This window comes from Panicum hallii, chromosome 4 (genome assembly GCF_002211085.1).
Source record: "Panicum hallii strain FIL2 chromosome 4, PHallii_v3.1, whole genome shotgun sequence".
NCBI lineage: Eukaryota > Viridiplantae > Streptophyta > Magnoliopsida > Poales > Poaceae > Panicum > Panicum hallii.
This window is the reverse complement of record NC_038045.1, coordinates 45760744-45812093: the sequence shown is the minus strand read 5'-3', so window position 1 is coordinate 45812093 and position 51350 is coordinate 45760744. Positions and strand designations below refer to the sequence as shown.

General features: G+C 47.1%; 6 protein-coding genes, 1 long non-coding RNA gene, 1 other non-coding gene and 1 pseudogene across 12 annotated transcripts; 4 read left to right on the top strand and 5 right to left on the bottom strand.

The window, feature by feature from the left end:
• Positions 1-18162: 18162 nt before the first annotated feature.
• Positions 18163-20309, bottom strand: LOC112889242 (transcription termination factor MTERF2, chloroplastic-like). 2 transcript variants are annotated; one of them, XM_025955784.1, is made up of 2 exons: positions 19731-20309; positions 18163-18341 (listed from the first exon to the last, which is right to left on the bottom strand). In XM_025955784.1, the coding sequence occupies exons 1-2, from the start codon at positions 20187-20189 to the stop codon at positions 18291-18293; spliced, it is 510 nt and encodes a 169-aa protein (XP_025811569.1). In that variant the 5' UTR covers positions 20190-20309; the 3' UTR covers positions 18163-18290. The 2 variants fall into 2 exon arrangements, with proteins under 2 accessions (XP_025811569.1, XP_025811568.1); XM_025955783.1 differs by having other exon boundaries at positions 18227-20309.
• A 97-nt stretch (positions 20310-20406) lies between these two features.
• LOC112889241 (transcription termination factor MTERF9, chloroplastic-like) lies at positions 20407-23514 on the top strand. Of its 2 annotated transcripts, none has more exons than XM_025955782.1 (2): positions 20407-21126; positions 21226-23514. In XM_025955782.1, the coding sequence occupies exons 1-2, from the start codon at positions 20704-20706 to the stop codon at positions 21898-21900; spliced, it is 1098 nt and encodes a 365-aa protein (XP_025811567.1). In that variant the 5' UTR covers positions 20407-20703; the 3' UTR covers positions 21901-23514. The 2 variants fall into 2 exon arrangements, with proteins under 2 accessions (XP_025811567.1, XP_025811566.1); XM_025955781.1 differs by having other exon boundaries at positions 20409-23225; positions 23307-23514.
• A 393-nt stretch (positions 23515-23907) lies between these two features.
• LOC112889959 lies at positions 23908-26491 on the top strand. Its single transcript, XM_025956766.1, has one exon. It carries the CDS (start codon positions 24417-24419, stop codon positions 25605-25607), a length of 1191 nt encoding a protein of 396 aa, XP_025812551.1. The 5' UTR covers positions 23908-24416; the 3' UTR covers positions 25608-26491.
• Positions 26492-27244: 753 nt separating this feature from the next.
• Positions 27245-27316, top strand: TRNAW-CCA. The gene has a single exon. It is a non-coding gene; the product is annotated as a tRNA-Trp (tRNA).
• Positions 27317-29075: 1759 nt separating this feature from the next.
• Positions 29076-35583, top strand: LOC112889307. Of its 2 annotated transcripts, XM_025955872.1 has the most exons (9): positions 29076-29274; positions 29381-29437; positions 29679-29903; positions 30716-31934; positions 32211-32266; positions 32370-32603; positions 32936-33227; positions 34035-34231; positions 34625-35583. In XM_025955872.1, exons 3-9 carry the CDS (start codon positions 29896-29898, stop codon positions 34776-34778), a joined length of 2160 nt encoding a protein of 719 aa, XP_025811657.1. In that variant the 5' UTR covers positions 29076-29274; positions 29381-29437; positions 29679-29895; the 3' UTR covers positions 34779-35583. The 2 variants fall into 2 exon arrangements, with proteins under 2 accessions (XP_025811657.1, XP_025811658.1); XM_025955873.1 differs by lacking the exon at positions 29679-29903.
• A 922-nt stretch (positions 35584-36505) lies between these two features.
• On the bottom strand, positions 36506-37113 carry LOC112890069 (zein-alpha 19D1-like). Its single transcript, XM_025956915.1, has one exon. The coding sequence runs from the start codon at positions 37064-37066 to the stop codon at positions 36569-36571; it is 498 nt and encodes a 165-aa protein (XP_025812700.1). The 5' UTR covers positions 37067-37113; the 3' UTR covers positions 36506-36568.
• Positions 37114-39891: 2778 nt separating this feature from the next.
• LOC112890153 (membrane-anchored ubiquitin-fold protein 3-like) lies at positions 39892-43865 on the bottom strand. The gene is made up of 3 exons (XM_025957028.1): positions 43113-43865; positions 41644-41811; positions 39892-40441 (listed from the first exon to the last, which is right to left on the bottom strand). The coding sequence occupies exons 1-3, from the start codon at positions 43243-43245 to the stop codon at positions 40386-40388; spliced, it is 357 nt and encodes a 118-aa protein (XP_025812813.1). The 5' UTR covers positions 43246-43865; the 3' UTR covers positions 39892-40385.
• An 87-nt stretch (positions 43866-43952) lies between these two features.
• On the bottom strand, positions 43953-49468 carry LOC112890549 (annotated as a pseudogene).
• Position 49469: 1 nt separating this feature from the next.
• Positions 49470-50929, bottom strand: LOC112890806. 2 transcript variants are annotated; one of them, XR_003228346.1, is made up of 4 exons: positions 50783-50929; positions 50358-50537; positions 50146-50223; positions 49470-50061 (listed from the first exon to the last, which is right to left on the bottom strand). It is a non-coding gene; the product is annotated as an uncharacterized LOC112890806 (long non-coding RNA). The 2 variants fall into 2 exon arrangements; XR_003228347.1 differs by having other exon boundaries at positions 50146-50216.
• Positions 50930-51350: the final 421 nt, after the last annotated feature.

Below are 51350 nucleotides of genomic sequence, written 5' to 3'. Positions count from 1 at the left end.
ACCGCTTTTTCCTGCTGCCATCACCAAAGAGAACCAACACATGTTGAGACACAAAAGCCAATGGCACAGAACCACGCCAGGCCGCATCTATCCCGCTGAACGACCATCGGCATCCTCTCCAGTAAGAACAGCTGGACTTCTTTCCACCGCCACCAGCACGGCAACCGACGGCCGGAATCCATCCCATAGATGGGGATGACTGGAAGCTCCCACCCCTTCGTAGAGATGAAGCAAAGCAAAAGCCGCATCCGATTCATCGTCGCCCCCTTCAGTCGATGAAAATCAAACGAAGAAGTCAACAACAAAACTTTGGCAGATCCAAAAAAGAGGCAAACTAACCTCCCAAACTCCGTCCCGGAGAAGACATGAGGAGCATCTTCAAAGCCGGAAACAGAGCTTATTTGCCACCGGAGCGGCTCCACAGCCGCCAGTACCGGCAGCACAAGCTCCACCATCTAAACGACGACGAGCACCCTAACTACCCTAGATCTACAAACTACCTAGGAAGTAAAAACAGCCAGTAGTCGATTCCCTCCCCCCTCACCCCCCCCCTCTTCTCCGACGCTGGAAAGGACTCCAGAGAAGAAGGGGGCCACCGGAATCGACCCTGAAAACGGCATCGCCCTTCCTGTCGCCTCTCTCTACTATAGCACTCGAGAAAGGAAGGGGAAAGTTCTACTCCTGTTGTGGTTCTGAAACTGCAGATGGCAACTTGTCATTCTGAATTTCATCAAAAAAATGCAGATGCCCTAAGTTGGTTTTGGAATTAATTTGTCATGAACATTAAGGTCTAATTGTGCAGATTCTGTTTGACAGACAGAAATTTCTTGGGATACAGATACATGTAAATGAGGTCTTAAATTGTTTGGTGCTTTCAAGTGCATATTAGAGTTGGCAGGCTTCATAGTTAAACTGCATTTTATACTAATGATGTGCGGTTATGATTGTCATGGTAATAGTGGTTTTGCTAATTTTTTTCCCCATTCCTCACTCTGATCCAAGGTGAGGTGTGGTTTTTATAATTGGATCATTCTTCTCCTTAATACAATGATACGCAGCTCTCCTGTGTATTCGAGAAAAAAAAATTATGGTCTTGCTACCCTGTGTGTGATCTACAGTTTATTCTAATGACACACATCATTATTATTGTCATCGACATAGTGATCTTGCTACCCTGTGTCACTGTGTGTGATCCGCATTTTAGCCTAGTGTTGTATGATGATTTGCTAGGAGTACAAATAAACATTAATTATGGGGTTATAATGCATTGAAAACTTTGTTTTCAAGCAGTTGTGCCTAAAAATCGGGTTTCTCATTCAGAGATGCTCCTCTTCTACTGAGTCGAAGTTATACATTGTTGCAGTTGGATAGAGGTATACAACAAGCATAATAATGTGTAGATGTTGCAGTCCTGCTATCTTTTAAAATTGCATGCCTTTGTGAATTGATTGATAGTTTCTTTTTTTTTGAACGTGCCTGAGCACGTATTTTATTAATAGAAAAGCAATACGACCATTACAAATATTAATAGGCTGAGGCTATTAAGGCGGATACAGAGTACCACCAAGCAAGTGGCGGGCGACCTCAACAACAGAAACAGCAAGAACAACCGGGAGGAGACTAACCCGAACCTACACACATAGCCAAAACCAAACAACTGTACCTGCTAAAGAATACTACAACGTCAAGGTGCGAAGGTCGACAACATAGCAAGATGGCAAAGCATCCACCCGACCAACCAACCACGGCGGCAAAGCATCCACCCGAACGATCTCCAACCAAGACGACAACGGTGGCAAAGCATCCGCCAGAGCAAAGCGGCAGCAAAGTATCTGCCAGCAAAGAGAGGGGCGGCAAAGCATCTGCCAACTACAACTAATGCAACCCAGACGATGCAGAAGAAGCTAAACGAAGGTAGGCTGAAGCGTCCCCCCATCAGGGAAGACTTAAAAGTGTCACTTTATCAGTCCCAGGAGGCTGATAACACTTTTATTACATCAGATGGTACATCACCGTACAACTCTTCGCGGTAATGGGCAGTGAAGCGCCACTATCGCGAGGATTACAACAAAAACCCATACTACTACACTGACTACGAACAGGGGATCATCAGAGTCTTGCGCCATGCGGAGCTCCAACGGTGACCTCAACCACAGGCAAGACTGGGTGCAGGACGGGACCCTACTCGTCGTTCTCGGGGTTGTAGTTGGGATCCTCCACTGTAGAGTAAGAACGGGGTGAGTACAAACGTACTCAGCAAGTCCAATCACACCCACGGGGGGGGGGGGTTATAACAGAATTAGATGCACAGGATAATCCAAGGTTAAAGTTACGGTTCTTTTGCGGAAACACAATTATATGCAAGGGTTCGTTTTAAAAGCATTTTTCAAAACAAGTTTTCAAGTGTCTAAAAACGCGCAATGTCGATCCTCACGGATCCAAGTTTCAAGCCGCTACCGGACTCCCCGTCCGTCGTAGCACACAGCATCATTGCCGGATACTTTTCAAACACCTCACACCAATTCAACCATTTCCCAGAGAGAAACACTAGTTATGTGACCACACCGTAACTTGCCCAGTACCGTGGGCACGGCTATTCGAATAGATTTCTAACTCTGCAGAGGTGTGCGACTTTACCCACAGGTGGGGTACCACAGCACGAACACCTTAGTGCCGGTGCAGATCCCATCGAAGCCCTTACCCACCGTAGCTAGACCTGACTAGCCACCACGGGATCTATCAAGGGGTCATTCGACCTAACACCGAGGTTTAACCGGGGCATAAGTCACATAGAGCTTATCCCGTCTCCTTGACCACCCGTTGCTCCCAGCTCTCCTGGTGGCTATCAGACTAACTAGTGGGGTTAGGCCAAGCCGTTGCCCATACAACGGTCAAGTGGTTCGCACGACAGGAAGCTAGGTGAGATGTCACAACAACTCGGTCCTTAGGGGTGACAGGATGGATATCTCCCTTCCTCGCTCAACCACACAGGTACGAGCACACCAACGGCAATTCACACAGAAATGCCATCCATCCCGTCTAACTCGTCTTTCAAAACCACATTGTATCCCTTCCCACACACACACATTTTCTTTATAAAATCAGGTGGTCAAGGTAGGGTTATCTCAAACAAGGGTGGCTATCCTACCATGTTTTCAGCACGCAAAACCATGCAATTTTATAAAATAGGCCACTGGGTTGTGTTTATAAAAACTAGGACAGAAACATGCATCAAAGGGCGGAATTGAACTTGCCATCGTCAAACCCTTGCGGAAAGTCCTGATCGGAGCACTGTCCTTCGGGTTCGGGGTCGCAGTATTGGTCCTCAGTTGCTTGGTCGCGGTCGGGAACCTCGTCGTTCACTCCGTGTCCTACGACGCAAACAAACAGACACACAATCAAGCGAAAGAACTAAAAGCTTTTACCGATAGGCTTGAATCGGAAATAATTTAGTTACGGGGTTAGGGGCAATATCTCTGGGTGGTTTCTTAATGGCATGGCTAAAACTATACTAGAAAGGGCGTGGTAAAGTTTCGGGTCAATCGGGGGTCGTTTCGCACATAAAATGACGCGCTAAAGGTGGTTTCAGGGCTTAAACGGGGGTCCAGGGGCTTGCTCGTAAACTTTCTAGAAACAGAAGGGCCTTTTTGTAAATCTTGGAAATATAGGAGGCATAACAAAAAGTGCGAGGGATCTACTTGAAATTAAATTTATATCACGGGGGGTCTAGTTTTGGAAATAGCAAAAGGAATAGGTTCTTTTCGCAAAGGTGTCAAAGGGTGGAGGGGCTTTTAACTAAATAGAGGAGAAGGGAGGGGGTTTTGGGCAAAACTGCCCTTCTTCTTCCTCCCCTCACCACGTGAAACAGAGGAGGGATGGGGAGGCTCGGCCGGCCCCAAATCCGGCGGCCCTAGGGCCTAATCGGCTCGGGCGCATGGGGGAAAAGGGAGAGGGGAGCGAGGGGATCCCGTTCCTACCCTCTCCTTGGGCGGGGCGGCGCGTAGCGGCGGGCCGGCGTGGGGCAGGCGGCGGCGGCCGTGCGGCTCGGGTGGCGGCGGTCTGGGCGCGGGAGAGGAGGCAGGCAGGGGCGGCGCAGCTTGTGGAGGGGCGGGGCTGCGGCCGGGCCTATTTATAGGCGGCCGGCGGTAGGGGGAAGGCGGTGGCCGGCGGGCGGCTCCTCGGGCGGCCATTAATGGCGCCCGGGGCTCAGTCGTGCACGTGGGGGGGGGGCCGGGCGGCGGTGTGCGGCACAGAGGGGGGGGGCGCGAGCGGCGAGGCGGCACAGGGGAGGCGCGGGCGGCAAGGCGGGGCGCGGCAGCGGCACAGCGGCGGGGGGGGGGGCGCGGCGAGGCCGGGGCGCCAGCGGCGGTGGCGTGCGCGAGTGCGCGTGCGCGTGGAGCGCGTGCGCGCGCGGTCCGGCGGCGCGGCCGTGTACGGCGGCGTGCGCGCACAGGAGCAGGTGGCGTGCGTGCGGTGGCGTGCAGGTGGCCGGTGCGGCAGTGGGGCTCGGGAGCAGGGGAACAGGGAGGAAGAAAGGAGAAGGGAGGAGGAAAGGAAAAAGGAAAAGGGAAAAGGAAAAGAAGAAAAGAATAGGAAAAAGAGAGAAAGAGGGAGAGAAAAAGAATGGGGAGAAAAGAAAGGGAAAGACGCGCGCGCCGGCGGAATTCACGGCGGCGACCGCGCGGCGGAACTCGCGGCGGTGACCGCGGCCGGTCGGCCATGCGCGCGCGGCGCCTGCGCGCGGAACGAGGAAAAGATGGCGTGACTGCGGTTGGATTCGGTTGCCGGTTTCGGGTCTCGGGAAGGTTAGGGTTTCGGGGGGTTAAGGATTTCGGCGAAACGAAGAATTTAGCGTGAAAACTTCGGGCGAAAATTTTCAGGGTGTTACAAACCTACCCCACTTAAATGAATCTCGTCCTCGAGATTCGGCTGGCTCCTAAATAGATGGGGAAATTCTTTCTTTAGAGCCTCTTCGCGTTCCCAGGTGGCTTCCTTTTCTCCGTGTCTGCTCCATTGAACTCTACATATCCGTACCTCGGAGTTTCGTGTCCTCCTTGTGACAGTGTCCAGGATTTTGACCGGTACTTCCTGGTATCGCAGATCCGGCTGTAGATCGATCATTTCCGCAGGCACATGTTCTCCCTCGGGTACTCTTAAACACCTCCTTAATTGCGAGACATGAAATACTGGGTGTATATCTGACATTTCTTCTGGTAATTGCAATCGATATGCTACGGCTCCGACTTTCTTTAGGACTTGATACGGCCCTATGTATCGAGGGGCCAATTTTCCTTGCACTTGAAATCTTCGTGTCCCCCGAATGGGTGAGACTTTGAGATAAACAAATTCTCCCGGGTTGAAACTTATTTCTCGCCTTCTCTTATCTGCGTAGCTCTTTTGTCGGGATTGAGCTGCTTTCAATTTCTCGCGGACCTCCGCTACTTTTTCTTCCGCCTCTTTTATAAAGTTGGGTCCTTCTAGTGTACGTTCTCCAACTTCCGACCACATCAAGGGAGTTTTGCACTTCCTCCCATAGAGGGCCTCGAATGGCGACATGCCCAGGCTAGCTTGGTGACTATTGTTGTACGAGAATTCTGCATAGGGCAGACTCTGTTCCCAATCATTTCCATAGGTCCGGACACATGCTCTCAGCATATCCTCCATGATCTGATTTACCCTTTCGGTTTGACCATCCGTCTGTGGGTGGTATGCGGAGCTAAAGTCTAGCTTAGTACCCATAGCTTTATGCAAGCTTTTCCAAAACCTGGACGTAAATTGGGTCCCTCTATCAGAGACAATTCTGCTAGGCACTCCATGTAACTTTACTATGTTCTCCACATAAAGCTTTGCTAGCTTTTCTCCACCGTAATTGGTTCGTACAGGTATGAAATGAGCCGACTTAGTGAGTCTGTCCACTATTACCCATATGGAATCGTGTCCCTTTTGTGTTCTAGGCAGACCCACTACGAAGTCCATTCCTATCTCATCCCATTTCCAAACTGGGATAGGCAATGGTTGCAATAGTCCTGCCGGCTTTTGGTGTTCGGCCTTGATCCTTTGGCAGGTATCACAATGTGCCACAAATCGCGCAATATCCGCTTTCATCCCATTCCACCAATATTTTTGCTTTATGTCCATATACATCTTGGTAGATCCTGGGTGGATAGAGTAGGCCGAGTTATGGGCTTCGTCCATGATCAATTGCCGGAAATCTCCGTTCTGGGGTACACAAATTCTATCCTCGTACCATAATGTCCCCTTATCGTCCACTCTGAAACCTGGCGCTTTGTTTTCTCCAGTTTGCTTGCAGATCTTTACTAACTCCTGATCCGAGCTTTGAGCCTCTCTAATTCTATCCTCTAGGGTTGATTGGACGCTTAACACATGGCTGGCACCTCGAGGAACAATGTGCACATTTAATCGTGCCATTTCCTCGCGTAGGCGGTCATCCTTGGGTCCATAGGTTTTTCGGCTTAAGGCATCGGCTACCACGTTCGCCTTTCCGGGGTGATACTGAATTTCCAAATTATAGTCCTTGACCAACTCCAACCATCTTCTCTGCCTTAAATTTAAATCCGGCTGGGTGAAGATGTACTTCAGACTCTTGTGGTCGGTGTAAACCTCACACTTATTCCCGATCAGGTAATGTCTCCAAATCTTAAGGGCATGCACTACGGCTGCTAGTTCCAAATCATGGGTTGGATAGTTCTGCTCATGAGTCTTGAGTTGGCGGGAGGCATATGCAACGACTTTCCCGTCTTGCATCAGTACGCACCCTAATCCTTGTCGGGATGCATCACAATAAATGACAAAATCCCGATGAATGTCCGGTAGGGTTAACACTGGGGCGGTTGTCAACCTTTGCTTTAGTTCCTGAAAGCTTCTCTCACAAGATTCCGTCCAAGCGAACTTCTTCTCCTTTTTAAGGAGTTCTGTCATGGGTCGAGCTATCTTAGAGAATCCCTCGATAAATCTCCGATAGTACCCGGCTAACCCAAGGAAGCTCCTGATTTCACTGACGTTAGTTGGTCGCTGCCAATTGGAAACGGCTTCGACCTTCTCCGGGTCCACTGCTACGCCTTCCGCAGTCAGGATGTGACCAAGAAAAGCTACCCTCTCCAGCCAGAAGTCGCATTTGCTGAACTTGGCATATAACCTATGTGCCCTCAGCTTTTCCAATACTACCCGCAAATGTTGCTCATGTTCCTGAATACTCTTAGAGTAGATAAGTATGTCGTCGATAAAGACTACGACAAACTTATCCAGCTCGTCCATAAACACTTTGTTCATGAGGTTCATAAAATAGGCAGGGGCATTGGTTAGTCCGAAGGACATTACGGTGAACTCAAACTGCCCATAGCGGGTGACAAAAGCTGTCTTAGGGATGTCACTTTCCCTAATCTTGAGTTGAAAATATCCTGACCTTAGATCGATCTTGGAAAAGTACTTAGCTCCTTTTAGCTGATCGAAAAGGTCATCAATCCTAGGGAGGGGGTACTTATTCTTAATGGTGACTTCATTCAGTGCCCGGTAATCTACACACATCCTCATACTCCCATCTTTCTTTTTGACAAACAGGACTGGGGCTCCCCATGGCGACGAGCTTGGTCTGATGAAGCCAATCCTCTGCAGTTCTTCTAGTTGCTTCTTTAATTCTGTCAATTCCGAGGCTGCCATCCTATAGGGTCTCTTGGCTATCGGAGATGTTCCGGGGATGAGGTCTATGACGAACTCTATATCCCTATCTGGCGGCATACCGGGAAGCTCTTCGGGGAACACATCTGGGTATTCGTTTACTACCGGGACTCCTTCTAAAGGCTTGGCTTCCATGCTAAATACCATTGGATCAAACTTACTATCTCGGGTTCGGCAGATCACTTGTACTCCTTCGTGGTTTGTTAGGTGTACCACTTTGTCGGTGCAGCCTATGAGACCATTGTGTCGGCTTAACCAATCCATCCCAAGGATTACGTCTATTCCCCCAGGCTTAAGTACTACCAAATCTGCTAGGAAGTCTACCCCACTTAAATTGATTCTTACCCGGGAACAACCTAATTGACAATTGATGTCGCCTCCAGGCGTCCGGGTTAATAGGGGTGTTTTTAGTAGTACTGTAGGTATTTTGTGCTTCTCCACATAGCTCGAGGATATAAACGAGTGTGATGCTCCAGAATCAAATAATACTGTCGCTAGAGCTGAGTTGACTAAGTACTCACCGAGCACTACGCCCTGAGCTTCTTGAGCCTCCTGCGCGTCGATGTGATTGACGCGGGCTCGTCCAAATGATTGCTGCTTCACCTGCTGGCTGTTGTCGTTGTTGCGGACGGGTACTCGGTTGGCACCGGTCAGGGCTGGTCTGGGCCCATTCACTGTGTTGGAGAAGGTCGACGTTGCCGGCTTATTCTTGGCGTAGGGGCAATTGGCGATGAAGTGCCCTGTCTCTCGGCAGTTGAAACAAGCCCTAATATTGTTGTTGTCGGGGGTGGCCTGACTTGCATTGCTTTGCGGGGCCCTCGAGGTATTCTGGCTTCTAGGCGGGGCCTGTGATCCTGTCACCTGGGACTGAGTTCTATACTGCATTGGGGCCTGAGTTCCTGGTGCAGTATAGCTGGAATTTCTCGGCTTCTGAAAACGGTCTTGTTGGCGAGCCTTACTTTCCAAGAACTTGCGTTTGTTGTCCTTTCTTTCTTCGGCCTTGGCCCTTTCCGTGAGGATGGCCTTGTTCATTAGGGTGTTGAAGTCCGGATAGATCTGGGGAGTAAGCAAGGTCCGTAGCTCCGGGCTTAACCCCTTCTTGAACATGTCCTGCTTCTTATCGTCGTCATTCACTTCTTCCGGCGCGTACCGGGCCAATTCTATGAACCGGTGGGTGTATTCTTCCACCGACATGCTTCCTTGTTGTAGTGCGCGGAATTCATCCGCCTTGCGCTTCATAGTGGCCGAAGGGATATGGTAGCGGCGGAACTCCCTTACGAATTCTCCCCAGGTGATGGTAGAGGCGTCTTCGGCTGCAGCACAATAGTTTTCCCACCAGGATAATGCCGTTCCGGTGAGCTGATGGGCCGCCAGAAGGACTTTATCCCGGTCCTGGCATTCGAATGGTTCGAGCTTCCTCTGAATTACTCGCAACCAGTCGTCAGCATCCAACGGGTTGCAGGATCCGGCGAAGGTTGGTGGCTTGGTCCTTAGAAAGGCCGTCAGCTTGTCGTTCATATTCTGCCCTCGTGGCTGCCGGTTAATGAGGGCATTCGCCAGAGTCTCCAGTATGAGGGTCTGGTTATGGATGATCTGCGCCAGGTCTCCGAGGGGTGGGGGCGGTGGTAGTTGTTCTCCCTCTTGGCTTCCCCCTCGGTTCTGGCTTACTTCTTGCTCTCCTTGGGGAAGATCTTGTTCAACGGGATGTGCTCCGACGCTAGCGGCTACGGGGTTCCGGCCTCGGGAGGCCCTCGCAACGTTCCGGGGGTCACCTGTTGATTGGGCAAATCGGGGTTACGATTTTGTGGTGTTTAAGTTATTTAATTCGTATATGTAAGGCAGAATCTACCTTCTGCCGGTATCCATATAAACAAGTAGCACACAACAAACCAACATACAATCACCACAAACAACAAGCATCAACCATTTTATTAAGCACAGGGGGGTACAACTTAGGGGTACGACTAAGCCTCGTGCTATTCGGCCAGGGTCTTGCAAAAGGGCACGTCTTAAACAGAAAGGCTGGGGCATCACTGGGATGGCGTCGACCATTCTACTTGCGTGGTGCGTCTTCTTCCGGGGCGGACAGGGTGAGAGGTTCTCGCTCGCCGTCTTCTGGGTTTCCATCGGTCAGGGGTTGCATTGCCGCATCCCCTTCGTCGGTGGCAGCAGAACTTCCAGGATTCTCGGGTGGGGCTCGTGTGCTCCCAAAGAGTGATCCCCACCCTATGACGGGCGTCCCGAGTAAAACGTGGTCTTCCCCTATCGCCGGGACTGGTGTTCCACTTTGGGTCCAATCTTGCATACGCCGGTCTCGGGCCTGCCTGAGGCTTTCTTGGGCGACAGCTTCGCTACTGACCGCGGCTGCGGCTCTCGCCTCGGCATGGGCGGCTCGGATCTGCTGTATCCTCACCGCGAGCTCTGCTTGCTCGGCTCGGTAAGTCTGCTCCCTCAGAAGGTTGGCTTGCTCGTCAAAGAGTTGGTCCAGGGCGGCTAGGTAAGTAGCCACTTGGTACAGGGGGCCTTCTTCGTGGCGACGTCGCTCCAGGTTTCTCATGCGCGCTTCCCAGACTGGGGTTCTGATGGCCGGCGGGAAGAACTTCGCTGGTGTGGGGGCGAGGTGTTCTTCAAAAATCCGGCACAAGTAACGGAGCGCTTTCCTGACGGCCAAGGGGTAGGTGTCTTGGTGTCTAAACCCTGTGGCGGTCGCCCGCCAGGGCTGGATGTCGGGGTAGCGGTTGCTCCTGGCGATGACCAGGATCACCCTGCAGCGGAGGGTACCATGGTGCTCGTACTCTCGGCTGTAGTACCTTGGGCGCTCCGTAACGCCAAGGTCTTCCAGGGTGTTGATCAAGAGGCTGGGGAATCCAGGTGCAGCTTGGCAATCGCCCTGGGTCCATCTTTCCTCAGCCATCTGAAACAGAAACAGGGTGAACAATCTGGTATAGGTGCAACGGGAGTAGATGATATTTATTATTACAACAAGGGTGGTACAATTTTCATGGACGCGTAGTCATTAGGTAGGGCTTTAGCTGGGGGTGCTATCATGGGGATTCTTCCTCGATCCTGATAGAGCGCTTCTTTATTGGAAGGAACCGATCCATCTCGTTTTCGGTCTGAGTCCCCTTATCCCAGTGGGTCTCCATGGGTTCTTCTTCTTCTTCTTCGATCCATCCACCTATCCCGTTGCGGTTCTCGTATTCTTGCATCTGGGCTTGGAGGGCGGCTAAGGAATACTCGGCGCTTGCGGCTCTTGTCCGTTGTTCCTCCAGCTCCTGGGTTAACTTTTCAACTCCATGGATTAATTTCTTCAGTTGTGCCGCCTGCTCGTTGCAGAGCGCATCTAAGCCCGTAAGGTAAATAGACAGGTGGGAGACCGTATCTTCTAGATCTTCTTCTTCTCGTCCAAGTCCCCTCATTCGAGCAATCCACGTGCGCCCTCTCCTCTCAGCGGGTGGGAAAAATCCCATAGGAGTCCGCTGAAGGTGGTGCCTGTAGAGCACACGCAGTCGTCGCAAGGCTTTACGAGCGGCCTTTCGATAGGTGTCGGGGAAACGGAAACCAGTTGTGGAGATAAACCAAGGGTCCACATCAGGGTAGCGGGCGCTCCTCTCCACAAAAATCATCGTGTCGCACCGAAGGGTGCCACCGGAGATGTATTCTCGGTAGGCGTACTCCGGCGTCTCCATAACCCCAACACGTTCCAGGCTGAGCAATAGCAACTTGGGGAGGCCGGGCTCTGCGTGGCAGACTCCGCTAACCCATCCATTGCCAGCCATCTGGAACAAGGCAAAGACCAGTGGTGAGTGTTTGTGCAGAAAGTTTCTAAACCGGGACAAGTTCTAGGACCTAAAAAGGGGTCTCGCTCCTAGGGTCACGTCCTACGGCCAGCCTACGGCTCTGATACCACCTGAAGCGTCCCCCCATCAGGGAAGACTTAAAAGTGTCACTTTATCAGTCCCAGGAGGCTGATAACACTTTTATTACATCAGATGGTACATCACCGTACAACTCTTCGCGGTAATGGGCAGTGAAGCGCCACTATCGCGAGGATTACAACAAAAACCCATACTACTACACTGACTACGAACAGGGGATCATCAGAGTCTTGCGCCATGCGGAGCTCCAACGGTGACCTCAACCACAGGCAAGACTGGGTGCAGGACAGGACCCTACTCGTCGTTCTCGGGGTTGTAGTCGGGATCCTCCACTGTAGAGTAAGAACGGGGTGAGTACAAACGTACTCAGCAAGTCCAATCACACCCACGGGGGGGGGGGGGTTATAACAGAATTAGATGCACAGGATAATCCAAGGTTAAAGTTACGGTTCTTTTGCGGAAACACAATTATATGCAAGGGTTCGTTTTAAAAGCATTTTTCAAAACAAGTTTTCAAGTGTCTAAAAACGCGCAATGTCGATCCTCACGGATCCAAGTTTCAAGCCGCTACCGGACTCCCCGTCCGTCGTAGCACACAGCATCATTGCCGGATACTTTTCAAACACCTCACACCAATTCAACCATTTCCCAGAGAGAAACACTAGTTATGTGACCACACCGTAACTTGCCCAGTACCGTGGGCACGGCTATTCGAATAGATTTCTAACTCTGCAGAGGTGTGCGACTTTACCCACAGGTGGGGTACCACAGCACGAACACCTTAGTGCCGGTGCAGATCCCATCGAAGCCCTTACCCACCGTAGCTAGACCTGACTAGCCACCACGGGATCTATCAAGGGGTCATTCGACCTAACACCGAGGTTTAACCGGGGCATAAGTCACACAGAGCTTATCCCGTCTCCTTGACCACCCGTTGCTCCCAGCTCTCCTGGTGGCTATCAGACTAACTAGTGGGGTTAGGCCAAGCCGTTGCCCATACAACGGTCAAGTGGTTCGCACGACAGGAAGCTAGGTGAGATGTCACAACAACTCGGTCCTTAGGGGTGACAGGATGGATATCTCCCTTCCTCGCTCAACCACACAGGTACGAGCACACCAACGGCAATTCACACAGAAATGCCATCCATCCCGTCTAACTCGTCTTTCAAAACCACATTGTATCCCTTCCCACACACACACATTTTCTTTATAAAATCAGGTGGTCAAGGTAGGGTTATCTCAAACAAGGGTGGCTATCCTACCATGTTTTCAGCACGCAAAACCATGCAATTTTATAAAATAGGCCACTGGGTTGTGTTTATAAAAACTAGGACAGAAACATGCATCAAAGGGCGGAATTGAACTTGCCATCGTCAAACCCTTGCGGAAAGTCCTGATCGGAGCACTGTCCTTCGGGTTCGGGGTCGCAGTATTGGTCCTCAGTTGCTTGGTCGCGGTCGGGAACCTCGTCGTTCACTCCGTGTCCTACGACGCAAACAAACAGACACACAATCAAGCGAAAGAACTAAAAGCTTTTACCGATAGGCTTGAATCGGAAATAATTTAGTTACAGGGTTAGGGGCAATATCTCTGGGTGGTTTCTTAATGGCATGGCTAAAACTATACTAGAAAGGGCGTGGTAAAGTTTCGGGTCAATCGGGGGTCGTTTCGCACATAAAATGACGCGCTAAAGGTGGTTTCAGGGCTTAAACGGGGGTCCAGGGGCTTGCTCGTAAACTTTCTAGAAACAGAAGGGCCTTTTTGTAAATCTTGGAAATATAGGAGGCATAACAAAAAGTGCGAGGGATCTACTTGAAATTAAATTTATATCACGGGGGGGTCTAGTTTTGGAAATAGCAAAAGGAATAGGTTCTTTTCGCAAAGGTGTCAAAGGGTGGAGGGGCTTTTAACTAAATAGAGGAGAAGGGAGGGGGTTTTGGGCAAAACTGCCCTTCTTCTTCCTCCCCTCACCACGTGAAACAGAGGAGGGATGGGGAGGCTCGGCCGGCCCCAAATCCGGCGGCCCTAGGGCCTAATCGGCTCGGGCGCATGGGGGAAAAGGGAGAGGGGAGCGAGGGGATCCCGTTCCTACCCTCTCCTTGGGCGGGGCGGCGCGTAGCGGCGGGCCGGCGTGGGGCAGGCGGCGGCGGCCGTGCGGCTCGGGTGGCGGCGGTCTGGGCGCGGGAGAGGAGGCAGGCAGGGCGGCGCAGCTTGTGGAGGGGCGGGGCTGCGGCCGGGCCTATTTATAGGCGGCCGGCGGTAGGGGGAAGGCGGTGGCCGGCGGGCGGCTCCTCGGGCGGCCATTAATGGCGCCCGGGGCTCAGTCGTGCACGTGGGGGGGGGGCCGGGCGGCGGTGTGCGGCACAGAGGGGGGGGGGGCGCGAGCGGCGAGGCGGCACAGGGGAGGCGCGGGCGGCAAGGCGGGGCGCGGCAGCGGCACAGCGGCGGGGGGGCGCGGCGAGGCCGGGGCGCCAGCGGCGGTGGCGTGCGCGAGTGCGCGTGCGCGTGGAGCGCGTGCGCGCGCGGTCCGGCGGCGCGGCCGTGTACGGCGGCGTGCGCGCACAGGAGCAGGTGGCGTGCGTGCGGTGGCGTGCAGGTGGCCGGTGCGGCAGTGGGGCTCGGGAGCAGGGGAACAGGGAGGAAGAAAGGAGAAGGGAGGAGGAAAGGAAAAAGGAAAAGGGAAAAGGAAAAAGAAGAAAAGAATAGGAAAAAGAGAGAAAGAGGGAGAGAAAAAGAATGGGGAGAAAAGAAAGGGAAAGACGCGCGCGCCGGCGGAATTCACGGCGGCGACCGCGCGGCGGAACTCGCGGCGGTGACCGCGGCCGGTCGGCCATGCGCGCGCGGCGCCTGCGCGCGGAACGAGGAAAAGATGGCGTGACTGCGGTTGGATTCGGTTGCCGGTTTCGGGTCTCGGGAAGGTTAGGGTTTCGGGGGGTTAAGGATTTCGGCGAAACGAAGAATTTAGCGTGAAAACTTCGGGCGAAAATTTTCAGGGTGTTACATAGGCGCAGAAGTGGAAACTCTCCGAGAAGAGCAGATGACCGCCACTAGCAAAAGCTTCCAAAACGATGCCTCTAGGAAGGGAACGACACCAAAGATGCCGTCGTCGTCCGACCAACATGGTCTAGGTTCTCACCCGGAACGCCCACTGGAGAGGAGGGAATAGGGGGAAAGAATGACGCCTCCAAGAAGGTGAACGATGCCCAAGGACATCGCCATCATAGGCTTTCGCCTCCACCATGATGCCTCCAAGAAGGTGAACGATGCCCGAGGATGTCGCCGTCATAGGCTTTCACCTCCACCCTATTCCCATCCCAAAGCCGAAGGCCGACAAACACCGCCACAATGCGGGAGAGCCCACCGGCACCCCGCCCAGGCCGCGACCAGAAGGGGCGGCAGCAGAGGCAGTAACCGGGCGAAAGGAGGCCGGCACCCCAGGCTAGAGACCGGCGGCCGGCAACCAACCCCCACGAGGACGGCGCGAGACGAAGACCCACCCCAGGCGAGCGGCGGTGCGACCACGGCCCCCGGCCACCCAAACCACTGGGGGCGCAGCACCCCGGGCTGGGCGGCGATGGCGGCAACCGCGGGCCCAACGCCACCCGAGGGCTGTGGCACCGGCGGCCACCCGAGGCACAGCACCTCGTGGGTTGTTGCGGCGACGGCGCGCAACCATGGCCCCTGGCAACCCGAGGCACAGCACTCGGAGGCCCGTGGGCAGCGGGGGCGGCGGCGGCGCGCCCCACTCGAGCCACCAGGGGCACAACACCTTGGGCATGCGGCGGCGGTGGAGGTGGCCCCAACCTGGGCTCGGCAGCAAATCTGGCCAGCGGGGTCCCAGATCCAGCAAGGAGAAGGCTGGATCTGGCTCCGGCTGCTGGCGGCGGCGAAGGGCGACGAGGTTGCAGGCCGGGAGGAGGGAGGTGGAGGGAAGAGAGAGAAGAGGGCATGGGGAGGCGGGCTGAGCCGACTTCGGCTCAGCCGCGGGCCGCCGCCGCCGGAGGCAGCTTGGGGAGGGAGGGCGGACGGCGGCGGCGGGCGCCCCCCGTGTCGCCTGGGAGAGTGACGCGGGGGAGGGGAGTTTCACTTTTGGTCGAATTGATTGATAGTTTCACACGAGCAGATCAATTTGCACATTGTTGGAGTGTGAATAGATGTGGTGAATATAAACCCAAATATACACAAATTGTTGATATATTACACAAATAGAAAAGCAGCCACCTTCTTTTTATGTCATCAACAAAAATTTGCTCCGCGCTTTTGTTTGTTTGCTGATTTGACCTTCGTTTATGCGAGGGAAATGTCTATTAAAATAATATCACACAAGCTAGCCTGTTAATATAACAGCTTACGGTTAATGTGTCATTCCAACACGCACGCTACAACTAAATGTAAAAGTTTACCCTTAACACAGAAACGAAATGTGTCACTCCACGTTGTGGCCTTCATATTTTACAAGTGACGTTGACATAGTACCGGAATCTGAATGTAGGTTTCAGATGATGAGATATTTCATATTTGGCAGAGTGTCCACTGTAGTTTATCTCTCTGGATTAAGCACACACTTGTTTGAAGTAAACACGATTGTGATGTGCTGAAGAGTTTTCTTTTTCTTTTTTACTAGGATATGCTGACGAGTTGAATGCATGGCTAGTCTACGGCTAAATTACACTCGATGTGTATACGTTGTGGGCTTTTAAAGTTTTAACATGGCTCGCCATATGCGTCGAGACCGCATCCAGGACGCCGTGGTGCGCATCAATGAGTTTGGCCTGAAACGGAACTCGTCATTGTTCTTCCATGCGCTCGTGATGTTCGCCTTCCTCAAACAAGAGCAGCTCACCAAGAACTTTGAGGCACTTTGGATGCTTGGTTGGTCCAACTCAGATGGCTGTGAGGAAGATGCCTTGTATCCTAGGCATGTCCGCCCATTGCAAGGATGCGCAGGATTTGAAGTTCCTGACAAGGGATGTCGATCGAGCTGGAGATACCTTGCATTACATCGCCCGAAGGCCTGCGCTGATCTGATCATCGTGTGCTCAAGGATCTCTATCAAAGCAAAAGGATTGCTGAATGCTGATGTGGACTTCTATAACATGGTATAGTTAGAATTGTTAAATAAAAAGAAAAAGGTTCAGTAAGAGGAATGCCCTGTTTGTGAAGTCATGGACCTTCAATCTGCGAAATTACCTTTCAAGAGCCCTCAGGTGAGACCGTGAGAACGCGGGGGGCACCAGAAGTGAGAGTGCATGTTTATATATGCCACAAGGGGGATCTGTCACTCTGTTGCTTTTGTTAGGGCCTGTTTGGATCCACCCCCAAATGGCAAAAGGGCAAATGGCAAAATTTTTGCTCCTGCCACATCAGATGTTTGGACGCTAATTAGAAGTATTAAATATAGTTTAATTAAAAAACTAATTATATAGATGAGGACTAAATGACGAGACGAATCTATTAAGCCTAATTAATTTATAATTAGCAAAATTACGGTAGCATTTGCCCTTTTGCACTTTGGGGTGTTTGGATCCAAAAGTGCAAAAAAAGTGCAAAAGAGCAAAAGTTTTGCACTTTCTCTTTCTCTTTCCCATTCATCTAAACAGGCCCTTAGTCATCAGTCATCACTAGCCAAATGCCGTGCATTGCAGTATATCCTAGCTCAAATGACAGATTTGTTAGGCTTGACTGCGTCAAATTACCAACAGTTTGATCAGCAAACGTACAGAGCGTAAATTGCCAAGAGCCTGAAAGGTGCGAGAAGAAACTGATGGAACTCATAAGATTGGTATGTAGGCCGCGACCGTCGTGTCTGGTTTGCATTAGATTAGTAGATTAACATTGAGAATATTCATCGCCATGTCACGCTAAAAGCTATATGAATGTGCACGTCTTTCGGTCAAAAAGGTTAACATTATTGCTATGTATGCAGTGAAACATGCTGTAGCTTATAAAGAGAGCCTAATGAACAGTGGCAAGTTGAATGCAACAGAGCTTAGCATCACATTCCATTGGAACAGAACAAATTGTGAACAAAACATGAAATTGGCGCTCAAACCTAGCACAAAATAGGGCGGGTGATTGACGCTCAAACCTAGCAAACAATGGTCGCAGAAATCAACCGTTATTAGAACTAACACCAAAGCTAATGTCCGAAAAGTATTAGCCCTAGATGCTTTCAAGAGGCAATAAAAGGCAGACAAACATCTTCAAAAATGGGCACCGAAGTATTACAACTGGAAGCAATACCAAAATCTGGAAGAATGTTTTAGCCCATCAACTCATCATGAAATGTACAGGCTTAACGATGCTGTATGCATGGATGCCAGTCAGCTCACAGGATGAAATGATTTACATCCCCGTGTTACCAAAGAAGGGTCCCAAAAAGAAACTGATGGAACAAAGCACAACAGAACTCTGCAGAAGTAAACTAATGCAGTCATATAAATCCTAAAAAGAATGATAAATAAAGATATCAGGCAACACATGAAAACATTATACTTTGGTGTACAGCATTAATTAGAATAAATAATAATTATAAAGTTAACATGAGTTGGCAGTTGTGTTGTGATAACCATAAGTTGCTTGAGGCATACACAAAGACGGAAGCAATCCTAGGAACAAAAGTAGTAATAAAAAAAGGGAGAGATTAATCAAAATAAACAAACACATCAACAATTTAGATTAATCAACACAAAGTGATTCAATGAAGGACACAAGACCTTAAACAACAGATGCAGCAACAGCATCAACAAAATACAACATCCAGCCAGCCTACAGAACAGGGGCAGATAAACATTAGTTATGATTCACTTCTGACTTCTAGAACTATGAAGGCAAACTTGCAGCACGATCATCTTCTACTTTTTGTGCATAGCAAGCAAAGTGATCACTGATGAACTGATTGTCAATGCAATCTTCAAATAAGCTTCCAAAATTCTGGTGACCAACAAGCATGCAGCAGCTGAGGCAGAACTAGTGGTTATCACAACACAACTGCCAAATTACCAAACTAGGCTGGTGGGTGCACTAGATTCAGGCCAATCCGACTCTACTAGTACCAATAGGAGCATTAGGTCTAAATTGTCCATGTATCCTGCCACTTAAGCCGTAGAGAAGTCAACAGATACCAAGTTACCAACTTTGTTATACAAGAAGAAAGCCACCGCAAGCCGAAAAATGCAGGATCACATAAAACACCAAAAGTATGCTGCTAACTTGCTGTATTTCACTAATCTGTTTCAGATTTCATCATTAAACCAAACAATAATGATAAGTTGATCACAAGCATGTAGCTAGAACATTAGTTATACCAAGAACCAAATGGTGTGTCAATATCAATATGTTCCCCAGTAGAAAAATGAAAGATTGGAGGAATCAATTGAGGCAATGGCCTTGCCCTGTGCAACAATCAACTTGTACTTTTCTGGAACAAGATCTACCCTCATCCAGTTAAGGCTCCTTTACAAGCAGCCTACTCATACAGGAACGTCTGGAGGTATAATCTTCAGCAAGGCCTGGGACATTGTCCTTATATGGAGTCACAAACTTTTGCATGAAAGTCTTTTCAACCATTGATGCTGTATAGTAGTTTAACTCAAGATTGCAGAAACCCTTTGACCTGAGAACACTGAGCAGATGATGCCGGGGCAATAACCGCCGCTCAAGGCTATACATGATCAGCGCTGGACGTTGCGCAATGTAATGTGCCTCAAGACCAACATCCCTCGTCAAGAAATCTACAACCCTCCGAATCCTGTTCTCACTTGCACCCAGGACAAGTGGCGCTTTCCTCACAATCTCCAAGGCATGGTGTTGTGAAAACCCAATCTTCTTAAACAGCCCTATTTTCTTAGCGACATCCTCTTGGCTCACGAAAGCAACTAAACAAAATGCATGGCGGAACATTGGTGAGTTCCTCTTAATGCCTAACTCCTCCACTCGCTCAGCAGCCTCACGGAGACACTCGGGCTTCATAGTCAACAGTCGGCTGGAGTACTTATTCACGCCGACAATTTCACAAGCACTTAGCCCACACTGCTGGAGAAAGTCCAGGTTAGGCTTGGCCACACTCTCGAAGTCGACAGTGAAGATGCCGGCGTTGTTCCTGAGGCCTTGCAGCAACTTATCGAAGGAGCCAAAGACCGGAAGCCAGAAACTAACCGTGCGGCCGAGGGAGCATCTGCGGAAGGAATAAAGGGCGACCGGGATGATGCGCGCGACCTCAGAGCGCGACAGACCGAGGTTGCAGAGCTCCGCGACGCGGGGGGCGAGGGTCCTCTCCACGCTGGCGCAGAGGAAGTTCGGGTCGGCAGCAACGAGTGTCGCGACGTCGGCGCGGGGGACGCCGAGGCCGGTGAGGAAGGCGAGGACGGCGTCGGGCTTGGAGGGGGACTTGAGGTGGGAGATCTTCTTGGACGCCTTGAGGGCCCGGGCCGGGGAGAGGCCGCAGGTGGCGACGAGGTAGTCCTCGACGGCGAAGGGCTTGGGGGAAATGGTGGGTGCGGTGGTGGAGAGGTAGCTGCGGAGGGAGACGAGGGGGGAGGAGGTGTGGGGGCCGGGGGCGAGGGATACGGAGTGGAGGAGAAGAGGGGCGATGCGCTGCCGGAGTTCGCGGATCATGGCGCTTGCGGCGGCGGCGGCGGCGAAGGAGGGGGCAACGGCGGCCGACGGTATCGAGGGTCTTTTGAGTCATCCAGGGTTCAGTGGACCGGATGAGGAAGCAGTCGAAGACTTGGCCCATTTGGTTAGCGGGCCTGTACGCCCAGCCCACTTTGATGATAGGAGCCTCCGGGACCCTATCGTCTTCTTCCTCGCACATAGCTCCTCAGCTGCCGCCATAGATCACTTGCCCCTTGCCAGCTGCCGCTAGCCATCTCCCTCACACCAGTGCCTAGCAAAATCGGAAGCCCTCATCGATCTCTTGTCTCCAGCTCTCCATTACCCTCAGTCTCGCTGGAGATGCAGACTGCTTGGCCAAAACTGCTCTCCGCTCCGCTCGATTGGAATATAAATCCCTCTTACCACTTCATGTCCTAACTCAAGTCCCAGGCGCCGACCCGCAGTCTGCGTTCCGTGTGACACTCCTGCTCCTCTCAACCGGCGCAGCGCCGCCGCGCCCTCAACCGCCGCCGCCATGCTGCTCCTCCGAAGGCACCTCCTCCCTCTCCTCCGCGCGGCCTCCCCGCTCCCTTCCCCAATCCACCGCCGCGCCTGCCCCCTACTCTCCACCTCTGCCTCCGCCGCCCCTTTCTCCTTCGAGGACTACCTCGTCGCCGCCTGCGGCCTCTCCCCAGCTCAAGCCGGGAAGACAGCCCAGAAGGCCGTCGATGAAACATCCAGACATTCTAAGAAAGCATTCGAGGACCTCTCCCGGTCCCGCCTCAAATCCGCATCCAACCCGGACGCCATCCTCGCCTTTCTCTCCGGCGTCGGCCTCTCCCGCACAGACATCGCCGTCGTCGTCGCAGCCGATCCGTTGCTCCTCCGCTGCTCGGTGAAGACCATCGGCCCCCGCCTCCTCGCCCTCCGGGACTGCCTCGGTCTGTCCGCTCCCCAGGTCGTTCGCTTCCTCCTGGTCGGCTCACGCTCTCTCCACAGCCGCAGCATCCTTCCCACGCTCCAATTCTTGATCTCGTTCTACGGCTCATTTGAGCAGGCCCTGGTGGCAGCAAAGAGGAATCGCGGCCTCCTGCACGCGAGCCTTGAGAAGACGATCGAGCCTAAGGTAGCGTTGTTTCGTCAGTTTGGTGTTCGCGATATTGCCAAGCTGTGTTCAAACAACCCAAAATTGCTTACGTTCAGCCTGGAGCGCGTGCAAGAGTTTTTGCTGCGGGCGGAAGAACTTGGGGTGCCTCGCAATTCACAGATGTTCAAGTATGCGGTGGCTGTGGTCGCCTGTAATTCCAGAGAGAAGGTTGCTGCCAAGATTGAGTTTTTTAAGAGGACTCTTGGTTGTTCTGAGTCCGAGGTTTCCATTGTAGTGTTCAGACAGCCAAGTATTTTAGGAGTCTCTGACGAGAAACATATCCGCAAGTTTGAGTTCCTGATCAATGAGGTTGGGATGGGGCCACGGTACATTCTGGAAAGGCCTTATCTGTTTGCATTAAGCCTGGAAAAGCGTCTGCTCCCACGGCATAGGGTTCTGAAGGTCCTGCAGGCAAAGGGATTGTTGAATAGCAAGATGAGCTTTACTAAATTCGTTACGATTGGAGAGAAGGCTTTCAGATTGAGGTTCATTGACCCTCACAAGGATTCTGTTCCTGGTCTCGCAGGTTATTATACCACGGCTTGTGCTGGTGGTGTGCCCCCTGAAGTCCAACTATCATCCTGAAATATTTAATTTATATAATTGAGGTGGATTGTAGAATTGCAACTCATGCTCACTAGCAACTGTCCATGGTACAGTACAGACTTTAGAATTTTATGTTTCAGCAATATAACTACTTCTGATCTTTGACTAGACATTGTCCAAGTTTTAGTTGTGGTTATCGATGAGCATTAGTTTTGAGTTATTTTATAGAGTTACTGTGCGAGTATAATCACTTCTTCCTAGCACATGACTTACTTTGTCCTCAAAGTTAGCTACTAGTAATATGATAGTATTAGCTTCCCCTTTTCTCTAACCATGTATGTTTCATCAGAGATTATCTTTAAGTACCTCACACTAGTTTTTTTTTCTTTTTTCACACTAATCACTGGTACTTCTGTGAGGCTTCCCAAATTTTGTATTTTGCTGAATGAATTGCTTTCATTTCTAGTGTTGTTTATATTTTACATTCCTCCATCGATGGCACTTCACTAGTTTAGTGGCCAAAATTCATGCAGAGTTGGAGCTCTCAATGAGACACACACATAATACTGTGTAAAAACAACAAAATTTTCATGCTTTCTCTAGACTGTTTTGAGTGCAATGAGCTCAACCTTCTCAACAAATATGATTGTTTGTTTGCCTGAAGGGGATGAGTTACTAATAGTCGGAATAAACCATAGGTAAGGGATATTCATAAACTGTTAATGTATTGGTATTGCCTTACAGAACTCGTCACTCAGTTACTGGTATGGCTTCTAGCTAGATTCTTGAACTATCATTTTGATTCAGTTATGAAGTGCAACAAAACTATTGAGTAGGGCAAGTTAATACGTTTTCTCGAACAGACAAGTTAATACTTTTGTGTAGCTTTATTTCTATATAAGAAATATGGTATCTTTTACTTCCTAGAATGCTCAAATTAGAACCACTACTGATTTCTGATTGCTCATAGTCCAAGTTGTAGTTTATCTATGAAGGAACTGGTTTGACATTTATGGGGTCTTACTGCGTGCATTTGTTATGTCGCTTACTCGCTTCTGCTTAGCACACGGCTAAAGAGTATCCTTAACATAGTTGTTCTGCTGCAGGTAAGTATTTTTTATAGCACTTAATCATACTGGAATTTGACAGTATTAGCTTTCCCTTTTTCCTAACAAGCATGGACTATTTACAAGCCTTTTTCTTTCCTATCTGTCATTCCTTGTTCTGGGTTTATGGCAGTTCACATGATGTGTTCTAGAACTTATTGAAGTGTTTTCTAAGCAGTATCACAAAAGCTTCTGTATCCACCGGTATCCTCTATTTTGAGCTGCTTGTGAAAGTCCAGACCTCTGGATAGCCCCTTGGTGAGTGTTTGATTGAAGTCCAGTTGCTGTCCATGTTTTGATATATTCTTCTGTTTCTTATTTTCCATAGCTCAAGTGCAGAAAAAAAGGAATCAGGTAGACCAACCACAAGCGTTAACTTTGTATGGCTTGTGTGATAAGAAGAAATTATCTTCATAGGATCTATGTTCATTTTGTACGTTTAAGGCTGTAAAAGCTTGTTTGCCTCCAAAGTCCACACAGTAATTGATTCGAAGATACAGAGTGCCAACTTCCAGAATAAGATTATGTGCTTTACAGTTTGTGGTTTCTCAGTAGCTGTTGTTTTCCTTGTGAGTTTTTTTTCTGTCAGTTCCGGTTTATGTTTCCCATGGATTTGAGTGATGGCGTTACACAGGCAGTACTGGACAAGTGCAGTGTCAGCAGTTCAGTGCTTTTGCCAGCTCTCCTCTCAGCTTTGCATGGAGTTTGAGGATCTACTCCATCCCACCTAAAACAAATGCAACTCTCGCTTCTCGAGGCTTCTCGAGGAGTCAAGCAGTTTCATATTTGACTAAATTTATATAAAATAGTATAACATTTATGTTACAAACATTTATGTTATAAAATAAGTATCATTAGATTAGTTATGTAATATATTTTCATACTAAATCTATTTGGAGATATTTATGTTAGTAAATTTTTTATAAATTTGGTTAAATTTAAAATTATTTGACTTCTCGGGAAACGAGAGTTGCATTCTTTTTGGATGGAGGGAGTAGATTTGATTGATCAAATAATTTATTGCATGGAGCGTTAAGAACATCTAAGGTTCCCATGGTGCTGCTTTCCTGCAGATTTGCGTCTGAGATCTGGTACTGGCTGCAAGCACAACGGAATGAAGTTTCTTTCATATGACATGCTTACATAATTAGAAATCAGAACATGTCGTGTTAGCTAGCACTCACGGTCAATGGCCCGTCGCACCACGGCGCTTCCTCGCCGGAGGACAAGCTTCCGGCCGCCGCGTAGACTGGGAAAGGGTGATGGCAAGAGTCTCCGGCGGTCCGGCCGCCGCTCCTTGGCTGCTGTTGTTTCTGTATTGTGGACCAACACTAGAGGCATTAGTCTACGGCATTTTGTCTGGAAGAGAGAAGGAATTGCCCGTAAAGAAAGAAACAAAGGAATTGCTCCCAGTCCCAACCTCCCACGCGGACCCCTTCCGTCGCCGCCATGCTGCTCCTCCGAAGCCGCCTCCTCCCTCTCCTCCGCGCAGCTACCCTGCTCCCCTCCCCTACGCACCACCGCGCCTGCCTCCTCTCCGCCTCCGCCGCCCCATTCTGCCTCGAGGACTACCTCGTCGCCGCCTGTGGCCTCGCCCCAGCTCAAGCCCGCAAGACGGCTAAGAAGGCGTTCGATGAAGCATCCAAAGACTGTAAAAAGAAGGCATTCGAGGAGCTCCGCACGTCTCGCCTCAACTCCGCCTCCAACCCCAACGCCGTCCTCGCCCTGCTCTCTGGCGTCGGCCTCCCCCGGACCGACATTGCTTCCATCGTCGCCGCGGACCCGCTCCTCCTCCGCTCCTCGGTGAAGAACGTCGGCCCTCGCCTCCACGCCCTCCGCGACTGCCTCGGTCTGTCCGCACCCCAGATCGCTCGCTTCCTCCTTCTCGGCTCACGCACTCTCCGCGGCTGCGATATCGTTCCCAAGCTGGAGTTCTTCATCTCCTTCTATGGCTCATTTGAGCAGCTCCTCGTGGTCATGAAGAAGAACAACACCATCCTATTTTCGGATTTGGAGAGGGTGATCAAGACTAACATCGCGCTGCTTTGTCAGTGCAGTCTAAGTGTTCGAGATATTGCCCAGCTGTGTTCACGCAATGCGCGGTTGCTTACCTTCAGCCCAGAGCGTATCAAGGAGTTCGTGCTACGCGCCGAAGAGCTTGGGGTGCACCCCAGCTCGCGGATGTTCAAGCACGTAATCAGATCTGTCTCAGAGACCAACAAAGAGAAGGTTGCTGCCAGGCTCGAATTTTTGAAGAGTACTCTTGGTTGCTCCGGGAGTGAAGTTGCAATTGCAGTCTCCAAGAAGCCAACTATTCTAGGATACTCTGAGGAGGGCCTTCTCCGCAAGATTCAGTTCTTGATCAAAGAGGTTGGAATGGAGCCTCAGTACATTGTTGAAAGGCCTGTCCTATTATCATACAGCCTGGAGAAGCGGCTAGTGCCCCGGCATTGTGTCATGAAGGTCCTGCAGGAAAAAGGATTGCTGAGTAGTAAAATGGGCTTTTACAAATTTGCTCAAATTGGAGAGGAGACTTTCAAATTGAAGTATATCGACTATCACAAGGACTCTGTTCCTGGGCTTGCAGATGCTTACGCCACAGCTAGTGCTATAGTTGTGCCCTCTGGAATGAAATCATAACATCTTAAAGTGTTCCAATTCTTTTTGCAACTCACGCTCATTCGCAGTTGTCGATGTTACAGGCGTTCTCAATTCTTTTTCTTTTGAAAAGAAGTTCTCAGTTCTTTCTGCAATAGAACTATTAGTGATCTCGGACTGCTCATAGTCTGACTTTTAAGTTATTCTGTCAAGGAGCTGGTTGGCTTATTTTGAGCCTTGCTGCACGTGTTTGTTAGTCGCTTCTTCTGTCTAGCACACGGCTGAAGATTATTCTGCGGACAGGCCCTTGTCGTAGCACTTAATCTAGTTGGAATTTGGCAGCACTGGCTTTCCCTTTTTCTCTAACCGTGTTTGTTCAGTATGTTTCATTTGTACTGGCATTTTACAGCGCTCGCTGATACTTCTTTGGGGCTTGACTATTTTGTTTATAGAGGAATGGATTATTCTTGTTTCTACTGATGGTTACTACTTACTTTACTGAGGCTGAACTAGAACTTTCAAGTAGTGGCCGATATTGCTACTGAGAAGAAACAATTGTGTAAACCAAGTATTGTGGCCAACAATACATTCATGATTTCTAAGAACTGTTTTGGTTCTATGGACCTCTGCCTATGTACTGAAGATGGTTCTGTTTTTTTCCCAAGGAATTGGAGACTGACTGCTGAAAACAGATGGCACGAACTAATTTGCTGTTCTTGCATTTCCACAGAACATATCCCTTTTGTATGGGCTATCAATCTGATTATGTAAATCGGTCTGTCATATATAGAGAACATATCTCTTCTGGAAATAATTCCATTAAATAAGGAAACAAAATATTCTTAAATCAAAGCTTGTTTATTAGCATTTTGATAGTCCTGTGATTTTGAGAAGTGATATTTTTTCTCAAAACATTTGCACTTGTATAGCCTGTGCATGATGGATAAGAAGCACAGTACTATTTATAAGGATTTTCTTACTATATGTCACGCTATGCATTCTGGTTTTATGGCAGCTCACAAGATGTGTGTAAGAACTTGTGGAGGTGCTTTCTAAGCAGGATCACAAAAGCCGCTGTAACCACTGGTGCCCTCTGTTTTGAGCTGCATCTCAAGTCCAGGCCTCTGGAGAGCCACAACTCATGTGCAGAAGCAGCAAACCAGATAGGCGAAGCGCATGCGTACATCTTGCACTGTATGTGTGTAATGACTAATGAGACGAGCTCTTCGCATGTTAAGGCTATACTTAAAGCTTGTTTGCGTCCAGTCATTTATTCAAAGATACGAGTCCCAAGCTCTAAAACATGTTTGTGTGGAGACTGCAGGCGGTATTCCTGCTCTGGCTTCCAATTCCTGGGCTTTCAATGTCTTTTCAGTCAACTATTATTTTCCTTGTGGAATTTTCTGTTAGTTCTGGTGTCGGTTTCTATGGATGAGAGCGATGGTTTTGCGCGTGCAACGCTGGACCAAGTCTCAGGATCGTATGAAGTTTCAGGATCTAGAATTGAGCAATTAGGTGAATTTCGTATATGGAACCGCAACAACACTTGGAAAGTTCTGCAATAACTCACATTCCCCCCCACCCCTGAATGGCTCGAGGCACTTGCCAAGAAAAAAAAAATTGGACTAGGGGCACGCAGAACTTCCACCATATAAGTATGATACTTTGTGAGATAACATGGGTCCGTGGCACAATGGTAGCGCGTCTGACTCCAGTTCAGAAGGTTGCATGTTCGATTCGCGTCGGGTTCAAACCCCCGAACTAGAACTGGGTCACTTTTTTTTGGAGAATACCTGTTTAGGGACAGGCGGTTTGCCGGGTTTGCGTCGCGATCCATCACGCTCATGCCGCCGGGGAGGCACCGGGACAGAGAGCCATTGCGGCGCGCGTGAACTATGAACCACGATGACAACCTGACGAATAGACAAAGCGAATGCCAGGCACCCACCCTTTGTTGACAAAATTTTGTGGCAAATTAATTTCAGCGTCGTAATGAAACAATAATTGCTATGGTATCTCCTTTTTCTTACGTATATATGCATATTCATATGTGTATCAAATGATGATTTTACAAAACTATTGCGGTTGTTAACTAGTAGTCGATATGATTTTTTTTAACTTTCTGTTGTTAATAGTTGCTATGTTTGCCCAAGTTTCAAAAAAATTCTTAGAGCCGGAGTGACTGTAACGCTACAGTTACTTAGGGATGTTTGGGTGTTTAGATATAGGGACTAATTTTTAGGCCGGGTCATACCGAACATTTGGATGTGAATTAAATATGAAACCAATTGCATAAGTGGAGACTAATTCACGAGAAGAATCTATTAAACCTAATTAATCCATCATTAGCATATGTTTACTGTAGCATAACATTATCAAATCATGGACTAATTAGATTTGATGGATTCGTCTCGCAAATTAACCTTCAATTATGCAATGAATTTTATAATTAATCTACATTTAATACTTCCAATTGATATCTAAATATTTGATGCGGAATTTTAGTCCCTATGAACCAAACATACAACTAACGCTTTTCTCTTCTCCCTAATCCCTATAAGCCAGCTTGGCCTTCAAACCGGAAGCAAAGGTAACTTATATTTTTTACATGGCAAGTTACGGCGAGTGCCAAATCAAGGGAAGCGTTCCTTTCAAAAAGAAAAAATCAAAGGGAGCGGGCGCTGAGGTTGTAGAGACACCTCGTATGCCAAGGAAAAGGATGCCACAGCGTTACAATTTGCATCGGAAATAGCAAACAATACGGATGGCGTCAACGCTAATGGAAGGAACGAATGGCATTCGCTGGGTATCAGGAGAATAAGCCACATGTGAACAAGATATAATTTGCTTGCACATATTTCATAAGTTTAAAAATACAGTTCGAGAAATCATTATCTTTTATAATTTTGAACATACAACCATTCGGAAGTAGCATACTGAGCCAGACCCCCGTGCTACCTGTGCTGCAGCTCGGATCCTAGGCTTAAAACATAATGGTACATTAGATTAAAAAAATAGATAATATGTCAAAGCTAGTATGAAGTTAGGCACTGATTAGCTATTTAGCCCGGGGCTTGATTTGTTCCTGCCTCCGCCCTGAGCATACAGTTCGAGTATTTTGGTTATAGACGCTAGCTAATATTTTGATTTCAAATAGTGCATATTTAGGTACCTATACCGACGTAAAATACGAGTTCAATTTTTTTTTTACTTTGTGAGGAACCGGAGAATGTTACATCCCTCCCTTTTTTTTCCTTAAAATGGAGCGGTAGAAAAACAGCAGTGTTTTTCATTTTAAAAGAAAAGGAAACAGCAGCGTTGGCGTTGCTGTTGCAGACCTGCAGTCCAGGCAAAATCCACCGCCCCTGACGTGGGCTGCTGCCGCCGCGGTCAAAGTTCCCGCTGATCCCATCCACTCGACAGGCCCAATCCGCGGACCCACGTGACCGGAAACGCCTCCCCGTATCCGCTGCCATTTTTCTCCCGTTTGGCTCGTCAATTTCCTGCGCTCGCGGCTCTGCCTGCCCCGCGGTTCCCGCTTCTTACAACACACCCCCGGTCGCCTCGGGTCGGCCTCTCCCCACTCCGCCGCCGCTCCGCTCGCCCTCATTTCCTCCCTCCCTCCTCCTGCTCTCACCTCTCTCCCAGTCAAACCCGCCTCGGGCGCAAACTGATTTCGGCTCCTCGGCACTGAAACCTCGCGTGCGCGGTACGCCCCCGCTTCCTTGTTCCTCCCTCCCCTTGCTTCCCTCTCGATTAATCTCGGCTGCTTTGTTTTTCTGATTTTGTTTTGATTCGTCTGTTCAATCGCGCAGCTCCAGGACCAAGGGTTCTGATTGGGGGCCGTTTCTCCAGCGTTCTTCGGCAGATTGGTATGTTTGAAATTTTTTTGGGGGAGAATGGGGAACGTTTGGTTCCATTTTTTTTTGTCGGTGGATTACTGCGGATATGGTTTAGTTGGGGGCTGTTTCAGGGTTTATCGCCCGTCCTCTCGGTGTCTAACGGTGGGCGGGATCTTGCGTTTCGCGTTGGTGCATGAGGCGATGGTTGTGGCGGTGAACTGTGGTGGTGCGCGGTTGGTTACGGCTGATCTGTTTTTTTTTATGCTTGTAGACGGTGGGGATTTGGTCCAGTCCAAGCGACATGTTTGTGGGAGGAATGTTTCGTGGGTGATGTGGCTTGTTTCGGGAGTTAGAGGCTCGTGTTTGTGCATTCCGTTTGTGATAGTACTAGATGGTTGGAGTTGGGTGATTTGGCCGATGCGTGGTGGCGTCTGCCCGGACATGTAAATGTGTTCCCGTCGGGGAGCACATGCGTCATCCATCAATGCATGCCACGGTGTGTGTTATTTGCGACCAAGGATATGAGATTAATTTCTGTCTGCGTCCTTCAAATGAGTGATATCATAGATTGGGTTGGATCTGTTATTTAAGGAGAGTAGTTGGTGTTAGATTTTGATGTAGTACTAGTGTTTGGCCCCACTGACTAGTGTTGATGCGACATGTTCGAATTTTGGCATTGCATGTTCCTGTGTAGTTACTGCAGTTGAATTGAACAGCGCATTATCTGAGTGGCCCTTCTATTCGTGATAAGGATGTGTTGTTGAGAACGTGACCTAGTAGTCCTAGCTTCTCTGAGGATTGAGTCCAAGTTTACCTTTTACATGCCATGCACAATCTCTGAAGGATTAGAGCCGTGCAGCATTCTATACTGCATCCACTAATCTGCATCATTTATTGTTCGAAAATGGTTGATATTTTTATTTTATTTGTGCCACTAAAACCATTAAATTTTCTCTTGCATACTCATGTAAGTTGTTGATTGGTACTAGACGCTGACGGCTGACCGCATGCCTTGCAGAATTGCATGGGAGTTAAGTTAGGAAGAATGCTTTGCCACCTATGCAGATTTATTTTTATTCAATGTGCAACATTCAGGCATAAATACCAACATCCCTAACTGCATAAAATTTCTGTGATGAGGTAGTTTGTAAAATATGTATTGGTCATTGCATCACTCACCTTATTTGACTTCTAAGAACAGTCTTCAATATCTACTCATCCTTGAAATGTTTTCATTATATTCTTTATATGCTGATTGTCACTATTATTTATTAACAATTACTGCATGACACATGTGTCCTGCTGAAGGCTATTTTGCATCATGGAGAGTACAGACAACGATGAGAAAAATCTTGTTGTCACTGAAGAGTGTACTAGTCCTGGAGAAAATTGTGAAGATGAAGGGGATTTATCAAGGAAAACAGAAATGTTAAATGTAGAAGAATCAACAAATTCTTCGAATGTGGGTTTAAGCAATGAGTCAGAAGCACAGATCGAAGAGGGAGGTAACTCAGAGAAGCACTTAAATGGACAGATGAATGAAAGCACAAGTTCAGATGCCATGGAACCTTTACACTCAAACCAGATCACAAAAGAGATTCTTGCTGAAGACAAATCTGAAGAGCCAGTGTTTGATGGTACTGAGGTTCCTGAAATGGAAGAAATGAGGCGTTCTTCCAATCAGTCTGTGGAACTTGACTCAGAGGCTCAAGGTTCTGTAATCAATGAGCGGGCTATTGCAATCAAGAATTTTGTTAAAGAAAAGAGTGTCATTGCAGTTTCAACATTTATGCGGCGCCTTTCTGGCAAAAAGGACGAGAATGAGTTTAAGGTTGAGGTTGACAAGAGTGATGGTTCAAAATGCATCGACAGTGAGAAGACTGGGTCTGATTCTGAACCTAAACCTAAAGAGGTACAGCAGAAAACCGACGAAAGGACTGCTTGGAATCCACTAAACTTGATCAAAATTGGACGAGATTTTGATACTTTTATAACTGGGGAAGCAGGGCATAAAGATGCGCCAGATTTGTCAGAGCAATCAAAAGTGAAGGGTAGGATTATAATATACACAAAACTGGGGTGTGAAGATTGCAAAATGGTTCGTCTATTCTTGCACCAGAAAAGGCTCAAGTATGTTGAGATCAACATTGACATCTTCCCTAGCAGAAAGTTGGAGTTGGAGAAAAATACCGGATCATCCACTGTACCAAAAGTTTATTTTAATGACCAGCTGATTGGAGGATTAGTTGAGCTGAAGAAAATGGAAGATTCTAGCATACTTGATGAGAATATCGGTGTACTTTTCAAAGAAGAACCCTCATCTTCTGCTCCCTTACCTCCCTTACCTGGAGAAGATGATGAATCTGGAAGTGGGAAGATGGATGAGCTGGCAACCATTGTCAGAAAGATGAGAGAGTCAGTCACTCCTAAAGATAGATTTTATAAGATGAGAAGATTCAGTAACTGCTTTCTTGGTAGCGAAGCGGTCGATTTCTTATCAGAAGATCAGTATTTGGAAAGAGATGAGGTAAAGCATCTATGATGCATGCCAAAATTAATCTTCTTTAAGAGCCATGTTAGTGTTACGCGGTTACACCTTACAACATGGGTTTTGAATAACATTATTCTTGATTTCTCTAACTCTTGGTACTGCCTTTAATTTAGCTACAGATGGCAAAATTGCATGTTTCATATCATTATGTTGTGAAAGGACTTTTCATTTAGTCTCTCTCTCTCTCTGTTTTTTTTTACCTCGTACTGAGAATTTCTACCGCCTTTTCATTAGTTCCTGTTATCAATTTAGGCAGTGGAATTTGGAAGGAAGCTTGCAAGCAAATACTTCTTTCGTCATGTTCTAGAGTAAGTTTTGAAATTAGCATGCAATATTCTTTGCATTTCTATCATATCCATCTGTATTGATGGGCAATTTGGAGGTTGTTAATATCAACTTCTGTCACTGCAGTGAAAATGTCTTTGAAGATGGAAATCACTTATATCGTTTCCTGGATCATGAACCCATAGTTATGACTCAGTGCTACAACATCCCTAGGGGCATTATTGATGCTGCACCAAAGCCCATTGCTGAAGTGGCATCAAGGTTGAGATTGTTATCTTATGCCATTTTTGAAGCTTATGTATCTGTGGATGGTAGACATGTCGACTACAGAAGCATCCAGGGCTGTGAGGAATTTAAAAGGTCAGTGCTTAGCTGTATATACTTGATCAAGATGTGACAAATCAAAGTATACTGCATAATCCACGTATTGTTTGCCTCAATATACTACAACGGCTGGTTGTTTTATATTGTTCTTCTGGCAGATTTTTGAGTTGATACATATGTTTAGGTTCGTAAATCGTAATACAGTGAGAAGACCTTGATATATTGTTTGAGCCTGCTCTTTATATAAATCATGCTGTAAATTATAAACAGCAATTTCTTTTAAACACATTACTGATGTTATTTGTTTATTATTTTGGGGTGCCATTTGTGTTGATGAGTGCATTTTACTAAATCGTTCTCCTACATAGGTATATTAGAACAATTGAGGAGCTCCAGAGGGTTGAAATTGATGACTTATCACGTGAAGAAAAGCTAGCTTTCTTCATAAATCTCTACAACATGATGGCTATTCATGCATTGGTGACATGTGGCGTTCCTGCTGGACCACTGGACAGGAGAAAGTTTTTTGGAGATTTCAAGTATGTCATTGGTGGATGTGCTTATTCACTGTCAGCAATCCAAAATGGTATTCTACGTGGCAACCAAAGGCCACCATACAACATTGCCAAACCTTTCGGACAGAAAGACCAAAGATCCAAGGTGAACAAATCAGATCCCAATGAAAAGGCTAAACATATTTCTCTGTTTACAACTGCTTGCTTTTTCCTCAAATGCCCCAGTGATGCCTGGATCTGGAGTCCTCTTTGTTTTTGTGTGTGTATTTGTGGCATAATTTTGTTCTACCGAGAAATTCTTATGTCTACCCTTGCCACCAAAATAGATGTTTAGTTCTTTTCAAGACTGGATGTATGTTTGACCTGCAGTTTTTCCTAGGTAGGGAAGCTTAAGCGATTTGCATGAAGGGTAAAAAAATGCTTCATCTCCTTCTGAAAACAAAGAACTTTTCTTCAGTTTCACATGATTTGACACCGAATGAAAAATTCAGTAATCCACTTCTGATTGATAATTTCATGTTGGTTATGTATTTGTTTGTTTTCATGTAGAAATGTGAAATATGTATTCTCGAGTGTGTTTCTGGAAATTTAGATGGTTAGGTTCAGCAGATGTTGTAAGCAAAAAGTTTAGAAGTCCAATATACGAAAAAAGTAAAACATATCTTATAAAAGTTAAAACATATCTTATAAAAGTTGTCTGTTGCACGGTCCCACAATTGAGGTTGTTGTATGAGAGGCCGAAAAGTTTGTCTCCTTGCCAAAACAGCCATTACATAGTCACAACCCTTACTATGGTATAGCAGCAGTATACTACTTGCATATTACATCATTAATTATAAGCACCCTGTTATTCTTTTAACTAACTAATTACTGAGACCTACAAATCACTCAGGAGCTTACTAGATTTGTGATGAGAATATATATTCATTCATCTTGTTCCCTATAACTGCAGGTGGCCCTTCCGTACCATGAACCTCTTGTTCACTTTGCTTTGGTATGTGGCACCAAATCTGGACCTGCACTTAGGTGTTACTCACCAAGAGATATTGATAAAGAATTGATGGAAGCTGCACGTGATTTCCTAAGGAATGGTGGACTGATTATTGATCGTGATGCCAAAGTCGCATCTGCAAGCAAGGTTTTAAAATGGTAAGATGATTGTTATTCTTGCTTACTCATAGTCCCTTGACCATTTTACTGCTTTCACTTAGTAGTGTGCATGGCAAAAACTGTCAAATCAAAATAACCATACATATATCAATGCTACTCTTAGAGAATCCAGTGCTTTGATATGGGCAATTATGTTGTTAACTCAAGATACAAAGTGTTCTTCAGAGATACGAGGACAACTATGCAACTGCAGAAATATAAGCAAGGATGGATTTTATAGAGTGCATAATATGCGACTTGCATCCTGGGTTTGCTAGTAACAAGCTGTTGAAAGAAAGCATGCTTGAAATTATGATCAAGATCTTGATAGCGATAGTGAATTCATTAATGATTACTTTCTCAGCTCAATCGCATGGTCCACATGTTTTTCAGGTATAGCACAGATTTTGGCAAGAACGAGACGGAAGTGCTGAAGCACGCCGCAAACTATCTTGAGCCTGCACAGTCAGAGCAGCTCTTGGAACTTCTTGCGAGCACTCAGCTGAAAGTCGTGTACCAACCCTACGACTGGAGCATAAACATCTAGACGCAGCTTGATGTGCATCCGCATGATGTTCCGGTTACATTTGCATACCTGTTGCACAAAGTTCCGTGGATCCTTGCCGCTCATGTGCATCTAGACGCAGCTACGACTGGAGCATAAACCAACCCTTTCTGAAGCCGGGTGCACCTCTGACAGAGCGTTCTTATATTGGGGCAAAATGATGAGTACCAAATGACCTGCTATATATTGCGTTGGTTTGACTGGATGAGCGTTTTGAACCATTAACGCGGCCTTCCCCAATTGGTGATACTCAAATTATTTGTAATTGCTGCTATTCAGTGTCCTGCAGATTTTCAGATAGGTACGGTGGTGGTGGTGGTGGTGGTGTTAGGAGCAGATGCTAGCTCGTAGAGCTTTACAGAAGAGAGGTATGCAGGTTATTCTTGATTCGGCCGGTGTCTCGAGCGCGCGACCCCTGGCTGATCACCTTCACGGCAGGCTACACCCAGATTGAATGGGAATTCGTGTGTTGCACTGCATAATCGCACCGGCGCGCCACGTGGAGAGAGCGTGCGTGCGCCCGTGCACGCCGGGATGGAAATTGGACGTGGATAATCGACACTGTCCGATTTCATCTCTGACAAAACCATTCGAGAGACACTGTGTGCTTGCCACAAATGACCCCTCCTGCTCATCTTCTTCGTGAAGCTCGCGACTTCGCGAGCTTCAGTGTCGCTCCACCCGTTGCAGCCTCTCCACCCGTCTCTTTCTCCTTGTCCTGCGTGAAGACAAGGAGCTGTAGCAGTCCACAAATGCTAACTCTATCCTTTTGGTATCGTTGTTGCCATATTATCTGTCTGATTGCAATAACCCAAGTGGGTACGCATGGATTGTCACACTTCCGTATGATAAGAGGTTAGGCAATTGTAGCCGGGAAGGCTTGCCGTTATCATGGCACTCTTGGCTCTAAGCTTGGCAGAGCATACATGGGACGACAGCCTAGGGGAGTCAAAGCATGGTCTATCTGCTAGGGGGTGTGCGTTCTCTCTGTACCGCTGACTATATGTATGTGGTGTGTTGTAAGGGCATCTAACTTGCACAAGGAAGAAAATACCCGTGAACCCACCGATATGCTCTCTGGTTGTAACAATGCCTACCAGTTCTTAAGGCATCTCATTGGACGTAATGATATCTACGAGTTTTTAAGGCATCGAAACCAAGTAATAAGCATTGACACAATTTGGATGTAACCTAGAACGGATTTTCGGAGCTATCTACCCTCCCCATGGTGTGTGTGTGTATATATATGACGAGTTTTATCTACACTCATGTGTAGCTATTCTCACCATCAGTATACCATCGTGCGTATATTTATATGCTTATTCTAAGATATTTCAAAGGGATATATATGAAAAATTTCAAAAGCATCCCTATTCTTTAAATATATATTATTATACCTTAGTACTATCATATAAAATTGAGCATGTCCACATACTTTATGTATGGTCACATACCCAACGTATATACCATCACAGATGGTCTAGTATGATCACATACACCTCGTACATACCTTTCATCAGGTCAGATACGTCCTACATCATGAGATACATACGTAGGAGTAGCTACAAGCGTATGTAGAATAAATTTTATATATATATATATATATATATGCCTTGAGTTTTAGTTTCATGATTGTATGATCCTGACAATCATAATTACGGAAAAAACCAATATAAATGCAAATAGATTAATCAACACTTCTCTTATTTCTGAGGAGTCACATGCATCTTCATGCATACATTATTATTATTGGAGTACAACTTATAGATAATCTAGCAGAACGCACTCCCAATGATGGGTTGTTGCAAGAACGCGGCAGGGTTTAGTGCAGCTAGTTGGTTGAATGGTAGTAGTTGTTGTTGCTGCAAGTAGAGGGCAGGGTTCGCCACGGCCAGTTGGTTAAATGGAAACAGTTGTTGTTGCTGCCAGTACGCTGCGGGGTTCACAACGGCCAGCTGGTTGAATAGGTGCGAGAGCACCTGTTGTTGCTGCTGCACTGCTGCGATTGCCTGAATCTGATGTTGGAAAGCAAGTTGTTGTTGCAATACCACAGCCAAGGGTGAGATCGCTGTCGTGAAAGCCTGTTGTTGCCTGTAGGATTGCTGGAATGAGTGTGCAGATCCCACGGCCGTCAATGGTGAGAAGTATTGCGGAATAGTGGCCATGGCAGCAGCACTCAGCGGTGAAGAGCATTGAGGAATAAAGACTGCAGTAGCGGCACTAGCCGAAAGAGCTAGGAGTGCAAGAAGGACAAATATCTTAGCTGCCATTGTTGCTAAGAGTTTGGTAGTGTGCTTACTCAGATTCTAGTTGGTCGAGAATATATGGACGATGATTTATCTCCTGATTTGGTGCCTATTTATACACACAGCAAACCATGTAGCCCAAGCATAATTTTGACTTCTCCTGAAAAAAGTGTGGGCTAGATAAGCTACATATGACATGGCATCTAGTCATTTTTGACGTTAGTGGTTCCTTTTCTTGGGTATACAATATGTGTTTGCAAGATAATCTACAACAGATACAACAAAAGTGTCTTTCTGTTGTTGTTTTTAACTTTTTATGGTACATGGGCAACAACAGTATGCTATGTAGCCCAACCAAGATTTTGACTTTTTCTCAAAAGAAATATGGATTAGATAAGCTAGATATGACTCGGTATCTAGTCATTTATGATATTTAGTGGTTCCTTTTTTGGATATACAATATGTGTTGGCAAGATAATCTACATTAGATACATCAGCAAAAATTCCTTTCTATTATTATTTTTATGGTACATGAGCAAGAAAGGTATGTTGTTCAGCTTTACACACGTAATTGTCTCAGAAATATCTAATTGCTTCTACTTTGTAAAAGTGAGTTTGTTGTATCATGATTTGCCTATGTGGATTGACGATATTTTTAACTCAATTTGTCCCTAGCTAACATCTAATAGGATTAGCTGGAATATATCTTAGCAATGTATTATTTATGTTTTCTTTCTCATGTTTAAGACCAAACTAGGGCCTCCTAAATTAATACCCCTATGTTTTTCCTATTGGCTATTTTTTTTAAAACCAACCGGTGTCGGGACACCTACCAGTGATGGCACCGAGGTTACTGCACCTTGTGTAATTGGGTGGATGGAAAGATAAGACGCATGTGGTCATCAGCTATGTTGTAGTGACCATAGCAGCTCATCAAGACATTAGACGTTCAACATGATGTCAATATTGTAGGAGGTGTGGTGAATCTTGAACTCAAAGTGGGAGAGCATGCCTCCAGCAATTGCATTGGCACCGTTAAATGCAAAATATATTTGAGTTGTACATAAATTTTTTGTAGTTCTTAAAAAGCTTTCAGTGAGGCAATAGCTGGGTGTAAGTCCATTCTCAATGGCCAGTTTCATCTTACAGTTTTCTAAATGCAACCTCATCTAAAGTGAGATGAAACCGTTAATGAAACAAACTCCTATAATGCAAAACTTTAATTTGACAGTTTTATAGGTTTAACTTAGCATTTAAAATGTTGCCTATCAGTGTGAAATGAAATAATCTCAGTGGAGTTTCACTCGGTTTCCAACGCATTGAGATGATACGAATGCTCTCAATAGAGCTTCACTTGGTTTCCAATGAAACAGTGTACATCAGGTTTCATCATGATAATATTCATCTTCTCTCTTTCCTTATTTATTTTTTTCATATCACCAGTTTTGCTAATGTGTCACCTCATTTAGTGAGAATGAAACTGCCACTGAGAATGGCTGAACTAGTGTTTGAGCATGAAGAGACAAACAAAAGGGGAGAAACATCACAGAAAAAGATGTGGTATCATAAATAAATATGTTATCACATATGCTATTTTTCTATCTGTTGCTCCTATTCCAACAACACTATACTTGCTTTTTCTATAGTTTTTAATGATGTGGACAATGTGCTCAACAAGTTGCCGCCCACATTACAAACAGTGATCCATATCACCCATCTTCTTCTCCTTTTTTTTTATTTTTTTGCACAAGCAAGTGAAGAAACTTATCTGTTGATGACAACAAACATTATTTACTCTACTCATTCGTTCCTCCTTACCACATCATTAGAATGATAATAACGAGCTGGGGATTTTGGCTACAATGGCACTTACACCTACAACTTGACGGAGTGTACATAGCGCTCACGGAGGGGAGCCCAAGAAAATCCTATTTAGTTGCGTGAGTTCTCTCTAAAACACTATCCATATGAGTGTGTGTGGTTAGTACATGACATGGTAAAATTAAAACTCTGTCCATTACAATTTAGAAATCTAATCTAATTTGATAAACAACCTATTGTATAACTTTTATATATTTTTGTCTTATACGACATGGTAAAATTTATAATTGATATACATGTCTTTAGAGGAACATGCGGGAAAAGTGTTATTTAACATGATGCCAGATGTTTCGATGGGCATCCAAAGCATCCCTAGAACGCAGGTAGGATCTCCGAAGCTTGAAACATCAAGCCAGCACCAAATATTTATGTTGCGGTTACATGCAAAACCTCTCACCTTTTTAAGTGAGTCCTACCAAATATTTACCTGGAATCAAATATGAAGTAAAATAGGGGGTCAGGTGTAGAAGTTGATTTAATTTGGAGCAGAAAATTTGGCATATGATAAATATATGATGGCGATTTTACCTTGACATGTTTCACCTCAGTTGAGCATTTGAAAATTATTTGCCTTTAACGGACATGGCTTTTATGGATAATATTATAGATACTACTCCAACTATCCTAAATTATCAGTTGTTTTAGCTTTTCTAGATATATAGTTTTTATTATGCATCTAGATATATATTATATCTATGTCCATAGCAAAATTTATGCATATAGAAAAACCAAAACGATACGAAGAGAGTATATCCACCAATTACTATTTAACTCCCCAACTAATTAAAATATCAGGGGCACGAGAAAAGGAACATTAACATCACACAAAAGCTCAAATAAAACTGTCAACACCACTCACGAAGTCACGATGCTAACGATTTCGCCGGCCACCAGAAACAGTGGCATGTGCTCAAAATTCTGGGGAGCTCGCCGGCCACGGAGACAAAGGCCCAGCCTGCATCAGGAAAGATTCAAAACCAATGCATTCCATCCCACTTCACAAATATTACCAGTAATTTTTCAGCTTCACCAGTCCCATGCCAAACCGGAAAACCCCAACATTCCTTTCCACTTCTCGACAAGAATTACCGGTCACTTTTTTCTATTACAAAACACATATGTGACCAAGCTTGACGCAAACGAAAAAGAACGTCTTGACAGGTACTATGCAGCAACTCACTTTTGGTATCACTACGTCTACACATTACACAAAAGCAAACATCCAATTTTCTTGACTCCTGCACACTCCTTTTAGGGTTTTTACCGGGACCCCCCGAGAAATCTCCTTCCACCACCCTCCTTTTACACGATAGCAAGCATCAAATTCTCAAGCAGATGTGGCTAGTGGTCATGACATATCTAGGCTTAGGCTGTGAAGAATAGATGCAAGAATCAATTGGCAAAATGAACTTGTGATCCCTGTGGACACGACACCGATATACACATTGCTACTGTATTAACGTCACAATATCGTACATCCACATCTGTTCTGCTTCGGAGAGTTTGACTGTTGCTTCTCTGAAAAAGGAGAGAGAATATGTTATGGAACTTTTTAAGCAGAATTATTTATGGAATTTATACACAATAATGCACGTAGACAATGTATGCATGCATCCATAGAAAATTATTGACTCTAGAGATTTGGTATAATGGAGAAGACAAAATTGTTTGAAGCACGCACAGAACCAGAAGCGCCCCTTATTCAAAGAGAGGAGGACGGGTTATTCACATTTAATTTGATGGTCAGAGGCGAATTGAAAGCTAAGCAGTGGTAATTAAGACCCCCGGGTGAAAATAGGGATGTCTCCTACATGTATGTATGTGTCCTCCAACAGTACAACATGCATGCCAATGAGGTTGCCCTTGGGACAGAAGGAGAAATAGAGACAAATTAACTAGGTAAGCACAGGGTAAAACAAATAAGCCAGCACAGCAGTTCTAATACAAGACTGATTGGCAGATACAGCGAATGTGTAACATGCACTCATACACTGGATAAAAAAATAACAGAGAAAAGGCTCTAGAAACTCATGGTAGCATGTAGCATCATGAGCAATAGAGAAGACTGATCAACATATGCAGTTCAGTCAGACTTCTGTTATGCCTCACAATCAACCCAGCACCACACCAGCTCAGCTTTGACTATAGTTTTGACTATGCAAGTTTCTGACCAGGAGCATGTTCTGATCAACAAAAGTAGTACATACAAAAACCCTGCTAAAAAATTCCATATCACTGCCGCAGACCAGCGCCACAACTGCAATAGTACATTCTTGTACTGGGCAATGAAACATGCTCTCATTCCCATTAGAGAATGTGGCAAGAAAGCACTAGAAGAAGGAACTAGATTCAATCCAATGCTTAAGGCGCAGGTTGCATAAAGACTAAAGACCTTACAGGCTGTATATTTGACTAAAGAACCAACTGAAGTGTAGAGAGCAGAGACAATATCATGACCTAGAAATTAATAATGGTGAACAGCACTGATTAAAGTGCACACCTAAAAGCTAAAATAAACACTGCACTCATGCTACTATAGGGGTGAGATTGCAAAACAATAACACAGTAGGTGCATTTAACAAATTGTTTCTAGAGGATGACAATCGACGGTTCAATTCTATTGATAAAATAAATTTTCAAGCCTCTATAGAGCAGTCAGGTGAGAGTATCAAATAAATTAGCATGATAAATTGAGCAAACAAGAGGAAACAAAGCATTACCACTTTTGTTTGATTGGGGAGGCCGCACAACAACATGCATTGTAATCACACTTCCAGGAACTTCTCCAACTGGGACTCGTGACTCAGCAAGAGTTTTGCTATTCTCCAGTATCCTTCCAGCGTTGATGAGCTTCACATCATTGACAGTTTTTGGAACTATTTCTTTATCTGTTAACAAACATGAAAATAGCACTATCAACAGAGGGGCAAGACATACTTCACAAAGGTTCTGGAGGACTGAAATATGCCTAAGCTATGTAAAACAACAATATTTGAAAAATACTATTGACAGACAATACAAGATGACCAAAAGAAGGGTAATTCCCATTTCCAGGCAAGCTTATCAGTCATCAGAAGGAAAAACCACTGAGGTATGGTCACTTGTTAGTTTAACTTGCTTCGTCCACAAAGCATGCCATGATGCCTGATTCAAAAGAGAAATGGTTCTTTCCTTACTACTGTGAACCTTTAATCCAGCATTAGTCATCACTCTAAGCTAATAAGGTCTGGAGCTTCTTGCCACCTCTGAATTTCTTTCCCAGTTGCACCAGTTTAGAATATGTCAGCAAACATAAACAGTTGCACAAAATCAATGTAGTGTTTACTTGTGGAATTGCCAAAGAGATATAGCAGAAAATGCTGACACTTCATGTAACATGTCTTTTGTACTGCTAGTACTGTCATGTGACCACATGTTGAATGTGGTCCTGTCCCATGCAGATGCTCAGTCGCACTCCACCTTTACAGTTACAGGCTCAATCCAGACATATCTGTCTGCATAACAAAAAATCATTCTGATGACTAGCTTCAATGAATGGGACCCATGGTTACTCAGAACTCAGAGACAACCACCAAACAATTGAAGATCATATATAGGCACGCAAGATAAGAAGGCAGGCAGTCTCATTGAGCCACACAATCTCTGGAAATGGTCCTGTCATCACATGTTTGCAGAGATCCTCAGCGTGCCCCTTAAAGATACAGAGATCCAATTTCTAAAAATGCACTCAGAGCTCTAGCAGGTAGCAAAATCCAACCAGGATATAGCACTAGAAACAAAAATCCTGCCCATCCCTTTACACAGGAAGGTAGTAGCAGTAGTAGTATTTGCTAATACAGGTAAGGAGGATTTAAGAGACAGTCACTTGGACAAGGGTCTGAACAATCAACTACCGCACGAACAGAACAAACAGCACCCTAGCTGAATCCATCCTACAATCATCACGCAATCCACGCAGCAACATGATCAGTCAATTTGGGGTTCGCAAGTACATCGCAGCACGAAACGGTCTAACTCCAAATTCCCCAACACAACAGCCAGCGCGACATCGGGGCTTTTCTAGTTTCCGGATCAGCAAAGGCAGGGCAGCCGAACAAGCAACCTCCCGAAACAGGAGGCGTCAACAAAGCGGAGCAGCATATATATATAGAGCAAGCGCAGCGAGTGACAAGAGAGAGGGCCTCCTCACCCTGCGGCCACCGGGCGAGGACGAACTCCTTGAGCGCGGCGACGGTGGTGCTGGGGTCGTACTTGCTGGGCCCGATGTCGGTGCCGTCGAAGAGCCGGAACTTCACCTCGATCGGCTCCTTCCCGCCGGCCATCCCCCCTGGCCGGATCGCGGGCGCCGCCTAACCAACCCCCACCAACCCCTTCTCCACCAAAGATCCCCCAGGCTGCAGGAACAACCGCCGCGGCAGGAGCAGGGAATCGGCGGGGGAAATCAGGGCTGGGGAGGAAAAGGCTGCCGGAAATCCGCGCAGGAAGGGCAAGCACCGATGCGGATCCCGCGGAGGATCCGATCCTCCGCGCGGGGATTTAGAATTGCTTCGCGGGGGGCAAAGCGAGGAGGAGACGGGGGTCTCGAGGCGGAAGGAGAAGGGGGGAGTGGGATTCGTCGGCGGTTTGGCAGATACACCCTCCGTGATCTCGGTATTTATGACTACCCCGCAGGGATCCTAGTAGGAACCTGCCGCCCGAGTCCGACTGACTGCGAGAGGTGACTCGTTCAGCACGTGGCCCACAAGTTTCTGTTCCAGAGTTAGGCAGGACTGCTTGATTGGGGGGGGCTCGTTTGATTTCTTTTCATTCTGGCTATACCACCGCGGCCAAGTTACATGTGAGGATCGGAAGCATGAGCTTCGTTTGATTTCACTACCCGCCGCTCCAGGCCGCAGCGGCCCATGCTGCCTCCGAGCTGGGCTGCCGTGCCTGCCCAAGCACCGGCGTCCAAGGTCGAGGCGTGCACAATGCTCATCAGCTGTTCCCGGTCGACACGAACTACAGACGGATTCAGCATAAGATAGATAATCTAGGCCATCCGCTTGGCGAGCAGCTTTTCCCTGGCCTTGGTCTTGGCCTGCGACTTGGAGCCCATGATGCCACCTCCCCACTTCTTCCTGACCTTGTCGAACTTCTTGTTGAAGTTTGCCTGGAGTATAATTTTGAGTCATTTTAAGAGGGATCACAACCACATGATACCAATCAGATCACAATATGCCATTCTATCCTACCTTAATAGCCTCCAAGATCTTGCTGAACTCGAGCTTGTCCTCGTTCTTGACAGTGGTAAGGCACAGCACGGATGCGGTCTTCTTGTGAACAATCTGCGTACCATTATTTGTAAAGTTTATTCAGCATTCACTTCAGACAACAATTGATAAAGTTATCAAGCTCAATTTACAGTGTAGAAAACATACCGATCCAAGGCCAGCCTTTCCTTTAACAATGCAGCACCTCCATCTTCCTGCACAGGGCTGGAAGCCACACAACAAGCTCAATCGGATCCACATCATGAGCGATGACAACAAGCTGGGCCTTGTTCTGGAGAAAAAAAAGATTCAAATCGACATTGTCAATACTTGTTGTCATGAAAGTGTTACCCTTTATTAGCAAGTAGTAAAGTAAAACAGAGAAGCGATGTCTTACCTGCTCAATGAGGTAGGTCACATGGTTAAGGCCATACTTCACAACAATTGGCTTCTTAGCCTCAACGGTTTTCCCTTCATTCTCAGCCTGAGCCCTCTTCAAAAGCCTCTCCTTCTTGGCAGCCTTGTCCTCAGGGCGGTACTTAAGAAGCATCTTAAATAGGTTGGTAGCTGCAAACATACATTCACAGATATTATCAACTACATATTTACAGTGAAAAATAAATAGATAGCTAAAACAGAACAAACAAAGCAAACATCAAACAACAAAAGCAAGTCGAGAAGACGTAATTCCAGGACCAGATGATGTTCATGCATAGCAGCAACGGCTAGCTAAAACAGTAAGCACATTCCTGTTTTGTAGTTTTTCAGTACCTTCTATGAACAAAATATGGTGTTTAATCATTTTCACAGGCAAGATTAGACATGCTACCACACATTCCTAAGATGGAAAAGTACATATATGTACAGTGGTGCCAAAGGCCTAAACAAACTAACACCAATGGCAGGCACATCAACAAGTCAAGACTCTATGTGCTAATCGAGAAATCGAGACACCCAAGCATAATAAACAGTATTACACAAATACTACAACTGTATTGGCATCATGTGGACAAGATTATCCAATGGTTAGTGCACATATCAACTCGGTTCGTTACCAATCAGTTGTTCACATGACGTAGTTCTTGGTCCTACATCTATTCGAGACTACTGTAGCAAGCCAGAAGGGGATATACTTCTAGTGAAGGGGGGTATACTCAGGGTGTGTTTGGTTCAGCTGTGAATTCCTGAAAATCTGATTTCTGGAATCAGCTGTGGGAAAGCTGCTGTGAGCTGACAGCTGTGGGAAAGCTGAAAGCTGTTTGGCTGAAATAGCTGTCAACTGTGGGATTCTGTGAGAAATGTCAGTTTTGCCCCTGAGACTGTATAGGACTGTTTATATGCTGATTAATTGTAAGGATACGTAGATGACCGTTTTGGAGAGAAAATTATCATAATTAGAATTGTTTGACATGTATAATTAATACAAAAGATATATAGATATAGACTTTCAGATCGTTTTTCTGTTGTTATTGAGTGCTGGAATGGACAAAATCAAGTGATTCCATATGCAGGTGTTGGGGTGCATATCTTTTGCAAATGTTGGCACAATATTTCGCCAGAAGAAGCTATTAGAGAAGTACAAGAAAGCTCAACATTTTTTCAAGGATCAAAGGCATTGTATTTCACTGTCAATAGGGACCACCATTACAGAACAGAAACAATTTTCAGAATGCAACTCAAGAGCTCAGCTTTTCCACAATTATTGTTTGATGGAATACAACCTAATGGTTCAGGTTATCGCCACTCATTAGGTTCTCTTCTGATAAAAAAAGGAATGTAGCTTCTAAAAAAGAACACACATGTAGAACAGAATCTCTGAGCTGAAGAAAACGAATTTTCGGAACAAAAAACTGAGGCATCCAAAGCTACTCCTGCATTTGCTGCTGATCATCTCCATGCCAAAGTAGATCTTGTTCCTTGTTGCCATGACCTCATGAAGCTCAACAATGTTCTTATGTGCCACCAACCTCATTGTTGTGATCTCACGCCGTATCTGCTCTGAAAGCCCGACCTTGAGCACTTTGTCCTTGTCCATCATCTTAATAGCAACACTTCTGTTGGACTCAAGGTTTCTTGCATAATGCACCCTGCCAAATGTACCTTTCCCCAGCAATCTCCCCAACTCATACCGCTCCATCAAAATCTTTCCTCTACCCTCCATATCTTCAAAAGTATAAATCACAGGGCTATCTTCTGACCGCCAAACAGGTGGACTGCAATGATTTAGCCCTCCTCCCCCATGTCATGGTCCATGACAGTGAACAGTACTCTTATAGCTTGGTCGTGTCGGAGTCTGAATGGTGTAGAATTGATGCAGCTAAGATGGTCGCTCACATCAAGAGTTGAGCAGGCTAGCAGCCTTTGTGGAGCAGCGAGCTCCTTGATGTCGCAGCAAAAATCTCTTCTATGAAAGCACATCTTTCAGCATTCCCAGATGTTTTGACTTGTTGTGGATTTTGTTATCTGCTCAAAAGAAAAAAAATAATGGATTCAGCAATTTGGACTCCAGGATATTGACGAAAGCTAATAACTTGTGTTAAATACTGTAAGAATTATCAACCAAATAAAGGCTTTACAGAGAATGGAAGAGGCTTACTGAATTAACTAACCAAGTATTATGCATATTAAATTCAGTACACAAGGTTCCCAGTTAGGACTCACTTGGAAACTTGAAATAAGAAAACAAGAGGGGCACGCTTTGCTGCAAGCACTTGCTGGATTTTTGACCCCTCGAAAATGCTATTGGATTTCTACAGATGGAATAATTAACTGCTTTGCATACGACGAAAATGAGCACGGATCCGCGCGGCACGCACCTCGGGAGCTCGAGCTGACGACTGCGGGGACGCCGCGGCGGGAGCCTGGGCCCAGGCCGAGCCCGAGCTTGTGCTAGATCCGGATTGGAGGAGTGGGCGAGGGGCGGCCGCGGCACCAGGACGGGGGGGGGGGGGGTGGTGTGGGCACGAGGTCGGGGGTGGGGGCGGTGGCGGGAGCTCGGCGGCGTCGGGGGGCGCGGCGGGCGGCGCGGCAGGGAGCCGCGTCGGGGGCGGCGGGGGCACGTCGGGGGCGGCGAGGGAGCGTCGGGGGGCGCGGCGGGCGGCGGCGGGGGCCGCGTCGGGGGGCGGCCCGGGGGGCGGCGGGCGGCAGGCGGCGGCGGGGGCGCGTCGGGGGGCAGAGGGAGAGGGCGGGGGAGGAGGCGCACGGGAGATGGAAGAAAAGAACCGAACCGTTACGACTAAAAAGTGGCAACGCGGGTAATTTGTGTGCGGGAATCGGTAGAATCGGCCCTGCGGGTCGCTGCGTCCCTCGCACTGCGGGAATCGGTCGATTCCAAAAAATCTCTACAGCCGTCCGAGCCCTTTGGTTGCGAAGTGGATTTTTTGGAAGCGAATCGCCTGCCGGAAGCGGAACCAAACGGAGCCTCAGTTTGTTACCAATGGTCATGGCCGACGCGGTCATGCTCCCTCGCTGTCGTCGCCGCGCTTGGCTTCCTCGTGATCCCGTACCTCAGGCTGCTGCTCGTTGAGGTGGGCGCGCTGCTCCACCCCGTTGCGTCGTGCCTCTCGGCCGCGCCTTCTTTAGGGCCGTGGTCGCCATGGCGGCGGCCGTCGTCGCGTGGGAGCTGCTGGGCCACCACGCGCGCAAGTGCGGGAAGCCCAGGTGCAGGGGCCTCAAGACGGCCTTGGAGTTCAACATCTAGCTCAAGACGGAGGAGTGAGTGCACGGCTGCCCCGGGCCTGCCGCGCGATCGGTGATGCTTGCAACCGCGGGGGGGGGGTGGAGGGGGGCGACCCGTCGTGTTCGGGGACGAGCAGTGGGAGCTGGAGGCTGAGCTCCGCAAGATGGCGCCGCCCAGTGGTCACACCGTGCTCAGCTTCCGCGTGCCCTGCGGTTGCCCCAAGGGCCGCATGGAGGTCTGGGGCGCCAAGATGGTTCGCCGGATCAAGAAGTGAAAAGGGGAAAAAGAGAGGGAGGTTTGTCGTGCCAAGATGGTTCGACGGGTAGGCAGAGAGCAGAGAGGGAGAGAGAGAGCAGGCGGCGGCGGGGAGCAGGATAGGGAGGGAAAGGCCGCCGTGTGCCAGGTTGGCCCGTGCCCCCCTCCCTCGGAGCCGCGCCCCGCGCCGGATCTCGATCCCGTGGGAGCGGGCAGCAGCGGCGGAGAGCAGAGAGGGGGGGAGAGAGAGAGAGAGAGAGGGCAATGGCCGGGAGCAGGAGAGGGAGGGAGAGGGCGCCGGGGAGTCGAGGAGGAGTGTGCAGGGTTAGGGTTCGGGGTTGCGGGAGAGGTAAATGAAAAGGTGCATGAGGGGTTTGCGAACAAGACAGTGTTATCGAAATTCTCCTTCTTTGTATTGAAGTAAATATTATTTGAAGGTTCTGCGTGGAAAATGTTCGAACGTGTTTACTTTGCGGTCCGGACGAGATGGGTTTAGTTGTGATTTTTGAAAAATTGGAGGGCTTTTTTGCAAAATATCCACAGCTTGCGTGGATCGACATGCGTCCCATTCGGCGCGCGATGCGCGCCCTACCATTTCAATAATCAAATCCAGCAATAGAACCAAATAAATATTGGAGAGCAAGAATGCGCTCTTCTTGTTTAAGCATTTGAGGAATGCTCAGGTTTGGAAATTTCTCCAAAGGGTTTGTTACAGGTAAAAGAATCTCAACACATACCGCCCATCCTCTAGATGCTGCAACTTCTATTGGCAATTTACCACCTGTTAAGCAACCACACAAGAAAATTAGAAATAAACATAAGAGAGCAGGAAGAATAACAAAACCAGAGGTCTTCTGTTGCACAATGAGGATATAATAAAGCCATTATACTCCGAAGTCCAAACCTATCACAAAGATCACAAATGAGTATAAGGAACTACACATGCAGGGTGTGCATCATGGTACTTGTGTACACTATATAGCACAGTGGTGGTCTAAACTGTGCATATGTACTCAAACTCCTTTTTTTCCTGGGATGTGAAAATAATAAATGGCTTTCTAACAGAAAGATGAACAGGTACATGAACATTTAGATCAACACCTTTCAATTCCTTTTCAATTTCCTTTGATGTTGCATGAAGGCATCATCTCAACTTCAGTATTAGAAAGATAGGCAACATTCACAAAATTTATTAATGGAGTTCTTTCAAAGTAATTTAAGATGAAATCTCCACATTTAAGAATAAATTCTCAAGCCTTATGTCACAACACTTCCAAAATCAATATTTGGAATCCACATCTACAATCCTCAAAGTGCGTAATTTTGCCACATGTAAGAACCATGGCTAACTATCGTAACATAACAAATTCATCAAGAGCATGTGGCAATGAAACAGCAACCTGACAAAAAGTTTTGTTCAGAGTGCTATAACATTTGATATTTTCAAATCTACACGCGAAGAGAAGTAACTCTACATACCAAGCCCTATTGCTCCAGTATCATCTTGATTCAATGCATTGTTAGTGCCAAAGTATGAATTTAATTTGCATATTCCATCCTACAATTCTTGATGCAACAAAAAAGCGCAACTTTGAGGCAGATGACACTGATAACATAGCTATTGCTATGGCTCATGAATCACGACACCACGAGTCCATTTTGGATCAAGAAGACAATGGAAAAATGTAATAATCTGAGGAAATAGAAAGTGAAGATGTTGCAGAATATCTGTCTTCAATTGATTTTCTTAGAGAGTAAAGTTACTAATTTCAAGAACCACATGTTGTAATTTTGTGACTATGCATATCCAGCATGCATAAAGTTCTATGGGCAGAACTATAAGCGTCCAAGTAGTTAAGAAATTCAGACCTCCCAGGATGCTAGACTCTTCATGTAGGGAGGAAGTTGCTTGTACTTCACCTTTGACGCCTTTATCATTTCTTTGAACGAACTGCCTTTCATGGAGTTAACGTGAAAAAAATCAGAATGAGCAAGATTTGATCTATCTTCAAAAATATCAAGATATTCATGTTGATCACCTTGATCATTTCTTTCATTCTGGGGAGCTATAAATTCAGGTTCCTTCATGATCTTTTGTCCAGCATCAGCACTGAACACTATAGAGTATTAAAATATGAATTGGGCTATTTTTAACATGCGACTAAAATAGGGAAATGAACATTAGAGGTAAACAAAGAATAGTGGGGAAACGTGAAAGCTATAGATATATGAATGGATTTCTTTCTATTACCTTTCATGATTCTTGTAAAGCTTCTTTGGGCTTTCACTATAATAATCTGTGACCACAAAATCTCAATAAATTATCATTATTTAAGCCAAAAATTAGCAGCTAACAAGAAATACTAATACCTTCCTATTATCTGGCTCCTGAGAGCCTGAATTTGAGAGCGCAACCTTAGAGCATGGAAGGCTGAAAGGCTAGGAACAATCAGAACATAGCAGACTATAACACGGCAACACAATAGCAGGTGAAACACATTGATACCGTTGAGAATAGACTAGAAGATATATCGATTTATCTCTCCATGATCTATCCATTATCAGGTAGCAGTAATTTTAATGACAAGCTACGATTAACAACAGAGAGCAACCTTTTTTAATCCAAGATCTGGCAAACAATTGAAGACGAGAAAGGAAAGGGAGAGCAGGGCGCACCTGAAGAGCAACTTGCCGGCGACGAACCCACCGCAGGCGAACTTCGTGACCTGCATGAGCAGCAGCGGGTCCGAGGGGCATAACCCATTGGCGCCGAGGCCGACGACAAGCTCATCCAGCAACGGCGCGCCGGAGGGCGGGGCCGACGGCGAGCTCGTCCAGCAGCGGCACGCCGGAGGGCGGGTCAAGGAGCCCGACATCCGCTAGGAAGCGTTCGGCCGATGTGGCCATGAAGGCCACGCCCTCGCCCGTGCAGGAGATGCGCAGCCGCCCACTGCCCTCGCTGTCAACGGAGACGCGGCCGGCTACCTGTTCGAGCGCCTCGCAGCGGCGCACCTCCCGCTTGTCGCGGCGTCGCCGCTGGTCGACGCGCCGCGGGCCTCCCCTGAGCCGCTCGCGCTGTCGAACCTTGCGCGCCGCCTCCACCGCCGCAACCCGCTCCACTTCCTCTGCCTCTTCCCGCGCATCTTCCACCACCACACCCCGCTCCCACTCTCCCTCTCGCTAACCCCCACTATCGCAGACCTCCGCGCCGTCACCAACTCCCCATTCTGCTGGCGATCTAGAT

Bases quoted from the DNA above. Each gene is read 5' to 3' on its own strand.
- LOC112890153 (XM_025957028.1), bottom strand. From the start codon at position 43,245: ATGGCCGGCGGGAAGGAGCCGATCGAGGTGAAGTTCCGGCTCTTCGAC. The intron at 41,812-43,112 runs GTGAGGAGGCCC...GTTTGTTAACAG, and splicing joins CCTCGCCCGGTGGCCGCAGG to ATAAAGAAATAGTTCCAAAA. The intron at 40,442-41,643 runs GTAATGCTTTGT...CTCCTTTTTCAG, and splicing joins TCCCCAATCAAACAAAAGTG to AGAAGCAACAGTCAAACTCT.
- LOC112889241 (XM_025955781.1), top strand. From the start codon at position 20,704: ATGCTGCTCCTCCGAAGGCACCTCCTCCCTCTCCTCCGCGCGGCCTCC.
- LOC112890069 (XM_025956915.1), bottom strand. From the start codon at position 37,066: ATGGCAGCTAAGATATTTGTCCTTCTTGCACTCCTAGCTCTTTCGGCT.
- LOC112889959 (XM_025956766.1), top strand. From the start codon at position 24,417: ATGCTGCTCCTCCGAAGCCGCCTCCTCCCTCTCCTCCGCGCAGCTACC.
- LOC112889307 (XM_025955872.1), top strand. The intron at 31,935-32,210 runs GTAAAGCATCTA...TTATCAATTTAG, and splicing joins AGTATTTGGAAAGAGATGAG to GCAGTGGAATTTGGAAGGAA. The intron at 34,232-34,624 runs GTAAGATGATTG...CATGTTTTTCAG, and splicing joins GCAAGCAAGGTTTTAAAATG to GTATAGCACAGATTTTGGCA.
- LOC112889242 (XM_025955783.1), bottom strand. From the start codon at position 20,189: ATGATCCGCGAACTCCGGCAGCGCATCGCCCCTCTTCTCCTCCACTCC.